The 72,089-nt window shown below is 38.5% G+C and overlaps 3 protein-coding genes across 3 annotated transcripts in view; all 3 read right to left on the bottom strand.

Moving 5' to 3' along the window:
* Positions 1 to 457, bottom strand: part of LOC139712035 (uncharacterized) — a 1,215-nt gene extending 758 nt beyond the window's left edge. Inside the window, exon 1 of the mRNA XM_071623875.1 lies at positions 1 to 457. This exon is cut by the window's left edge and continues 758 nt beyond it. Within this exon, the coding sequence (XP_071479976.1) occupies positions 1 to 312 (312 nt within the window). The 5' untranslated portion in view covers positions 313 to 457.
* A 17,516-nt stretch (positions 458 to 17,973) lies between these two features.
* LOC139712034 (ras and EF-hand domain-containing protein-like) lies at positions 17,974 to 53,177 on the bottom strand. Its single transcript, XM_071623873.1, has 16 exons — positions 52,537 to 53,177; positions 41,332 to 41,481; positions 40,595 to 40,685; positions 37,875 to 37,970; positions 36,813 to 37,012; positions 36,039 to 36,107; positions 35,458 to 35,524; positions 34,734 to 34,822; positions 28,526 to 28,650; positions 25,635 to 25,738; positions 24,691 to 24,921; positions 22,858 to 22,996; positions 21,831 to 22,027; positions 21,316 to 21,435; positions 20,095 to 20,171; positions 17,974 to 19,028 (listed from the first exon to the last, which is right to left on the bottom strand). The coding sequence occupies exons 1-16, from the start codon at positions 52,977 to 52,979 to the stop codon at positions 18,926 to 18,928; spliced, it is 2,301 nt and encodes a 766-aa protein (XP_071479974.1). The 5' UTR covers positions 52,980 to 53,177; the 3' UTR covers positions 17,974 to 18,925.
* A 4,650-nt stretch (positions 53,178 to 57,827) lies between these two features.
* On the bottom strand, positions 57,828 to 59,275 carry LOC139712036 (ras and EF-hand domain-containing protein-like). Its single transcript, XM_071623876.1, has 3 exons — positions 59,126 to 59,275; positions 58,237 to 58,424; positions 57,828 to 57,858 (listed from the first exon to the last, which is right to left on the bottom strand). Exons 1-3 carry the CDS (start codon positions 59,273 to 59,275, stop codon positions 57,828 to 57,830), a joined length of 369 nt encoding a protein of 122 aa, XP_071479977.1.
* Positions 59,276 to 72,089: the final 12,814 nt, after the last annotated feature.

Below are 72,089 nucleotides of genomic sequence, written 5' to 3'. Positions count from 1 at the left end.
CGAAGAAGACTGTTGAGAGATTGTGGACTGCGACGCGAACTTCTTGCGATTATTCGGAACAGGCGAGGAGGCGAGTCCGTTCGCTGACTTGGATCGTCTGCTGTTCGGGCTGGGACTCGGATTACCCTGCGAGCCGAAGCGGGGATCGAACGCTCTCAGCCAACCAATGTCGTCACGCTTTTCTAGCATAGAATTCACACAGGCCGTCTCGAGGAAGCGGCTCCGCCTGCAAAACCTGGGCGAACAGTACACACTCAACCTCTGTTCCTTCAGCTGCACAATGCCTGGACTCGTGCCGCGGGCTGGAGACATCGTCAAAGGCACACTCTGCGCAGGACCAGCCGCTGAATGCCTTCAACGCTCTAGATAAGATTCGCTCGCAAAAGACGACACTGTTCTTTAGATAATGTCTTGTTCTGAGAACCCTAAAAAAATGCCAGTAGAAGAGTGTAGCTGCACCTTGTAACTCTTCAATCGTACAGAGCGATTCTGAGACAGTCCGCCTTTCTCGTTTATATTAGTTGCGCAGTGTGACTCATTAACTCGGGTTAATTTGCGTTTTCCAAGTCGTGAGGGACAATTCAAGAGGTCCCTAGTCCTTGGCCACTAACCTTCTTCAGAGTGCTGTCAACGAATGCAAACTCGCTCGTTTGGCATTGATGGGAGGACTTTGCCTAGGAGTGCACTAGCGAGCACAGATGCACAACAGTTTTGTTAAACCAGGGTTAAAAATGGAATAAAAAAGCAAGATGTGTGCCCCACTTTCCCTTCGGGTTGGTTTCTCTTTCAACCTCTGCTAAATATAGCCAAGCGATGTCCCGGATCCCAAGCGTTGAGGTAATGGCGGAAGTCCTTCACTGTCTTTCAATCATACCAAGGGAAGAGCTATATGTTTTATATAACCTCCAATATCCCAGATGTACTGCGGATGTTTCGACGTAAGTCAAAGCGATTTAGTTGACGTAAACGCTGAAAGCAAAAAGAGAGACGACAATATGCCAAATTAGGGTCAAGCAAATCTTCAGCTTTCAAAATATCAACTTCACATTCCGAAAAGCAAGCATATTATCTGCAAATTGTTTCCACTGCAGTACAAGTCACGATGATACATATTGCTCATTGTTTCTAATACACATCCAGTAGCGGTCAGTATTTTGATGCCGCTGAATTTCATTTTCTGATAGCTATCACAGTAAAACAGAAGAAAAAAAAAAAACACACACACACAGGAAGAGTGAATAGTACCCACGTATGCTGACACTGAGAACTACAAGGCGATCTGAAGGACAGCCTCTGTTGCAACATTATTTATATTTGTAGCAATACGGGAAATGTATGCATTGGCTTGACCGTTGAACTTGCTATTTCATCTAGTACATTACTCTCAGATTATCGAGATGGTTAGCGAGTAGTGAGTTGACGTATTAATACGTTGTGAAGACGAGAGTAGCGGGTGATATTGTGCAACACCACGAGGCGAATAATATCAAATATTGGTTCAGTTATCTCTTCTGTAATGTTTCTAGAACCATATTTCCTTTTTGTTTTTGGTCTTTCTATGACTGACTTTGATTCGTTTGACTCTCTCATTGCGTCAGATTTTCTGATGAAAGACTTTTTTAATTATCACATACAGAACCACAAGCTTTCTTTCATGTCTCTTTGGTATGATTTCATCTCTATTCTTAACCCAAAACGAAATCTTAATGAGGTTGTTTGTCTTAGACACCACTAGACATAGAAAAGGGAAAAAAATAGACAGACGCTGGGGGAACATATTCAGACCATACAGATGTCTGTATACATGTTAAATGAACAAAATTCCTGTCAACAAGATGGCACATAAACATGATTATTGCTAAATATACATATTATTCTCACTTACGTCGCATTTTAATTTTACTCTTCAATATCTAAGCAATTATAAAGATTGATAATATCACCAACACGGATGAGATAAATATTATGATATGTATAAACGAGTCATGAAATGACATCTTCACAACAATGTCAAAGGAATAAGGCAATACAAAACTTTTGGGGTTTTTGATGAGGTTCATTTCACTGCTGAAATAAATCCATTTTACAAGTGTCTAAAATGAACAGACACAGGAAATGGCGTTGACACTGGAGAATGAGACCTCGACAGATATTAAAAACACGAACTTTTCGGCATTATTATTGTTCATCATCAACATACAACCCAGCCTACGCGCTCACTCACAGAAACAAACAAAATGACACAAACAGAAAGAATACTCGGATCATCTAATTCCTACCAATACAAAAGGTGATCTTTGAGGATACACGGATCACCTAAAAAGCCCATACACGCATTACACTATGCTGCCACATAATTCACTTCACGAGAAAGATAAGAGTGGATTGAAAATTTTACAGAGCACTTCAAGAGATAGGGTGGATGTTCTTTCAACATCGATTCCTTAAACCTGTCACATGGATACTAACCCCATACTTTGGGGAGCTGCCGGGCATAGGCTACTTTTATTGCCTACGAGGAAAATATGTCGGAGGGAACTGATTAAAAGATATACATCTCGAGTAAATCAGGTTTCAACAAAAGCAGTATACTAACTCTCAAGGGAAGCACTTCTGAGAAGTGTCCATATATATTATACACAAGTTCATTTAATCATGTCGCCCTGGTTTTTTTTTTTTTTTTTTTTTTTCTTAGCTGTTGCTGTTGACTTGCTTCCGCCGAGTCCTTTGTGTTTTGGCGGCTAGATTTTCCCGGTCGACATTCAACATTCAGTTCCTTCCTCTCTTTTCAACATCTTATTGTCTGAAAAGTTCTTATACTTTCTCTCTCCCTCTCTCCCTTGCCGTCTCTTCCTGTCTCTTATTCCTTTCTGTCTGTCTGTCTGTCTGTCTGCCTGTCTGCCGTTGTCTTCTGTATTCTTAACTGGAGCGGCGACAAACACGCCAATTCCCAGACGGTCCCTTGCTGTTTCTGGTGACTCCCGGGTAATAGATAATCAAGGTGGATTCATTCTCCTAAAGCAGTAGGATCACCACGGATCCACTTACTTACGGGGCGACAGCCTACGTAATCCCGCTTCACAGGATCCGGCGACTCTTGCCGATGTCTTGCGTAATGTAAGCGGCGTCTTTCTTCCCTAATTCATCCACTACCACCCCCCCCCCCCCCTCCCCGCACACACACATAGTTATGCACTCGCACATATTCATACACATACTACTTTGGGTATTCGAGAGGCGTCATGCGCGATTCATAATGTAAAAAAATCCTTCCTGTTATCAACTCCCCCCCCCCCCCCATGACCTAATTTGGTCTTTCTTCAAGTTTCGCACCCTTTTTTCCGCGCCTATTGTCACAGTTTCACCCTCTATCTCTATTTCTTTACATCGTTTCCCCTGTGGAAGCTCGAGGTAATAGTCTTCTACGTCTCATTTTCTCATCTCCCTTTGTCATTTCCCTTCTGCTAAATTTCCCATGAGCAGACACGTACAGTGATCATCCTAGAGTGTTTTAATCTCAAGGGCTATCTGCTGTCTATTGACCATGTGGTGCCTTTATTTTCTAGGTATTCTCTATTACAATGATATCATCACATAAACATTTCAACTCTAATCATTGAGTTTACACCATTTCCCACTCTAGTACCTTTTTCTTTTTCTCTTGCTTGCTTCTTCTGTAGTTATTATCCTGACTCTTCAAAACCTATGTTGCAGAGATTGATGAATAGCATAATGTATTACACTATATTTCTTTAGCCAGATATGGCCATATTTTGTTTTATTGAATTACAAATGAACTGCATTTATTTCGCTTGAATATATAAAATTCATATTGTACTCTTTCTTTTTGTTTATGCAAATTGTGCATTGTATTCTATGCTTTTTTTATGAATGAAATAAAATGATATGAAATGAGTGAATAACAATCAACTGACGTTCGATGTTTATTGCCATACAGCCTCGGCGTGGAATGTATCACTTATACTTGTCACTTTTTCCTGTCTTTTTTTTTTATTTGCCCAGGAGAGTTTTATCAAGGTTTTTTTTTTTTTTTTTTATAAAACCAACATGAAAACAACAAAAACACAATTCATAAAAAAGAGAAAAAATGGGGAAGAAAAAATAAGATGGAAGAGTAGTCATTAGCCTCACTAGCTATGGGGCGATTCATTTTGAGATGATGGGGTCGAGTTGTCACGGCACCACCATGTAGAAAGTGTTTTCCAGCAGCGCGACGATGTTTATGCTTCAATTCGTCTGATGCGGTATGAAAAAAAGAAGAGAAGCCAACAAGGGTTTATTGATATATGGCTTTTTCCCCAGGCAGCAGACACATTTAGCGATCAGAGAAGCTCAGAGAATTGTTAATCGACATCAAGGTTCGTGGACATCCATTATGACGTCAGCTTTCATCTTCTCGTCCATCTTTTTAAAATGATTCCCTGTCGCTCTGAGCTTTTACCGCATGAAGCCCATGCATATTTTAAAGCAGACCTGTCAAATGCGAAGATGTAAGATGAAAGTGTATCTCCAGTATGAACGCTTACATCCGTTCGCCGCTAAAGCGATGGCCGTTCGTGTTTTCTGACGAGTTTTTGCCGAATATTTTGGGTGAAAGACAACAATCATTGAAAGTGTTTGAGTTCACTGAAATATTAATGATAGAATTGATACATAAAGATAGCCTGAAATAGCTCACAACATTGAATTTAGTTAACTTTAGCTCAACTTTCTTCTATCTTCCATAATACTTTGAGCAGTGAGAATAATCTCCTTAAGGATTATTTTATAATGTCTGGTTTGTTTGTTTGTTTTTTGTTCGGTTTTCCTTGCTTTGATGGAGTGATTACAGAAGATTATCTCCTTCATAAATCTTCTCCCCTATCTGTGTGTATATGGGGATATACAAGATGATATCGTATAAGGTCTCAAGCGTTCATGTTACAAATTAACAAATAGCATTAGGAACTGTGTTGTGAAGTATATGACGTGTATAATTTGTGCGAATAAGAACTTTGGTAAAAAAAAAAAATGTGACGTAGGAAGAGTGGTAAATACATTGACGGCGAAGTATGGGAGGTACACAACTTTCTTTAGTCGACTATCAATAACGTTAATGATTTATTCTCATGAGAATGATTATTTCACCTGGCTGTAGCGGGTCTGTCCTCCTCCCCCCCCCCCCCCCTTGCCAATGCCTCTCCCCCGCCCCACCACCCCCCCCCCCCCTTCTCTGTCTCTCTCTCTATCTATCTATCTATCTCTGTCAATTCTGGGAGGACACTCATGAAGCATTTGTCGTATTCATTCGTGTGCATTTTTTTTTCTGACAAATTTCCTCTCGGCCAATCAGATTCAAGGTTTTCAGTAGCTTATAACAGTTTGTCAGAAAAAAATTCTGACAAAACGCTTCATAAACTGCCCAACGGTTTGATATTTGTACATGAAACAAAAACCAGCATTAGCGCTTTAAAATAGTTCTAAAATATGAAATAGGGATAGCAACAACCACTGTGAAAAATCTGAATTAGTAAAATCAATGTTAAGTATTGTTGAATATACAAAATGTGAACAATAGTTATAATTAAAATGTTTCCAGACTAAACCGTCTACAGTTACGGTTCATTGAGAAAAATACTGATATCTCGTTATATTTAGGCTTTATTGCGATTTTTTTTTTATATGTAGGACGCTTTGTGGTATAACAAACCTACGCATATGCATCAAGTGTGATATCTTAAACATTTTCAAAATCACTGCCCCAAAAAGTAAACAGGACTCTTAGGTTGATATTATGACTTTTAACTCGCTCAGTCCGTTCCCCATAGCATCGAGCGCGTCAGTTCGACCTCACACTGCTAAGTCCGTACAATATCATGGGGACACTCCCACCTCCGTTACTAGTGAGCATGGTGAGTGCACACAATGCATAATGTGATGGTTATCTCCTTTAATTGACTGACATAATTTCGTTTTTAACTGTACAGTCAGTATTATTTTTACCTTCATACCTCAGACATGACAGACAGGGGAGATCTGTGTACTAATGAATGATACTCTTCTACCAAAGACTTTCAAATACAAGTTACATTTGACTATTTATTCACATTATTTCATGCTATAAGATTATTTCATCCTGCTTGTTGGGAAGAATTTACATCAACACCTTCATTAACATTATGATGTTTATTTTCACAATTATTAATAATATTCACCTGTCACTTCTTGGACATTCTTTCTTTCTTGTTTCTCTCTCTCTCTCTCTCTCTCTTTGTTCTCTTTCTTCTTCATTCTTGTACTCCCCTTCCTTCTTGTTCATTAAATCTGGACAATAATTTATCATGGATCATTCTGAATGAGTTTATAACCAGGGGTAATGCATGTAGTAATGAGAAGGCTTAACATTTCAACGCGTCTACATTAGTTAGTATACCTACCTGTACAAACACTTTACAAAGCCAGTTAAAGGCAAAATTTATCAAGTGCAGAGAAACTTTTTTTATAGTTTATGTATTATACTCACCTAGTTTAGACGAATGTGAAGAAAAGAAACAAAGAAAAAGTCCGTCGGTGATTCACTTTGCACTGTCCCTTGTTGTAAGGCAGAATAATGCAGGAAAGCGTTTGTAGTCCCACTTTCTAGCAGTAAGATCTAAACAAATCCTTCCATATCAGGGTAGCTCATCGGAATAAGCTGTTCTTTATCACTGAAAGCAACGCAGTGATAAAATAAGATTCAGTAACGATGAGCGCTTAGAAAGCACAACGAGGGAGGATTTTAGACAGATGTTTGCACTGAAGTAAACGTCGATACCATCACGAGTTATTTTATCAAATTCCAGCGCCTTGTTCCTTCTTGTCAAAACGTGGAGAAAAGTCTGCTAATACCATACTCCTAGCGATCGACTACCGATTTTTTTTCCCAAAACAAAACAAAGAGAGAAATTGAAAGGGGGGGGGGGGAGAGACAGAGAGAGAGAGAGGAAGAAAAATTAGGTGCCCACTTCGAACATTTGGTATAACTCTTGGGAAATCACAACACCAAATAGGAAAACGCTTCGCAGGTGTTGCGACAATTATGACTATTTTTCTCCTCCGGGGCGATCACCGTACATCGTGACTGTTCTTCCGGCCGGATACCGCGGAGGAAAAAACAAGTCCTGAATGTATATTGCACAGATAATACGACCTCCCTGCTTGTTGTTGAAATAGGAATATGATTGCCCGGTTGTCCTTTGTTTAGTCTTTCCCTGCTAGCGGCACTCACTCACGTCAAAATGTAAGGTTTAAGATCAATATTCAGTCTCTCTGGTTTCCGAAATTATTGATGAGGGGAAAAATACGCCGGGGGGGGGGGGGGAGGGGGGTGATCCGTCTTGGTGAGAATGCCGTCAAGTCCTGGTAGGAAGATGATTGAGATTCTGAATCACAGAAGCCAAAGGTTAGATATTTTCCAGCTTGTGCGCCCACCCGTCGTGCCTGTGTGTCGTGGGTGTATGCTAAGTCGCACCTCGGTTGATTGGGCAGCGAAATTGAATTAAGACTCCGTTGGTCATGAGTGGAGACGAACCCCTGTCTATCTGTTGTAGAGTTAAAGTAGCACCCTCGACGCACTACAAGTTATAGTTAAATGGCGATCGGCTGGTATGTGGTGATAACTGTTATTTCCCGCGCCACGCGCTACAGCAGCATTCCACGATCGTCTGCGACTGTGGTAATGAAGACCAAAAGCCCGCGAAACAAGTCTCCATCTACCTGAGATCTACCGGTGTCCGCCGCACCTTCACGATGGCGCATGACGTACGGGGCGAGTTCCTGGTGACCGGTTTGCCAATAGGCTGCAGCTGCACATTGGAAATTGCACGTTGGGGAATATCCGCCCGGCGTGCATTAATTAGTTCGCCTGCACGCAGCCATATAACGCAGCGGGAGCACGTCTGGGGCAGTAGGGGGGCCACGAACATGCAGCTGCGCACGCGTGCAGGCATGTAGTCGACGCATTTAGGTGTTACTGGGTACGAAAGCCTCCCGTCTAGATGGAAGCCATGCAGAGATCTATTCGTCACAGATCACTTATACGGACGAATGCCTGTTAAAGTGACGGAGTCCTGCAAAGTGACAAGTGTATTCACGGCGTTCACATGACGGATAAAGAAATGATGGTAGATATATCCTCTTAAGACAAAAAAGAAAAAATAGATACAAAATAAGTAAATCACATTCAGCGGTAGCTACTTCTCTACATATCCTCTGTCTTTTAAAGCTGTCTGAAAATAAAATGTAAACGTTATGTAATAGTTTCCATTATATACTATATATGATTATAATACACATAACTATGTCCACATTAAGAACATTAAAACCGACTTTGTCCCGCAATGCACAAGCATAATTTACCCTGCTTATGATGGGACTTTACATGGTTATAAAAAGAGCGAAAAGCAAGTACTCTACTTATAGCTGAATTCTGAATGAATTTAAAGTGTCTAAAGTAACAAATATCATGTGTATATTTTAAAGACAACTTCATCATTCTCAACGGTATTTTGCGACACAAACAATATGGATTATCTGTTTGAATTTTATACAAGAAGATGAGAATGCCAGTCAAATTCAAAGAATCTATATACTGAAAAACAACAACACAGATAATTTCAAACGCATTGGTATACGAATTTCATCTCAATAAATAATGCAGTTGTAAGTGTTGTATTCTTCAAACAAGGGGATTTACCTATATCATGCGATGAATCATCTTTTCCGCATCCCACAAGTGGCGATCGCACGGGACAGGCTTGTAAGATCAATGAAATCTACACTGGTTACCATGGGGACCCCGACAAGCAAATGTTGTTTGCTGGAGAAAATGTGCTTAACGGTGCGAAATTCAGCGTAATGGGGTCCCAAACCACTAATGTATCATAATGAGGGGAAATAATGAGGGGGATAGACACTGTACAGGTAGTTACATTACTTCATTGGATACATGTTGTAATACCTGGAATGCAAATCGGAAGGAAACAATTACGTCATAACAAGCAAGGATGTTTTCGATTCTCAAAGAACTTGTCAATGAAATCATGCAGCTGCCTGACTGAATACCAGTGCACTAAAATAATGAAGTAAATATAAGCTATTTTGATATTGCCTTCCAAATGTCAAACATTAGCACTACAGCAGAGCATAGGCCCCTATGCTAAAATTCAGCAGAATTGGACGAGTTATTCAATTTGCACAGAAATGGATTTCTGGTTCGAATTTTAATACCCAAAAAACGAGGACAGAATGATCCGTCTAAATGATTGGGGAATTCCGATAAGGTGCCCTGCCAAAGGGCATGACAACTGTCGCCATAGGATTCGAACCTGAAACCTGCAGATCGTGAATCTTAGTCATAACCACTGCTCCTCATTTGCATAAAGTGAAAAGGTAATTTAGTGCTTGAGTTTCTTTTAGGTTGATACATGGTCACGATTATTTGAATACATTGTGAAAGATAGATCTCGTTCTATTTAACAAAGGTCTAGACGATTTTCGCCAAGTCATGGTCGAGCTTCCATCATTCGGCAATGTCCTTTTCACGCGGCTACTGCGCATGCGCAAATCACACGTGATGACATCCGAAGCGCCCGGTCGGGTATCGACGTAATTAAACCACTGCCTAAGGATGGTGAGCGTGCCAAGGATCAAATATCCTACTACTGTCACGGTGTGTGTGATCAGGCGCCCTCGTGTCGGCCCGTAGACAAGTCGATGGAGCAGAGAAGAATGAATAAGATATTGCCCTGGCTTATACTTTTTTGATAGGCGATGAATAATTTTTCCTCGTTTAAATTGCGGTCGAACTAGGTTGAATAACAGTGATGTCATTCTTGAAGGGATTTAGTTTTTACTATAATAGTGAAAAATATGCATCGCTTGTAGTGTCAGTAATGATGAATTTCAGTGTAACATCACCTTAAGTGTACATTTGTCAAGAGATATACGTCATAATTTAAAGTTTTACCTCAATTAGAGGTGTGGAAATCCATGAGAAGTGCATTGAAAGTGCAAAGCACTTTATACACACATTCGTCCTTTACACGCATGCGCAGCAGAACAACAGCTGCAACCGGCGTACTCACATAAATAGAGTCACAAATACATTAACACATGGTACCTACACATGATTGTAGACAATGCGAGGAATGAGTCGGGCGTTACATGAAGAAAAGAAATGCATTTGATTCATAGGTAACAGTGTCCATAGCTGTTGTTATTTATGCTGTGAAAAAATGAAATTACGAGATGAGAATCAAAATGAAAATCACAAACAATAGAAGACTTTCGCTAACTTGCAAGAAAAAAAAAAATATATATATATGTATATATAACTTTGACTTTATGTATAGTAATAAGGTACTGGTTCTTGATGTTTTTTGCCAATTTCCTTCATTAATTTTCAAATTCGAGATATATTTGGGTCATGTTTCTGGAAACGGAACTAAGAATAAGCAAAGAAGAGACTCTGTTATATACATCTACTCTAGACCTCGTCAGCCTCTATGCTCCAAAAAGAAAAAAAAAGAAAAGAAAAGAGAAATCAGCCACTCTAACAAACACACATACTACCACACATTTACACACAAAAAAAATAAATTCAAAGTCAGGTCTATCGAACAGATCATATTTTGGTGGAGTGTATGTATATAATGCAAATTGTGAGTGACGAAATTGTTTTACATGATTGGCATTAATAAAATGATAGATTACTTTTGATATTGTAATCTCTCGCTCCCGTATTAAATTCTTGAATGCTGAAGTTGAAAGCCCAAAATAAGTTATACCATTAAAAGATATACCTTTTGTAAGAACACTGTTTGTTTGTTTGCTTGTTTGTTTGTTTGTTTTTCGTTAGTTCTCGTAGCCCAAAAGGAGCATTAGCTTACCCATTCTGGTAGAAAATTACTCTTCGGTGCACTAATGGCGTAGAAATAATGTATCCGACGTTACTGACTGAATTTCTCTGCGGTGCCGAGAGTCGCTGCTGCCCATTTTGAAGATAATTCGATGGTTATCATAAATATATTTGCCTAGCCAATACTGAGTATTCGGCAATAATGCTCTGTCTGTTTTCGGAAAATCTCCAGACAGCATCTTGAAGTTAACTTCTCATAGATAAGAAGCCTATAATATGATGCAGGGCTGTATACTCCGTGTCCGTCCATTAGATGATGATATGGACTGTATATAATGTAGCAATGGAGCAAATCTTCGACACGAAACCTTCCAAGCAAGGACATTTAAGACAATGTATGGGCGATGTAAAAACAATTTGCGATATTTCCTTTCATTTCATTTGGGCAAAATGGGAGACTACAGATCCTTACCCACTCCCCCCTCCCCCCCCCCAAAAAAAAAAAGAAGGAAATGTATTGGGAACGAATTGGAAACTGGAATCAAGTGGCATTTTACATTTCTTCTTCTTTTTCTGCAACATCTTCTTAATTCTCCTACTCCTCCTTTTCGTTGCCTGTATTTCTTCCAATCCAATAATAATAATAATAATAATAATAATAATAATAATAATAATAATTATTATTATTATAATTATATATATATATATATATATATATATATGAACTCAAATGATTTTTTTTCTTTAGAAAATATTTCCTTAACTGTCAGCACTAGTATATAAAGAAATATATTTAGAAGAATCTACAGAAGCAGACGAGAAGGAAACTTAACCCTATATAAGAGAAGATAATTCATTTGTTTTTACGGCTACTTTAGAAGATTATTGCCACAATAAAATGTCCATAGATACATCGGGTACATGCAGCATGACCAGCTGAATAACAACAGCACACAGGGCAATTGATGGCATTGTCACCGTCCTTATACAGCATGCAGCCTTGTTTCAACGATGACAAGTAAGCAGATCTTTGATATTTTTAAAACAGATAAACAGCTATGATTGCTGGGTGCAGTGCAGAGGGCATTCGATTCATTTTGAAGCCTCTATTTATTATTCTCGGCACGACTTTGTACAGAAGAAACGTAAGGGGCGCCCGACGTTGTATGACTTCCCAAGAAGCCACCAGGCAGGCAAAAGACCCCACGTGACACGGTAGTCACGTGCTACACAAGCTGCGCTAATGTTGTATTATGCGCTGGCTTCTCGTGGTCAATGTTTCGCAGAGCACCCCCCCCCCCCCCACCCCCCGCGCAAAAAAAAGGGAAGATACAAAACACCCTCCCCCGCAAAAACAATGATATACGAAAACAAGCAAACAGACAAAGCAGCACTTCCGTCAAATAGAAAGGAGAGGAGAGAATACAAAACAAAACGTCAATAACCAATTACACGATCTATAAAAAACAATCTGACAAACATACAATAGTTTGGAAGTTGTTATCTCATTTGTTTAGACAAAAATAATGACTAAATTCGTTTTTGTTTTCTTTTGTGCTATCTTTGTCAGCACCTCGGAAATAATTCGTATTATTTTAAGTTGCGTTTACAGGTCTGGGAGCAATGCCAATGTCATACGGATAAAAGCAGCGTTAAAATTGGGAAAATGCGAGTTAGGTGCAATAAAAAGATGATTTTTTTTTCTTTTTTTTTTGGGGGGGGGAGGTGCAGTTACCATGACGACTGACCAATTTTCCAATTGTCATTATGTATTATTTTTTCGGGCACTTGCGACCTAAAAAGTGTGTATTATGTTTAGTTGGTGAATGCAGCTTATCATTGACTTGTTGGCATCATTCTTACACGGATAGTTTTGGGGTGCAATGTGAAATGGGTGATATTAAATGCACACTGACAGTATAAAGGATAATGAGGAAAATGGTGAAAGAAGGGAAAAGAAAGGGCAAAACTACAACAACAAAAAACAGAAGATGATAAAGCATGCATCAATGGGTAAAATAGATGCACATTTATTTTACACACTCGTCTGGAAACACACGGGGTCGATTTCCACACCGGACGAATTTTACTTGCACAATAAAGTTTGAGTTTAACGCTATCCATTCTGCATAAGTTCCTCCCCACAGATATTAGCCCTGTTCTTAAAGTCAGTTTGTAAAAAGGGGTGGGGATATTGGGAAGGGGAGTGGGGATTGGTTTCACTTTTGCCTCCGCTAGGTAATAGGTGATACTCTCGGTACCAAGACCTGGGCAACACGTGTTGGCAAACGTATCCCATTCCATTCCCTCAAGGTGACAGGGATAGAGAATTGAAGTTAAAACGTGCACCGGTAGACAGAAAAATAAGAGTATAGACAGACATACATACATATACAGACAGACAGACAGACAGACCATGGAGCTCCGTCGTCAGACAGACAGATATAGAGGGAGAGAGCGATGGATAGAGAGAGAGAGAGAGAGAGAGATATGGAGAAAAAAACAAACAGCTACTCATGTATATTTCAGAAAAGAAAAAAAGGATTATTTAAATGTCAATTGCAGTTTCTGTCAAAAAGTGAAAAGAAAAAAAAATGTTGCAAATATGTTTTTTTTTCTTTTATTTATTTTTATTTTTTTGCTGTTCATTCGTAACCTCTAGACCCTGTATACGACTGGTAAATCCCCTATGCATACACGACCATACTCACAAGCACAAACACATACTCAAACACCACACACACACAAACACACATATATTATATACTATATATCATCGGTCTTATGCCAGAAGGGCCTTAAACCACTTCCACTGTCATGCCAAAAGACCCTTAACGCTATAGACTTTGTACACTATTAGTGCCCTTTTGGTATAACAGGGGAAGTTCTTTAAGGCCTTTTTCGCATAAGGCCGACGATATTATTACATGCTGAGGAGTGTGTGTGCGCATGTGTGTGTGTGTGTTTGTGTTTGTGTGTATTTGTGTTTGTGTGTGTGTGTGTGTGTGTGTGTGTGTGTGAGAGAGAGAGAGAGAGAGAGAGAGAGAGAGAGAGAGAGATGGAAGATGAACAACAGATGGAAAAGGAGACAAAGACAGAAGAAACAGATGATGCATTAAAGAATGACAGAAGGAATGGATATATCACTTTTGTTTTTTGACACGAAATATATTATGTATACTAGTGTTGAGATGCTTTCTACGCTAACACTGAGGTTTACAATCATGGACAATCGAAACAGTGACGCGTTATGTTACGGATGTTCGCGTTTATTGTATAAGACAATTTCCTTGTAATTGCACTTGTGGATGAAGAATCAACGTTGGTATCAAGTCACAGCTATATGAGTACAACGTGAAATTCTCAAATGGAACCAAATAGTCGGAGTAAGGAGGAATGTAACAGTGATACGTTCGAAAAACGACAACCTGATTTTCGTTCGATTAACAGTCATTTGAGAAAATATAAGAACGCTCTTACTTCAGAACTCAACGTCTTGTTCTATCGTAACCCTAATATCACACAGAACAAAGTTGCCAGCTAATTCCCCTGAACACAGATTCAAAACAATTTTGACATAGTCGTGGAAGTCGAACATTTACCTCCTTTTCTGTAGTTTTCATTAAACTAAAATACTTAATCCATCATTTAATTATCGGAAGACTCCATACAAAGTACCTTTTTGAATGTGAAGACAGTGGTACAACATAGTAAGTATACAACATAGGAAAGATCACAATATTCGCATTAGTGGCACATCGGCTACAAAGTCAATTGCAAGCAACACGTACCGTATCAAAATGGCGAGGAATCAAAATGTTGGGCTTTTCAACAAAATAAAGGAAATATTTACAGTCAATCCCTCAACATCGACATGTTTATAATCTGAATTAGCAAGAAACTACAATGAACAGACAAAAATGTAGCAAAAAAACAAAAAACAAAAACAAAAACAAACAGGTCTTCCGGACACAAATAGTCCACGGACACGTTGTGTCGACACGCAGTTTGAATTAAGGAAGACCGTTTGAAAGACATTATTGCAGGAAAGGCCGTATAGCATAATTACAGCAGCGTGATGTGAGACCATGTGAAGAAGCATGGAGGAAAGACAGGGTGCTTCTTAAATGGAGAGAACGAGCGGCAATGAACTATTATTTTTATCTTCTTGATTCTATACTCACGCAATTGCCAGTGAGAGACAGCTATTATTGCAAATGTCAAGAACGAATTTTAATGTCTACTTTCACGTGTCGATGACATTTTGTTTGGTATATGTATTGTATATATAGCAGGAGGTGACCTTTATCAGCACTGCTGTTGGCAGACAATATCAATGATTTTATCCTGAAATATTTTGCCCTCATCATGAAGCCAAATATAGGAATAACAACATGAACAACAATATGAAAGCACAAAGATATGGCTGTGATACGTTGAGAATAAAATCACCGAGCGATATATCCCTGACATTAAAAGTGTTTAATGAGTACAATAAAACTAAACGTTTCAAAGCATGGAAGTGGCGCACTGTACTAGTACTACGGGTTTTTTTTTCCCACACACATGTATGGTTTCTAAACACAAAATATCGACATTCCTATCACTTTTTTTTTGTCTTCACTAAACAATATACGTATTGCACTGATTTCGTCCTCATTCTGTACACTCTTCAAATATACATACCATATTTACATAATATTTACATAATATGATGGGAATTATTTCTCATCTAACGCACACTGCTCAAGCAAATGTTAAACCCTCAACGAAATATGCACGATTTAAAGACACTCACTGGCTCTCATAAATCCTCTTTTTTTATATCTTGCCCATATCAAAATGTCTCGATAACCAGGAATAATATACGCTGTCTAAAACAAACTCGGATTCTTAGCATCACGTTTCATATCCACGACTCTAAGAGATGTGGGGTGTTTCTCGGCTAAGAGCTCTCGGGCCTACTTAGGCGCAGAAGTCGCTTGTCATCAGTACTAAGTCGCATCTGTCATATTATAGCTGCATGTATTATTTATGACAAAGTGTGCCCGTGTGTGCACACATCTTGTGTACGAAGCGGTGTTTATATGAAACCAGACAAAATTTAAACGAAGCAAAGATATCGTTCTTACAAAACGCATGCCCTACATTTTTTTTCCCTGCTCAAGTACATGCCACGATGCGATGTCATACAGACTCTGCAAGTAATAGTATTCTAGAAAGCTAATAACTTATACATTGCGATTAACAATAAATGTAATCGTCCCATGGCTTAGCGGAGAAAATGCAAGTTAGTTACTTTCGCTATCTAAATAATAAAAGTTACCAATACCTTCGATTGGTGTCATTTTTTTAAAAATTAATTCAGCTTTCTGAGAAAAGAGAGCAATGACAATATTTATTGAGCTCTAGCCCTCTTTCTTAATCAATCTTGGTGTCGCATTTTATCTGCATCTCTATATGCCTCTGAAATTAACATCAGATTCAGAACTGGAAACAAACAAACAAACAAACAAACAAACAAACAAACAAACAAACACAAAGCCCAATCAATATTTGCTATCAGTAGGAAGTCAGATAAACATTATACCAGACTGTATAGTCTTAATCCAAGACGTAGACATCATAAAGCGCGAGACTGCCACATTCAGCTTTTTATAGTCATGTTCCTCGAAGTATCAGCTTGCCAGAAAGCTCGCAATACGTTTATCAGGAGACTAGCCGATAGCTTTTCTACTTTCTCGCGATAAAGCGGCTCATTTTATATTCCTGCATGGAATCACGGAAACAAACAGACCATACTTACTTTGAGAGAAATAAAAAAACAGAACATCAATGCCATTGTACTACAAAGAGCAAAACACTATGAGATATTAAATACAATCAACCCAACGAAGAAAATCCCATTTGGCTAGAAAAACCATTAAAACCATTTTATAATGTTGACGAATATTCAATCGTATTTACATTCACATGATAAGGCACGTTGGTGTTACCAGTCTTTAAGAGTATTAAAGGAACCCGTCGGCATTTCCAGAAGAAAAAAACCGACAAACTAAATATAAATGAAACAATAGAAATCGTAAGACCCACGTGAGCATGTTAAAAACATAGCCTCAAGTAGTAAACGCAATATCTCGAGAACGTGTACTACCCACAGCATTAAAAACTTGTGAAAAGTTTCGATCGTAGGTGAAAAACAAACACACAGATGGTATAAAATAAGTCTTAGCAATTCATCGCTCCTTGACAACGGTAAACAAAGAATATCTCACTTAAATGCGAAGACAGGAAAATACTTGCCCTGATCTGAACTCACACACAAAAAGTGCAATAAAGAGTATCTATAATGTCAGCTTTCACATTCCGCGCTGCAGTAATGACAAATAATCATAGAAATCACGACACACATTATGCAGTGCATGTATCGACAGTTCATCGCATCAATGCTGGAAGACTTTCATTCTTAAACTTTACTATGTAACGGACAGAGTGTAGTCATTGTTGCTATCATGATTAGGACTGTGATGGTTATAGCTTTTATTATTACGATTGTTTTCCGTCTCTAGTAATCATTCTTAATATTATCATATTTCTGTGTGATGACACAGTATGCCTCATGTTTCGAGAAAAAAAAATCTTGTGTCAAAATACGGAATTTAATACTTCACTTGCGTGTTTATTCCTTTTTTCATTGACTGCATGAAAATGAAGAGTTTGTTCGCAAAAACCGATAAGTCCATTTTTGAAGATTTTGAGGTACGGTCTCTGTCATAAAGTACAAAATAATACCTTTTAAATGATATATTGGTCACTGCATGTAAAGGTACATTTTTGAAGTTATGATCAAAGAAGCAAAAATGTTCTTATTATTCTCTTTATTTTTCTTGTCCTTTAATCACAAATATCTCCATTTGGCAAATATGGACTTATCGGTTTTTGCGAACAAACTCTTCTTATATTAATCAGATGCAATCTTGACTGGCTTGTATTCAAACTTAATAAAATTAGCACTGGAATCGTAGAACACGCGATTCAATGTAATAATATAACATTTCAATTCTTCCTTAGTTATCAGGGTTAATAGAGTATATCGGTTATTTTCAATATTCATGTGCGATTATATGTTAGAATATACGTTATTCACTATTCTCAAATTGGAATGCTTTAGAAATGTATTGAATGTACGTTAAGCATATTGCACTGTACGTTTTTGCAAGGTTTTGATGACTTCTACTACATTATACTATCGAGAAAAGATATGGAAATAATTAATTTTGATATAAGTTTAAAAAGAGTGCTATAGCACCCCGGTACAGCACGAGAAAAAAGCAAATGTCCGTTCCATTACTGTCGTGTATTAGCTAGTCATTTCAATCTCATGCAAGGCACCGTCGTTATGAACTGATTAATACCTGTTCGAAATGGCAAGGGGGCAAAGTGAAGACGTATACAATAACTATACTGTTAGCAGTGATGTCATGAGTAAGAATCATGTTGTAATTAGGACCTACATTATTTCTCCTTTTCTCTCTGAAAAACAAACAAACAATCAAATAGATAGAAAATATATTTTTACGCATGAAACAAATAAAAATTATTCCATCTTTACAGTAAAAATATCCACGGCATAAAGGGCATTAATTATTGCTTAAGTATTTCATTAAGTACACCAATTATGTAAAAAGGCACTGGTCGTCGTTAAGTACTGTATAATTCCAGTAGGATTTCTACGTCGTATCAACTTGAAGATCTTGAAAACGTTAGGCAACGTGGTATTCACACAAATCAAGGCACAGGTACAGTAATTTCTTGATCATTTCAAAAGTATTCACAAAATTGTACTTGTTTGGAAGACGAGACACATTGACAATAATTGGCGGTACGAAAAGGGTGCAACTTCATGGACTCCTTCCCCAGAATTCCCATCTGATATTACGTGAAGTGAAATGCCTCGTCCGTGACAGAACACGTAATGGCGAATCTTTGAATATGCCTGGAATCCGACTAGACGACTGGGACTGGAGTCTAAAAATCGCAGCACCCCGTATCCTTTTTCTTGCCCGGTGTTTCCGTGTTCAGTGTCATCCCACTGAAGCCAACCTCCAAATCCTCGCGCTTGTGGAGTTGCCTGCAGAGAGAGATCAAAATACAGTGGCAGTGCCGTATGTAAAGAGAGTCTGGCCAACTCGTAAATATTATTGGACGCCATGTCGTTTCCCAGCGTATTACGCGTCACAGGGTTAGTGTGTACGCTCAGACGTAATAATGATAACTTCCCAAATAAGGGGTAGTGAACAATGGGTTATTATGCGTATGAGCGCACTTTGGTAACGACATGGCTCAGCAAAGATCACGGGACCATTTTTGACCAATCACAGGCTTCAAAACTCATAAGCCGAAAACCGAGTGGCACTGAACAGTGACACAGTGCACTTCCGTTATAACGAACACGGTTATAACCAAATTCCGGTTACAACGAAGTAAAAATTCAGGCCTCAACATCATCCGCTCTATTTGTGTATTTCTATTGTTTATTTGTTAGGTTATAACGAAACTGCCGGTCCCGAGGACTTCGTTTCATCGGGAGTCCACTGCAGATGCGAATTGGAACAGCGCATCATTATTTATGGGACATGGTGGGGGGGGGGGGGGGGGGGGGGAAGGGATATCCAGGGATGTAATTTCCCCCAACAACGTGGAGCACGCTATATGAGTTATTAATGGCAAATCCAAATTTGCTGATCATATCGTTGAAGTGAACACAACCTCATGTCACTATATAGCCAAGACCTGGGGGGCGTTTCATCAACGAGTTCGTCGGAGTTTTCACCGACAAATTTGCTATCAGCCAATCAGACGCAAGGATTTCATTAGCTTTAACAGTTGTCAGTGTAAATCCTTGCGTCTGATTGGCTGATGGCAAATTTGTCGGTGAAAACTCCGACGAACTCGTTGATGAAACGCCCCCCAGGTAACTTGTATAACAGCCCACCCCAAACTGTGCTAGTGTGCAATCTTGACATCAATGTCAACTAGTTATGTTGCATTCACTCTTGATTGTTTGTGCGTTGTTGTGTGTACGTGTGTGCGTTTAGGGGGAAATCATTTTTGTTTATTGGTGAGGGTGTACAAGGGTTGATGATGATAGCTGAAATGGTGACAAACAACTCTCTTGTTTTTCCTTTATTTCTCACCTTGTCAACTCAATGACTGCATCCTCGATGTTTGAGCCATCCTTGGCGCTGGTTTCAATAAATAGAGCGTTGAAGGACTGAAAGAGAAGAATGAACGAAAAGAAGACAACTGTTTTAACGAGAAAACACATTTTTCATCATCGAATATATTCCTATAAGTTACTTTCTAATTGTGTGTGGTAACACCGTGTATTGCGGTCCATCTCGGCTAACAAATTAACTCAACAAGAGTGCATTGTGACTGATTTTGAAACGAACAATTGATAGACCTTCCAATTCTGCTGCATATGTATAGGAGGAGAGAAATTACTTCCAAGCAGTTCAACTAAAAAATACTTCATTATTATACACTACTTTTTATTGTGTTTTTACTACTGTCTGTTTCTGTTTTGTTTTGTTTGTTTTTGTAATGTTTTGAGTGTTACGGCATTGGCCTCAAACGACTCCGTTCTAATAATAAAATTGCTAGTTTTGGGTTTTTTGTGTGTTTTCCTTGTTGCAGCCGCTGTTAATTAGAGAATTTTTTTTTTGAAAAGAAACCATGCATGTTTACATCGTGTTTTTATATTTGAAGAATAAGAATAGACACTACATGGACCTGACTTGGGAATAGCGAATAGTTAATGGATTTTCAGGTCATTATAGCAGCCGGTGTTGGTTGGAAAATCTCCGCCTTGAAGAAGAAACCATACAACATTTTCTTTACATTGTATATTTTACGATTTCTTTCATTTTTTTTTAAAGAGGAATATTGACATTGGCGAAGCCGACGTAAATAGCAGATCACTAAATTATTCTCTTTTTTTTTATATTCTAATGATACCTAGAGTTAATTGGAATTCTGCACCTTGAAAGGAAACCATACAACGTTTTCCTTCACTTCTGCGTTATTCTTGTTTAAAGGGAGACGAAAAATACTCCATAAAACGGTACTGCGAGTTTCAAATTATTGTCAAAAAGGATAATCATGTCCTCAGTTGATATCACTGGTGGTACTGATTCCACCTTTTTCTCAACTGAACAAAAGTGTTTGTTAACAGACGGTATAGAGACAAAGAAACAAGCAAGCAAAGAAAGAAAGAAATATAAATTTAAAACAGTATTTACAATGAAACGTAGCAATCTACACAATCACCTTATTAACTTGAACATGGGATTAACTAGACATCGTGACATTAAGATGAGGTGAGAATGTGATCTATTTTTTTTTTTTGTTCTTACAGTGGCGAGTCGCTGCCCGTCCTCCGTCCGAACACAACGCACGCCCTCAGCGGCGGCTGCTGGCCTGGCATCCACTTTGTTGGCACAGATCATTACGGGCACGGGTTTGTGCGCGCTATCCTGCGATCAAAAGCAAGAATTGGTGATATTAAAGTGCGAAAAATCTTGCGATGCGCTTAGAGATTGATAATATCTTACCAAGGATGAGTTTCATAAAGGCATAAATGTACTTATAAATTAGCATATAACCCATAAACATGATCTCTGGATGTTCTACAAAATAAACATCTCGTCCCTTAAAGAACTATCTTGTCTTAAATACTCCTAAAGGCGCTTCCTATGTAATTCATATCATAAACACCGTCCTTTGCACAAGATATTTATGAGCCCAAACTTTACTTTGACGATACCATAATATTTTCTAATTTATGATGGGAGCAGCGAATTCACCCATGATGTGGAGGAGATATTTGCCCTTCAGTTTGTAATAAAATGCTAGAAGCAGCGTAAGTCACCTCTATAGCCTCGATCCAGTCGCGCACGTTGATAAAGGAGCGCTCGAACGTGCAGTCGTAGAGCAGCAGCACGCCGTCCGCGCGCCGGAAGTACGACTTGGCGATGCTCCGGAAGCGCTCCTGCCCGGCCGTGTCCCAGAGCTGCAGTGACGTCACTCGGTCGTCAATGTTGATCGTCTTCATTTGGAAATCCACGCCTGGTCAAGAAAAGTGCGACGACACTTGAAAGTGACTTACTTTTATATGCAATTTTCTAAGCATTTGACTTTTTTTAGAATTCTCATAACGTTTCAAAAAAAAGCACCTTGACTTTGAAGTATTAGTGTACCATTTCTTGCATGCCTCAACTGGGAAAACAAGTTTTGAAGTTCCATTTTTTTACCAAGTGCCAAAGGACCTAGCACTGATATAGATAAGTGCTAGAATCACGGCAAAGTAGCTTACGACCGTGGACTCGAACCAGAGAGGTCAAGACTAGAAGTCTGTGCTTTTGTTCAGTGAGCCACATTGAGCTCGCAAACGTTTGGCCTCTTTGCTTCTGTTGTAATTTTTCATTTAGAATTAGGAGTTTCCTAGGAACCACGCAAGCCTTTGCTCGTGGATTCTATAGCCTATACATGGGAGAGGAGATTAACGAATGTTGTCAAAGTTACTGGAGTTTTCATTTTTATTCTCCGTTTGGATTGAAGGAGAAGCAGACATTGAAGATATATCGCTACTGTTCATCGCATCAGATGTCATAATTTCTTCAGACGTAAAAATTGCAACACCTTGTTGCCTATAACCGTCAGTAATTAAATTGCGGTCTGTACAGTAGTCCCAGCCGTAATCATCCAGTGTGGGGCTGAGGTTGCTAAAAAGACGCCTTTCACACATGTCATACATGGTTATATATATATATATATATATATACACACACACACACACACACACACACACACACACACACACACACACCACATCAAAGCATTGCTTATTCTGTCTCTACTAACAACGTGAAACTGCCTGTAGTCCCAGCAACACTCACCCAGCGTGGAGTTGAGGTTGTTATGGAAGACACCTTTACACAGTCTCATTATGAAGCTTGACTTGCCCACAGCGGCGTCTCCAGCCAGCACGATCTTGTACATTCGCTCGGGGTGCTGCGGGGGCGTAGGGGACAGAGGCTACGAGAGGAAGATCAGAAGGTAACGCGCAATGAGAAATTCAAAATGCTCGTAATGCTTTCTTTTTCTCATGCTAGAGCAAGTCCCAATACTTTTGCCCTTCTATCTTTATTTTTTCCTTCCTTTTTCGACCATAGGCCTATAAGAACTGGCAATATTCTCTAAAATATCTTGTAATATTGTTGATATGTTTGTATGATTTGTAAAAATGAATTATATCAGCCTTTTTATTCCTTTCCCCTGATCCCTGGACAAAGAATTATGGAGACATGGACTGAGAATACAAGATACAATTGAAGGATACTAAACCAAACGTCTGCTAATGGAATAGCATCTCCTACAGTAAAATTGTCAATTTTTGTGGCTATGAAATGTAGGTATAAGTGCAACTGAATTCCTTAGGTTCCCTTCTTGAAAATAGGCCGAAAAGTACTTTAAAAACGTTTCAGGAGATTTGCAAACGACATCATGTAAATAGCATTTGTACCGAGTTATGCAATGGAACAAGATTTGTTAAGATCAAATTCCAAACTTGCGCTCAAACATTCAATCAAAGAAACGTTGGCAAGGGGCGTAACAGAAGTAATTGCGAGTTGAATTTGACAGTTAGTGGTGTACTTGCTCTAAAACAGATTTCATCACAAGCATGAATTCAAAACTAATACTCCGAGATAGATGCATATCAAATATATGCATATGCATTACTACAAAAACAAATAAACGAAAAATAACAACCGCCACAAAGGCCTGCTCGCTATAATTTTGACTTCAACTCAGTTTTTCAGTAAACGTTTCATTAGCAAGGCCTCAACGAATGACAAAAAAATAGATGTTATTGACATAAAGCTGTAAATGTTTAGCGTAAAAACAGCAAAGACAATGTTATACTAGTACAATGGTTTCTCGGATTGTTAAGAAGAACTTCACAGCACATTTTATTTTTCTTTGTTTAATGAAGTCACATGGAGAGGAATTTATGTTATCACACAAACAGGTAAAGATTATAATCATTATTTTCTATAAGGGACAATGTTATAGTAAAATTACGGAAATGTGTAAGACAGTATTGTTCTAAAGTTGCAAATCACACCAAAAAGTAAGTATGTCACATCGCCGAAGCAGAAAAGATCAAATTGTCGTACCTCATTTTCAAAATAATCCAATAGATTATGAAGATAAGGCGCAAACTTGCCACAGTATGGATAAAATCGACAGAAAGATGCTTTAACAGCGCATTTTGTGTGTGGAACAATTATAACCAAACATAGTTTGTTTGAAGCACAACGACATAATATACATGCATTGATAGCAAAAAAAAAAGTGTTGATCAAAAGAATTCAAAAGCATGAAATGTTGGTAACGATTAATCTAGTACAACGGTTGATTTTTTTTTTCATCACATGGTAAAACACAAGTGATTTTCACTGAGCAAAAAGCTTATTTTTTTCTCTACCTGGCAGTTATATGCATAGTGGTATTACTGTAAATCGTTTCGAATAACTACATTTTGATATAACCGAGAATGTGACTCTTGCCAGTTTACTGAATGTTTCTCTTTTACATGGCTTGTTCTTAGGTACAATGTAGTTTCAAAGATAAGCCCTCAAAGAAACAGTGAACTAGATCTCAAGCAAATCAAGAGTTACGTCCACACCATCACAGGCAAGGATTGTCAGGGGTATTGTGGATTTTACCTTTTGAGGCAGCTGGGGCAGCGTCCGCTTCCTACTCGTGGAACTCGAACGCGGCGAACTTCCCCGGGATATTCCGTGGGAGTCGGTGATTGGTTCGTTGTAAGGTGACGTAATCACGGGCATGCCCGACGCTGGCCTGCCATTGGTGGGGAGTTGAGATGACGTAGCTGCTGCGTGTTGTGTGTGAACCTGGGCGGAGGTCTGTCGCTGCGCTTGAAGTAGTTCTTGCTTCTAAACATTGTGAAAGGATGTTTGCGGAAATGATGTTAAATAATGAATGCATGCATGTATCTTAAAAATAAGAGAATACACGTTAATATTTGTCGACATCTCGGAATGAAATTGTGGTCGGGAACCAATAGCCTGTGGAAGTTCCGATTCCCAAGCAAACCATACAACTAAAATCTTTGGCATGAACTACACCACAGGACAACCGCTTTACAACACACACACACACACCTTTAAGTCCTGTAATAAAGAATGGGAAAAGAATGTTGTAGGGGGAAATATCTAACTACGGATTCATTTCGGTCCATTTAAACACACGGCTACATTCTTTGGAAGTGTTTTTTTTTTTCTTTTTTTAAAACCATCTTTTGCGATCGTCACATGTAGTTTGACAGTGACATCAAGGAGGAATTCCACGATGTTTAGGAATTTCACCCCTTGAAGTCTACCCCTCCCCTCCCCACCCCCCAAAAAGGAAAGAATATTTGACAAGAGAAAGAACAAAACAAAGAGCGAAACAGAAAAAAAAATGACATAGTTCAAAGAACTCACAAAGACCTACATCACTGTATATGGATTGAATTGCAAAGTTTCGAATAAAGTTGAAAAATAACGACATATTTAAGGGAATCCGAATGGTCACTTGGGCATAGTTCTGGATTTAATCAATTAGGTGTACAATTGGTTGCTATGCATTACCGCCAGCTGTTACGTACCATTGAGACTGCAATTTCCTCCCTGAGTGGGGGCGCCCTTCTAATATCTTCTTCGGTTTCCGAGTCCAGTTCGTTGGGGTCCCGAAGAGTCGAATTTCCCGAATCTAATCGAAAAAGCGGGCAAAAAGTGATGCTACTTTAGAAGGAGTGAGCAAACACGGTAGATAATATTACCATAAAGCGGTGTAGAACTAGGAAATGTGAAACGGTTCTTTGAATTTCACTGCAAAATTCACACAAAGCCATTAACCGATTATAATATCTGTGCAAGGGATGTTGGAGAGTGTGTACAAAGCAATGAGATTTTCTGTATCATTCGGCACTAAAAACACACACAGGGTGTTAAAGGACAAGTTCACCTTCATAGAAATGTGGGTTGAGTAAATGCAGCAATATTAGCAGAACACATCAGCGAGAGTTTGAGCAAAATCGGACAATCTGTTAAAAAGTTATGAATTTTTGAAGTTTCTGCTCAGTCATGGCTGGATGAAAAGACTACTCTAGCTTGTGATGTCACATGAGTACAACGATATAAGAAAGAATAAAGAAAATTCAACATATTTCCATTTTTCTTGCATAACAGAAGAACACTCGACTTTTGTCTTTCAGAAGGCAGGGGGAATATCTTATATTACCCTTAACATACGTCAGTAGCAAGTCGAAGAAATGTGCACTTTATTCAAAAAGTAAGGTTTTGTGAAATTCTCTTTTTATTTTCCTTATATAATTGTACGCATGTGACATCATACACTGTAGCAGTCTTCTCTTCCAGCAGTGACTGCGCAGATACTTAAAATATTCGTAACTTTTGAACGGATTGTCCAATTTTCCTCAAACTTTCGCTGATGCGTTCTACTAATATTGCTGCATTCTCTCAATCCTTATGTATATGATGGTAGACTTGTCCTTTAAGAAGGTCACAGAATAGACAACTTAATGTCACTTAGGAACAGCATACTCAAGTTAGATTGGTGACGTGGTGACAATAATTTTACTCTACGAATATACTACGTGGTGTTATTTCAAAGGAACATCATTAGAAGCATTATCCCCATAGATGTAGATGAAATCAAACATTGTCGCCCTATCCATGTTTACTCTTCATTCACAGCAAGAGTTTTATTTGTTTTATTTGTTTCTCTGTTATCACTTGTATTGTTTTGCAAATGCGGAGTAAATAATAATAATAATAATAATACTACTACTACTAATAATAATAATAATAAAGAGGTCTTGCTCACTTTGAAAACGTTATAATTTTTTTTTACATGATAGAGCGCTATACTAAGATGTCTAGAGAAGCCAGAGCAACGAACACACGTCAATGAATGTGTGTGTGTGTGTGTGGGGGGGGGGGGGGGGGGAGTGGAGAAATCTTGAGGTCCATTTGCCCTGCAGCAAAATATACTGGAATCAGAAATAGCTCAAAGTGTCATCCTAACAATGACTAAACTTCTAACTTGGTAAGTGTTTCGTGGCTGTCTGAAAATGAAAGCAGTGATATACAACAAAACAATCCAATCTCCACGACAATGTTATAGTGCATGAATGTGACAAAACGGTGACCAAAACGCCCACACAATCTCATAATCCAAACATGCCAAGAAACCACAAACATACACAATGTGCCAACACTCAACACTGCATTTGTTTGCACGCACCGGCAGTCACAAACAATCGCCCATACAACTTTTCACCAGCCGATATTTGGCGTGCTTATCTTGCACGTCAAGTGCCGGTAGCAGGGATGCTCGTGGTTCAACTTAATACGACAATACACTAGAATCGTTAAATTATCAAAAATCACGTCACTCATAACTGAATCACAGCAATCTTTGGCTCCTTTGAATAACACTTTGATCTCTGACTAAATCCTTACCAAGGAACTCCTCCAGAAGTTTTCTGGCGCCTGGATGAGAAATGTAAACTTTTCCGTGATAATTTCGAAAAAAGTGAGTTACAAATTAGGTTGTTTAAAAAAAAACAACCAAACATTAAACTCGATAGGCAAGCAGTATGCCTGTTGATGTACCTGCATGGTTGGTCTTATGGTTGGAGTGTTCTCTTGTGGTTCAATGATGGTTCTATAATATTCGTTCGCTGATGTTTCACCACTGACAGTTGACTGGTTCTTCTCAAACCGTACTTAGTTGATCCTTTGATGGTTTTCTAACCGTTCTCTCATGGGTTTCTATTGGTTCTATCAGGATTCGGTCTTGGCTCTAGTTCATCTTTATTGGTGTTTTGAAAATTGTCTACTGGCTCTTTGATTAAGTTGTTTTTCAGGTGGTTCTCTGATGGATCTCTGATAGTTCTTTATTGGTTATTTAATGTTTTTTATTGATTGTCAAATGGCTCTTCATTGGTTCTCTTGGTTCTCTAAAGGTCCTTCATTGGTTATTTAATGGCTCTCTATTGGTTCACTGATGGCCCTTCATTGATTCTCTATTTTTTTTTCGAATCTCGAATGATTCTCTATTGGTCCTCGGATGGTTCTGTGGTGGTTCTCAAGATGGTTCTTTATAAGTTCTTTAATGGTTCTCTGACGGTTCTTTATTGGTTCTCTAATCTGGTTCTCTAGTGATTTTCTGATGGTTTTTCATTAGTTCTCTAATAGTTCTCTATCAATTCTCAGGAACAGTAAGTGTTATTTTGATGTTTCTCTGATAGTTCTCTATTGGTTTTCTATGGTTCTTTATTGTTTCTGTGGTGGTTCTCTATTGGTTCCGTGATGGTTCTCTGCTGGCTATCTACCGAGTTACTGCAGATTCTCTGATTTTCTACTTCTCTACTTCATTCTCTGCTACCTCTTTCACCATTCTTTCTTTCCGCTACCTGACCAACTAAAGTCACTTGAAACAAATCTTTTTTTTTCCGCCGTGTATACGTACCTCCGTCGTCGGGATAGTTGTCGCCGTCAGCCGTGGGGTAGACAAACTGCCTTCTGCCCCCGGACACCTGCATCTCCGTCCCATCGTACGAGCCTTGGCGAACGAAGGCTTTCCGCCTTCTCGATCTATTAACATTGATGGTGTGATAGGACAAAGAGACCTGAACTATAACCTATCTTAAGAAAATACGACAAACAATGTTTTCCGTCATTCGGTCTCATGTTATCCATTAGCCTATCCAGTTCAAGTTCATATTTATTCGTTTTTTCCACAATACATAACACAAACATAAATCTCACTTTCTTAAGTGACAAAATCAATGCATACAATTGTACAGAGAAAACAACAATAATAGCACAAAAAAAAAAACTAACAGTATCGATACATTGCAATAGTTGCTAAGACAACGAAAGTGAAATAGTTTTCAATATAATTATGCACTGTGTGAAAAAAAACGGAGGGACCCACTAAAAAGACAGAGCTTGTAGAGTGTGGGCCCCTCGTTATTAGAAGTCCGATGTAAAAATTGAATTGAAAACAGCAAAAAATCCGCACAAAAAGTTCGTCACAAAAAAAAGTTTGGCAGCCCACTAAGAGACAGACGAACAAACAGTTATACATAGAACAACTACAAACAGAGTAATGAACATGCAACAGGACTGGGACAGCAACAAGACTACTTGTAGGAGGAAAAACAAGAAAAAAAAAACTGACATGACGACACAAGAGGAAACAAAACTATAGCGTGATAAAGAGTTAACAAAATAGACAGGAATATGCAACACAGATGACGATCCTCGGGGGTTTGAGGAGGAAAGAGAAGAAGAAAAAAGAATATAGAAAAAAAAAACCCTGCAACTGCGAAGTATAGGTTAACGAAAATCTTATAATCAAGGCTTGAGCAATAGTTACAATAATAAAGAGAACGGCAATGCCGATATTGCGGATGAGTAGCAAAGTAAGCCTATAAACTAATCTGACTCTGCGAGTCGTCATTATAAGATTGTAAAAGAAAAGACTTTAATCTCCTTTTAAATGAGTATATAGATGGAGCAGATTTTAAATCATGGTTCAGGGAATTCCAATAATTTGGTCCAGTGTAAATAAGTGTATTCTTTGCTAAAATCGTTCGAAGAAGTGGTAAATGAAACTCGTTAGAACGTCGGGTGGGGTAATTATGGAAGGATTGATTTTTTTGAAACATAAAATCAAAGATAGGTGGGAGTAAATTGTTATCATACATATACATAAATTGACCTAAGTTAAATAAGAATAATTCGTTTATTTTCAATAGCTTATAACAGTCAAACAATGCATTTGTATGTGAACGTGTAGGAGAATTAGAAATGATACGGAGGGCTTTCTTTTGCAATAATAACACTCTATTCAGCAGTGTCTGATGAGTATTGCCCCAAGCTAAAATTCCATAATTAAGGTAAGGGAGTATCAAAGAGGAGTATAACACCAGTAGGGTCTTTTCAGGAATATAAAATTTCAGTCTATTCATAACACCTATATTGCGAGAAATAATTTTGCAGATATGATCCATACATATGAAAGTTTGTACCGAAAATTTGAATTGCAATGATAATGTTAACACTGGCGAAGCACAAAATTCTCTTCAGGAGCGACCACATGAACTAATCAAAAGTAAAATCAATAATTTGATGAATGGTTCAATTCCTCCGCTCAGAAAGAGGGGTCTAAAATTTGCCCATTTGAATATTCGTAGTTTAATTTCTAAAATTGATGAACTTAGATTACTTCTGAGACATACATCACTTGATGTCATTGGTTTGAATGAGACATTTTGTGACTCCATGATTGATGATTCTGAATTGCATATCGATGATTATGTCCTATTACGTAGAGACCGTACAAGACATGGTGGCGGTGTGGCTGTATATATTTCCAAAAGATTCAACTATAAAATAAGAGACGATTTGAATTCATCTACTTTAGAATGCCTTTGGTTTGAATTGCATTATCCAAATAAGCCTTCCATCCTTGTAGGGGAATTTTACAGACCTCCGAATTCTCACGTCGATTTCTTTGACGAATTAGACAGGACTTTGGACTGTGCTCTCTCGGAACATATGAGTTGTATTATATTAGGTGATTTCAATTGTAATTATATGCCACACCAATATGATGTGAATGCCGAAAAAGTTATGTTTTATACAAATATGTACGGACTAAGTCAGTTAATTGATACTGCCACAAGAGTTACAAATACTGCTTCTACTTTAATTGATTTGATATTTGTATCAGACAAAGAACTTTACAGTGAATGGGGAATATTTGAGACTAGCATTAGCGATCATTATTTGGTATATGCTATTCGGGACTTCAGTGCAAAGATCCATAAAAAATCTGAATGTGCGGAATTTCGCTCATTCAAAAATCTTAATGAGGAGGAATTTTATAGTGATTTGAGAAGCGCTCCGTGGCAGGTCATAAAAGATATAGACGACGTTGATGATGCGTGGGATATGTGGTTGACTCTTTTCAATGATGTTATCAACAAGCACATACCTTTGCGCAAAAAGCGGATAAGAAAACATGCATGTCCATGGATATCTGATGAGATTGTTAAGCTCATGACGGAACGTGATAAAGTTCTCAAAGCTGCTAAATCTAACAATAGTGATGATCTTTGGAGTACCTATAAATATCTAAAAAACAAAGTTACTCATCTCATGAGAATAAGAAAAAAACAGTATAACACTGACCAAATTTTACAAAATCGTAACAACAGTAAGAAAATGTGGAAGAGCTTGAGGGAACTTACGCCTAAATCATCACCCATTTCTCCCAATACCATAAAGGTTGATGATGCAGAAGTATCGGACAACGCAAGTATTGCTGAAGCATTCAACAATTTTTTCATATCTAATGCTACTAAAATTACAAAAGACCTGCAGAGGAATACTCCGCAAATGATATTTGATGAGGACAAAGGCTTTGTTCCATCTCATTCTCAATTTAATTTAAGTATGATAACGAGAGATTTTGTATTGAGACAGATCGAGCTTCTTGGCATAGATAAAGCAACCGGAGAAGATCACATCGGCTGCAAACTTTTAAAGATGACAAAGAATGTTATTGCAGAATCTCTTTGCGATATTATCAACAAGTCCCTGTCTACGGGAGTTGTTCCACGTGAATGGAAAAAGGCTCGGGTAGTACCGATATTTAAAGCGGGAGATATTTCTTCGTTGAATAACTACCGCCCCATCTCAATCTTACCAACAGTGAGTAAAATTATCGAAAGGGCCGTACATCAACAACTGAGCGAATTCATGAATGCGAATGATTTACTACACCCTAATCAATCTGGTTTTAGACCATTTCATTCCACATCAACTGCTCTTGCAAAACTTGTGAATCAGTGGTCTTTGAATATAGATAATAATCAAATTTCTGGAGTTGCCTTCATAGATCTTCGGAAGGCATTTGACACTGTAGATCATGACCTACTTTTACATAAATTAAAGTGTATAGGGTGTAGTAAGACGACTGTAGATTGGTTTAAATCCTATTTAAGTGACAGACAGCAAGTGACCCAATTCAAAGGAGCCAAGTCCCACCCTTCAACTATTAAATTGGGTGTACCTCAAGGGTCAATTCTTGGTCCCCTTTTATTTTCAATATATGTCAACAGTCTACCCGAGTGTACTTCAGAAGGTGTTATAGATATGTACGCTGACGATACGACCCTCACTGTCAGTGCTAATGACGCAACAGTTTTAGAAGAAAAGATAACTGTTGCACTAAATAAAGTAATGGGGTGGATTAAGAAAAATCGGCTTGTCCTTAACACTGACAAAACTTCTGTCATGATTATCGGCTCCCGTGCTAATCTCGGGAAAATTGAAAATTTCAGTATTTCATTAGATGGTAGTCGGATTAAAAGAGTTCAGTTCACTAAATGTTTAGGTGTTTTAATAGATGAAGAACTGAAATGGTCTAAACAAATCGAAAATGTATGTAAACGTACCCAAAAAAGTGTCTGCATGATAAAGAGAGCGAAGGCCTTTTTGCCCCAACAATCCCTAAAATTACTTTATAATTGTCTAGTGTTACCACAATTTGATTACTGTTCTGTTGTTTGGTCAAACAGATTTCAATACCATACAACTAAGCTAGAAAAAATTCAAAAGAGGGCAGCAAGAATAATTTTGGACAAAACATATGACACACCGTCGGCTGATTTATTCAAAAGTCTTAAATGGATGACACTAGACAAACGTTTTGATTTCAGCCGCGTTATGATGATATATAAATGCGTCCATAACTTAGCACCTTCGTACCTTCAGGTGCACTTAGTTAAGCCTAGTGATGTACATGAACATCATACAAGGCTAATAGACAGTGGAAATCTATGTGTGCCAAGATTTCGCTCTGATTGTCACAAGTGCAGCCCAATCGTATCCTCTGTACTTGAATGGAACAGGCTAGATCATTCAATTAGATCAGCTTCTTCCATATATTCATTTAAGAGATTGTTTAAGCAAATTTGCTATTTGTAAGTAACACACGAAATTCATTCTGGGCTTTATCATTCCTGTATAATAGCGTTTTTAATTGGTATTTCGGCATTCTGGTGAACTCTTGCTGTGGCATGTACTTTTTATGTTACTTTGCAATGTACAGTATGCTGGTATGTATCTACACTGTATTATGTCATCTTCTGTATATACGTTTTGCTATTTAATGTACATAATATGTTCATCAATATTATTCAGGGCTCCATGGAAGACCACTATTTATTGGTGAATGGACTACCCTGACAAAAGATTAGAAATAAATAAATAAATAAATAAATAAATGTATTTTCCAAGAAAGTTTATTATCTACAAAAATACCAAGAAATTTAAAATATGACACACTTTCTAAATTACAATCATTCAGAACTATTTCTGAGTTCAAAGAATCCACAGTATTGCTGAAAAGCATATATTTTGTTTTTTGAACATTCAGAGATAACTTGTTAGCTCTGACCCAGTTGGTCACTTTTTTCAATTCCGTATTTACTTGTTGAACTAGAACAGTTGCTTGGACCTATAGTCTAATACAATTTTCTCACTTTTTTTTTAAATAATATATTTATTCAGCGTTTCTCAAAGCACAAGACAATGTAGGAATGGATGAATCGATACAAAATGAAATCAAAGTAATAATAAGAAAAATCAGCCAATAAAAAGAAAAAAAACAACAACAACAACGAAGAAACGAATTACAGCTGTAACTTAAAGGGATAGTACAGTATTGGTGGAGATGAGAATTGGGCTTTTAACTTTTTGCGAGATACCAAGAAAACACATATGATATAGTACAGACATACCATTTTAAGAGGAATTCAAAGTTTATTTGATGAAAATCGGGTTTGGAATGAATGAAACATCCAAAAACAAAGTAAAACAAAGCGATTGTAATAAAGTGTGGGTCCCACACTTTATTAGAATCGCTCTTTTTTTATATCTCAGCCATTTCAAAACCAATTTTCATCAAATAAACGTTGAATTCCTCATAGAATTGCATGCTCTTTCATATTTTAAAAGAGGTTTCTCATTATCTCACCAAAAAAAAATGTTAGAAACCTGAAATTAGTCTCAACCAAAACTGTACGATCCCTTTCATAGGAAATTAGTCAATCCAGCATAATTGACCTACGATGAAATTGTCTCTTGATAGCAACAAATCAGAGTTTACCTCATCCTGTCTATACACATGCCATTGCGTTAAAAGCTCCATTATTTTGTATGCCATTAGTACCGAGTGACACCGAAAACATCCACAATCCCAGGCAGAAAAGGGATGAATGGAGAAGCAAGGTGATATATCTGTTCTATTGAAATCGAAATAATAAATGCATATTGTTTCCTCACTTTACATCAAATATATAAAGATAATTACTTGACTTAAAAACGGGAAAAAAATGTAGACAGAAAAAAATATAATACAAAAGGACAGAAATATCACACGCTATTCTAAATACAAAACGAAAAAGATGAGAAATTGAATGACAACGGAAAAGTGAGGAGTCAAAATTGAAGAGGAAGAGGAAATTTAACAGAGGTGAAGAAAATGAAAAAGAACAGAAAACATCAAATGAGAAAATACTGTAGTTAGAACGGGAAAGTATAACGCTACTGTATGTGTGTGTGAGAGAGAAGAGAGAGATGAAAAACAAAGAGAAACATACGATTCCGCAGAGAAAGCCTCGTCCATGTAATCATTCATGTAGGACGCTGAGCTAAGGAGACGCGTTGTACGAGGAGACATCCTCGACGACTGGAAAAGAGAGTAATGCGGTAATAATTAATATTCATGACAATCATTGTTTAAGCATGAATTCACACCAACACTTGCTAGGATTCAATGGGTTTTTTCTCTTTTATCGTAGCAGGCGCTGTGTATAACCTTAAATGACTGTTAGTATCATCGATAGCCGTCATTTTCATGTTGCAACAAGGATCTTATATCGACTACAGTTCGCTTAATCCTGCACAACATAAAGTAACATGGGCAGGAATATGAGCAATAAAGTAAATGAAGGAATGACAGAAAAAGAAAACACATAATAAAGAAATAAGAATTAAATTACATTAGATCAAGAGAAAATAAACCCAACAACAAATCAGATACAACGAGTTGTGATACAAATGTATCTGTTATCTATAATTGCTAGATAACATGTAACAGAACGCTATAGACTCCATAATTTTACTTTTCTGCATTTGTCAATGAAATCTAGTTTAGCCTTCGTCCCAAATTTAACTATACACTGAATTCTGAAATCCCCATAGACTTAATACAAAGACCACCAGGTTCCCGTACGGAACGGGTTAAGGCGAGACAACGTGCCCCCCCCCCCCCCCCCCCATGAACCCTAAGGTGTAATTGCATTAATAAGCCATGCAGCTCACCCTCGACGCAGTGTCCAGTGCCGCCCGGAGATCGTCATTTGTGTCCTGTAGCTTCTTGTTGGCTTCGCTGCGTAGAAATAGAAATACCAAAGTCAGCATTCTATGCGTAGGATCAATTGACAGTTGTTGAATACAGAATAACAATTAAAACAGTCAATATAAATGAATAGGGGTATGTTTTCTCTCTATAGTAACCAAGCCCACCTCCCCCTTCAAGCCATCTCACACTAGAAGTATAACATTTAAAAAAAAAAGAAAGAGAATAAAGATTACAGCAACAAAAACAAATACGAGTATATTATGGCTAATACAGTACACTGCACTTACGATTAATTTCCCAGTCAAAAAGAATGCCGGTCGACAGGGATTACAGTATCAAGTATCAAGACAGTTTCTGAAGGAAATCAAGTGTTGAGATAAAGTCCCATTCAAACATAGGATCAACGATCCGTAAACTATAACAGACTGGCCTCATATCCACTTCAACCATACAAATTAGACTTGAGCACAACTTAACATCTGTTCCAGCGTGATATTGTATGAAAAACAAACAAACATAGTGGTGACCACTGACTACTTACTGAAGGAGCTGGATCTGTCTTGACATCTTGTCCTGTTCACTGATGTATTCCTGGATTACATCTCGATTGCTGTGGTGGGAAATTGGGACAAAAAACGAAATGATCACAACTACATTGATTCCAAGAAAATATTTCCAACAAGACCTCAGGGAAATACAATAAAGAAACAGTAGAGGGAGCATCTGATTCGAGACCGAAGTAGAACGCCCCTGTGAAGTCTGAAGAAGTCTCGAAGGATTCTCAAGCCACATCTAGATATATATATATATATATATATATATATATATATATATATATATCAATATTTTTTTGATAGCATGATGTATGTACACCAATTTGGATTTACCAAGAGGAGTTCCGAAGGTGGCAACTTTTTAGTGCCTTTCAAAGGTAGAAGACCATAACTTCGGAGACTAGAAATATTACGCAATACAGAATTGTCGCATCGTATTTACGACGAAAAGAAAGTAGTGATCATGAGAAACACGGTCACTTCTGACCAAGAAGCAAGGAAATCGTGCATTTTACGAGGATTTTAGGAACTGGTGATGTCTTGAAAATCTTGATCATGCCCGAGGCGCAAAAAGCTGGATGTGAAAAAAAAATGTCGTAAAGAAACCTGTTGCCATTTCATAATTCAATACACTGGATTTGTAATGTTTAGCCAGCAAGCAAGTGCTCCCTGAATAACTTCACAAAAGCCAACAGTAACACGATCACGTGAGCACATAAAAACAACAGTAAGACAGTGAGAGATTAAGGAGATCAACTCACTTCGTGATGAAGCCGAGCTGGTCATCGTAGTCGCTCTTGAGGGTGACGAGCTCGCTGCGTGAGAGGGCAAGGTTGGTCTGGGCCTCGGTCAGACTGCTTCGGAGGGTCCTGTTCTCGCCCCTTATCTGCTCCATGTCCTTCTTCATGCTATGGAGGAGGTCCTCCCGGGGTCTCTCCTTGCTGACCACTCGGTCTTCCGCCTGGCCAGATGGTATTAAGTGGTATGGTGCTTAGACGAAGCATTTCAGGCGAGTCAAAGAGACTACTGCGTTGCATATATGCAGATTATATACTATTCATTTGCTAGGAGTTTTTTTTTTTCTTTTTTTTGTGTATTATAAAGAGAAAGATCCTTGAAGAAACAACGAAGAATTCATATTAGTTGTTACAAACATGTTGCTTCTTATTCTATTCTACTAGAGATTTCAAGAAAACTGCACGCTCCTGGTAGAAATTCACTGTAGATCGCTTTGATCAACACCTCCTGATCATCGTCACATTGCTATTATTTACATGTTCTCAAATAAAGAGTACTTCCATAGTCATTTATTGTCGACATTGATACATTTCCATGACTTAAGTATTTCTGCTATCGCTGCTACGAGTTTCCGTACTCTCTATTCCCAGTACCATTCGTAAGTCATGAGTGATATTAAAGATTTTATGATTATTATTACTGTTGCAGAACTTTCTGGAAGAAACAATCATTTACGTGATTCTCAATTTACATTGGAAAAGTCATTTCTTTCCATTCTGGTATAATACCGGTTCCTATAAGGTATATTGCTATTACCATTAAGATCGCTTTTTTTTCATTAGGGCCTATCATTATCATTGTTTTGCCTATAAACTGTAAACTTGACTAACAGGGGATCCGTGTCGTGTACTACATTTTACTTTTGCAAAGCCAAAAGCCTTGAGTGCCAATTGACAGAGATACCCCCGTATCGTTGTACACACGTCCAAAGTTCGTGTCATAGAAAAGGTTAGGTGAATAATGAAATAAATGTACAAGCAAACAGGTGTCATATGCTACACACAAAATACCGGTAAAGTGCTTACGTTGTGGATCTGGTTGAGGTTACTCTTCAGCTCGCTGATTTCCGACTCCAATTGAGTTCGCAGCTCCGTTTTTTCGGCCTCCACTCGCTCTCTTTCCTGCACGTTGCGTTGATATGGAATAGTAAGTTGTAGTGGTAAGTTGTTAATACCCACACCGCAATGCCAACATTCTTGTCAGTTTCTTACAATATTGCCTATCCTTAAAAGAGGTTACATATAATTTCCCTTCCCTTTTCCTCTCTTTGAATGTCAGGTGAAAGTAAATGATGTAAGCTCCCAAAGTTAAGAAAAAAGTAAGAAAGTGTTAAGAACCTTTTTAGTTCCATTTAAAAGTTATTTGGCATTAAGCCAAATGTGAAGTAACTTGACATGAAATTGAACGAATGATGTTTCTTTATAGAAGAAACATATCATTCTTTTTTTTTTCTCTCTCTCTACCTTTCATATAATTTCATGTATCATAATACTTCGTGTCATCTTAGCAGCATTGGGTGCATTACTTGCATATTTACATCAATGACAAAAAAAACCAACCCAAAACACACAAAACAGATATCACTATATAATATGTCGACTAGAACACCAGTTTTACCATTCATAATTCAGCAGAAAGATTAGACAACAGAGAACAAAACGGGGACAAAGACAGACAAGTGAAATGTCAAGCTGTTGTGGTCGATACTTGTAGCAAGAAGTATCGCTGAGTGGTACCTTGACGTGTGAGGTTCCAATGTATAAAGGCTTCGGTCTAGCGAGACAAGGTGCCCCTCCTACGGAATTCCTCCGGGATAGCACAACTACGTCACCGGACAATTGCCGCGAAAGAGGTGTCATTGTCGACTTCCGGAGGTCCGGAGTCGATTTGTAATGCCCTGGTTCGTACCTCGTGGTTGCAGGTATCTGGTGTCTGGATTTTTGAGATATACTGTGGTATGGGGAAACATGATCCCCAGCGAGTCCCGGGGAAGCGTTCAGAGGCATCCGAAGATCATGACTGGACTTGTACATGTTGTCCCCACCGAGGTCCGGGGTGGACTTTGGTCTGACCGGTAAGGTAACTTGGGGATAGTGTTTTAAGATGCGATGCTCGCTACCGTACTCTGTTGGCGACTGAACGATATCTGCATCTCGACGTGTGTCATTAACAGCTCCCGCTGAAGGAAACATTTGCCCTACCAAAGGCGTTGCTTGGTAGTGCTTAGGGATTTTGCGGATGATGTTCGAGTTCCGATCCTGGGTTGTATTCTGTGTCGCGCTGGTGGCTTCTGAGCGCGGGTTGTACGTCCGGGCTATCGCTGCCCGAATTTGATCCGATGCGGAGAGATAGGGTTCCGATGGGGTCTGGCAATATTCTGGCTCGTACTCCTGCTGCTGCTGCTGCTGCTGCAGCTCTCGAGGACGTCCTCGCTGATGGGTAAGATTCTGTCGCTGTTGCTGATGGTCACTCGGCTGAGAGGTCTGGAAAGGATTGTATCCGTAATATGGATGCTTTTTCTGAAGCTCCTGCATCGACGTGTCCAATTGATGCTGGTGTTGCCTCTGGACAGTGCTTCCAAGACCGTAATCAGCTCTGGAGGATCCATGGTTGATGGGGTTTGTGTGATGGGTGTACTTCGACGAACTTGTTCCATGGGAGCCAGCTGGAAGGGGTGCTGCAGTCGATTGACCTTGCCCCTTTGGGTGAATCTGGTGCTGCGCTGGGTTGTAGGGCTTCGCAGGTGGCATGGGTTGGGTGAAATCGTCCGTCAGCAAAGATTTCAGAGCTCCACCAACATCAGTCAATGCCTCTGTGAATTCCTTCAGACTTAGCGCCATACTTTATAGCGAGTCTTCTTATTCTCCTCAAGATAATATGTACACAAAGTCTCCGGCTCGTAACCGGCACTCGCCGCTATCCTACACTGAGGCTGTTCACAACCAAACAACATTCAAGGACGATGAACGCTAGCTGATCCAAGCGGACAATTTTTTTTTTTTTTGGACGACACTGAAGAAAGTTCCAAGAAGACGTCCCCAGGAATTGCAACCTCCCCCTCACTGAGATACTAACCAACTTTGTAGAATAGTACGGAGACGTCACATACCAAAAGTAGCAATATGCTACTTAGGACCTTCACTGTCGCTTGTCTTCTTAGTACAATCGTCCAATACGTTGTACAAGAAAGGAAGGATCCGTTTATAGACCACGCTATGAACAGTCTTGTCGGCGCAGCCTTGATCAGCAATAAGCAAGAGTGGTAAATAAACGCATCTCCGCAATACGACCTGTCTACAAAACGGTAACACCACGTTATGATACCATTCGAAATTCGGAAGACGTACACGTCTCTTTCTCCTTCAGAAGCAGTTGCATATCGATTACCTCTTTGAAGTGTTCCAAAAGCTATTCAGCTTCGTGCGCTTCTTGCCCCGAGGACAACAGAGCTAATCGATATAGGTGCACCTCTGTAGTCTTAATTCCAGACACATTATCGTCTCAAACGTTACGTTAAAAAAGGTATCCCGTGTGAATACAGTTGTCACTGATAGGTCATTTTCAATGTCAGGTGATGCGTATTTTTCATCAATGGGAGTGTACATTGCATTGTGAGATGCGATTTGCAACTGACAGACAAAAAATAGCAATTAACTAACAAACTAACTAACATTGAGTCACACAAATCAACCGGACATAGATATTGGTAAATACACTCAGGAAACAATCAGAAGTGAGTATGTACCTCTTTTCTGACCCGCTGCTCCGTCTTTGTCACCTGTATCTCCATCTCATACTCCAGCTGCTTAAGGTGCTCCGCATTGGAATCGTTACTCCTGACAAAGGGGTCAAAGTTTATCAGCTAGATGTTAGCTTTTTCATTCTGCAATATCGGTATCCAATGCGTACATCGACTAATATGTAATACTTTTATATGGTTAACGAGGCCTATCGTAATTTGTATCATTGAGAATTATAATCTCTAAATGAATTTTCACTTATATTGGCATGAATTACTTCTTTTGAAAATGTAGGCATACACTTTCGTTTAATGACAGTTGGTAAGAACTTGACATACAAGGTAATTATAATTATGAATGCCAATCGTGATGTCAACGCTTCTTTCGTATTGATGGGGAGGTACGTTTGTGCCTTGCTATTAAAGAAAGAGAGTGAAAAAATGGCACTATGAAATAATTAATTAGATAATGTACGTATAATATTACACAACCATTCCGTTAAACTTTGATGCAATGAAATGACTAATAATACTTTGTGCGTGGTTTTTCCGACGTTCATGTCATGTATACTGCGCGCACAATGACAAAATCAAACGCAGAGTGCGATATGTTACAAGAACGAGCCATATCAACCAATTAATGCAAACACACACACACACACACACACACACTTGCATTATACTTATAGGGATTGCTGTGTTAAAAATCTCCTTACATATTTCATGTTCATTATCATCTTTACCTTTTCAGGGATTTCTCCAGTCTGTCTATCTCCGAGTTTCGTTGTCTCAGGTCTTTTATGACGTCATAGATGACAGCCTCGAATTGGCGGAGGAGGTGGGGTACCTCGGAGGAGTGGAGCTGTTGGTAGAGATCACATACTTGATCTTGGCTGAGATGAGAAACAGAGAAAAGATAGAAAAAGAGAACTCCTTCTTATTAATGATTTATATTGTGATATATGTGAATATATCTAATGGATATAGATGTTATGATGTGATCTAATTTATCATTTTTTTCTTTACCTTGCAATAAGATAAAATGATATATTTCTCTATGTGTACTTGCTAAACGAAACTGATCACTTGTAGAATTACTTTCGTATTCCATAATTTTCCATTATTTTTCACTAATGTTTATCTTTTTTTTAAACTTATCTTAAATCACTTCGCTTGTATTGTGTTGTGACAACCTCGTGTTAATCATAGTTTTATGTACGATTCTTTTTTTAACATTTCCTATGTTGTATACATCTTCTGTTTTGATGTATTGTACGTGATTTGTTTTATTCGCTTGTACTTTAAAACTGTAAATTGTTATGGAATTTATGCACGGATCCACTGAAAAACAGTCTATGCTTAATAGATCTTTTCGTGTTAAATTGAATGCACGAATGAATGGATTTTGGGTTCTTTTAAGATACTACTTATACAACTCTTGATAGTTTCTTCAAGTCTACAGGTCATTGTATGTAATACAAAGCCTATCCTAAATAATAATAATTAACGGTAACCTTTTATTTTTATCCGACTCGGAACTAACGATTTTCATTCTGCATTGAGATGTACTGACCAGTCTTTCACTTGTTCTATATCAAATCTCTATTACCTGAGAGATGCAATAATTTGAATATATTTTGCTCCCATTCCGATCACCCCTCGCGAAACAAGTAAGCAAAAAAGGACCTAAGCAACCAGTTTGGAGACATATCGAAAATACAACAGCTGACACAAAATCTAATTCTTCTCAGTTAGAATTGTATGTCACCGAGTGGCGTTGGCAGCCATAGACTGCTCAAGAGTTGATAATACAAGGAGGTTTTCGTCAACACTATAAAAGAACGACAAAAATATTTGTCAAATTACTGTCAACAACACGTACGTCAAAATCAAATTGGGGCGCCCTCAACGTGTAGCTAGAATCATGCTTTCGAAGAGCACCGACTTGCACGGACGTACGATGTATATCGAACCAGTAGACTGCTTTCATTATTTAGTATTTTGATATACGCCATGTGAGCAAATTGCCACCACAAGGACTTACAGCGACAAGGAAAATATAAAAGAGCATAATAATGTATTGAACCTCCTGAAGTTTATATTCCAAACTCACCATAATAATTATGATTGTTTAAGACCTCTTGTTTAGTGGGGTGAAAGAGTAAAATAATATATACAACCATCAAAGCAAAACATAAAAGGCGAGATCAAAGAACATTAGCTCTTTTAAACCTTCTTTTTTTTCTAATGCTATACCACTTTTCCACCTTCTTAGGAGAGGAATTGACAAAAAAAAATCAGTTTAGTGATTAATGTTGACTCTACATAATGAGAAGAGAGTCATATATATACTGGTGTCATGTTGCAATTCGTTAATCAAATCTAAAGGTGGATTTCCCTCATTCCTTGAATTTACGAAAGCGATAAACCCAAAGCAATATTCCAGTATATGCATTATCACATATTTGAAAGTCGATAACACTCATATTTGCGTTATTGGTTCAAGTTCCCTAGATTTCCATGAAAATGCCATGTTTGCAAATCGAAGGTGTGCCGTATGTAAGTCTATCTTGATGAACACAGCGAAGAAAAAAAATCGATGCGAATGACGTGGAAAAGACCCTTGACATTTCAAACACATATTTCGCAAAATGCCAGCAATGTTTACTTTGTGTGTAATGGCAGATATCACACTCGTGTTCTGTATGAGATGCGTAGGCGATTGTGTGTTTTACAGCCATCGTTCAAAAGCCATTACCCTATGCCCGTTCGCATACCATGTATACACTGAATACCAACATGTGCAGAATGTACAAGGTATTCATTTGCACTTATATAGAACCAATACCACGTCATGTCTGCTACATGTGTGAATGTACTTTTCAACTTTGACATGGACAAATATATATATATGAAACATTTGCATGCAGAAATGTGGAAATTATGTACCAGCTGTTCGCATCAGTTGAGAATGTATTTTCATCGATACGTGTGCAAGCTTCTATTGCACAATGACTTTAATCACAGGAGTGTTACATGAAGGATACCTTGTCATTAACATGACATGTGCCCTGAAATACACTTGACCTTAGCATGCGACCTTGGATTGGACCATATTACACAAAGATACCCAAATGTGTCTCTGACCTATATTTGGTTGGAATCCAAAGCATTGCTTCTAAAATCAATGTCATACGTAAGTTTTTCCAGACAAACTTAACTTTTGTTGCAGAGTATATGCTGTGACAATGTGAGTTTTACCCGCCTGCATCTCAGGTAAACGAGATAAACAACAACAACAACAACAGCAACAGCAACAACAACAACAAAATGGCTTATAGAACAATAGAAGTATAAATGGCGTGGGCATACTTTTGAGAAGGGGAACACAACGACACGGACTCATGTTATTCCAAAGGTAGATATACGCCATCTGATTAGGGATGCAAACTATTTACGGAAAATTACCCCGCATGCGGCTTTGATAATGCAAACATAGCGTTAAATGCGCATGGGAGTGGAACATATGGCGGTGACTAACACCATGGCACGAAAACGTCAACGCAACAGTTTGCTGATGACAAAATTGTACAGTCTTCTAAACCTTGTTCTATTGTTTTTAGACAAGTTAGACCATGAATCTGACAGATCTATAAAGCGCTATAATCTACAGCTTCCGGATGGTATTATAGACATATCAATATTATATATTGATATGTTTATGATACCGTCCGGAATACATATCAAAGCGATTACAAAGTATACAAATCTTTCTTCTCATGACAAGCTTCTGTCATTTACATAATGTACAGTAGACACATTCATACACGTGAAAAGCATTTTATTCTTAAGGACGCTACTGTTTCTTGATGGGAAATTCTGCATTTGTTAAAAACTTATCAGAAAGAGTAAAATTTTACACTGCAAAAAGTCCGGTGTTAAATAGTGAACACCGAGCTGGTGTTAAATTTTCGGTGCTCATTTATGGTGTTAAATTAACATCTCCGGGTGTCATTTCCAAATTTTAAACTGTTTTTGAAGAGTTTTTTAGTAACTGCACTCCTTGTTGATTTTTGATTTAAACAAGACGATCAAGAATTTTACATTAAAATACTGGATTTTTCAAAAGATGTGAAAATAAATTTACACCAAAGTAACACCAGCTGGTGTGGTCCTTTATTGAAGCTGGACGGGTGTTAAACCATTGATATTAACACCAACAAATATCAAATCAACACCATGTGGTGTCATTTTTGAATTAACACCAGTACAGTGTCAAGATAACACCAGGTACAGTGTCAAATTAACACCACGAAGTGTCAAGTGAACACTTTTCAACACCATCACAGTGCATTTTTAACACCTGTGGGTGTGGTCCTTTATTGAAGTTTGATCGGTGTTGGATTTAACACCCGTGGTGTTAAATCTAACATCCATGTTTTTACAGTGTACGAGCACAGCAGTGAAAATTTGATCAAAATGGGACTTGAAATTAAGTAAGATAGATATAACGTTCTACAGATTCGCTTATTTTTATTCTTTTATTTTTATTTTCATTTTTTGCAAAAGAGTTCTTGAAAAGTTTATATAAATATTAGAAAATGAGTGAGCCGATATAGTCATATCACAATTGTCAAAGAATAACGTAGTTAATTTTTCTACCATAAAGTATAAACTATACCGTTATGTTTGGCTGGATAACGTAAAAATTATAATCACACGTGTATACGTGCTGCATCATCACGGTACGAGTATAAAGACGGAGATCAGAGGACAAACGGACTGTAATATTATGAAATATAACCTTTACAGTTTTATATTTTTACATTCTTTAAAGGTAATTTCTGTGTATTGAACTATAAAACAAAATTATACATCAATTTTGAATAAAGCTTAGCATTTAACGAATTCATATCAGCTAATAGCGAAAAATTGTTTTCCCGACATTATATGGCTACTGTGATGACACATCATGTATTATTAACCGAGACTTGGACGTTATTTTGCTGAAAAAAAAGAGAGAATGACAAGATTTAATGTACAATATAAAGGTATGAGGAGATGACATCATCAACTCACTCGTCTGTATATTTATGTGGACTTTCCTAGAAATGTTTTGTGAAATTTAGCGAAACTTTTTTTCACGAAGAAATTTTATTCATCTAAATTTTCAGGTACAAAATAAATGTCACATACAATAGGTCCTACATAAAGACAAATGATCCAAATTTGAAAGGCAACTGCAAAACAACTAAATAATGTAAATGCGATTCCAATTAACATTAGATACAAAACCTTTAGTTTTCTCAGACATATGTTCGTCTACTTTCTTTGCTTGCTTGAAAAATTGACTAAAATGGCTAAAGTGTAACGATTTCTTTTTATTTCTTACGGAAAATATGAAGTATTTTGCGTACAAATAAACCACGTTGTAACATTTTGGTTTTTCTGTCGAACCAAGTATAAAGGAACTTTGAGTAATTTGAGTTTTATTCTGAAACATAATTTCTTGTATTTGAGCAATAAACCTTTGGGTAGCATCACAGTCCAAAAACTGACGTGCAATTGTTTCTGTGGAGCTTGAATAAAACGTACAGAGGTGTGTGTCAGATAGTCCCATTGCAAAAATTAATTTGTTAACACCAATATTTTTATGTAAAATTTCATACTGAAAATAACGAAGTCTTTGATTCAGAGTAGAATATAAGGAACATTATATATTTTAGTCCAATCTAAGTTTTGGTTAAATATGTCTTCCCATTTCCTTTCTGATTTAGGTGGTTGAAATATTCTATCACATAATGTTCGGTGTATATATCGACATATCTTAATTCTTTTAAACAAATTATATATCGTATCTTCTTGTTACGTCTTTTTTTATTATTATCATTTGCTGATTTCTTTTCAACATATTTTTTCCACTCCAAGGGGATTGCATGAAATAATTGAAAAATACTCTAAAAAATTATAACAAACACTATATTCAGCCCGAAACTGTTCAAAACTTAAAAAAGATGAACCATCATCACTCAATGATTGTTTTATCTTTAATATGCCCCTTTGAAACATTTTTTCTTAAAAACAATCTCATTATTTATACAAATTAATGAATTAAACGATAAAACCTGGTTTTTTACTTGTTCTACGGATAACTTAGGAGAAAAGGTATATTCACACCAAGCCTTAAGAATTTCACGTCAAGCCTTAAGAATTTCACGCATAAAACTGTTTTGAATCAAATTGATTTTCTTTTCTGTTCCGGCCATATTGCAATACCAAATCATATTGCCCCCTAAGTTATCTAAATAATGTTAAAAAAAACATTTCCATTTTCCTCTATTTTAATAATTTAATAATCTTTTCACCCAGGTGATTTTAAGTCATTTGTCAGGTCAGGTCAGGATGATCTGCTACTGGTACTCTGTAGCCCAGTACAACCTGTTTCAGGGTCGGGTTGTCGACGACTAAACCGGCAACCCCACCAGTCTCCAACTGGAGAATGGTGAGGAGGGTGGCTGGACACCCTGGTGGAACTAAAAACCATCTTAAGGGCGTCGACTCTGGAGAGTCAACGACGGCCATCCAGCAATGCAGAAGGACCCGGCCACCCACTGCTTTTTGTTGGCCACGATAGTTCATATGAGAGTTCGTAAACATTGTGGAAAACCGGCATCTGATGGTGGGACCCGCAGGCCAGATGATGCGTCAATGGCTACTGGGGAAGAGGAGCGTGTTGCACCGACTAGGCACAGCTGTAAGGACGCAGAATATACTGCCGATAATCCTGTGCATGAAAGGAGCAGCACAAACCTGGGAAAACCTAGAATCATAGGGACGTGGAATGTTCAAGGAATGAATGCTGGCAAGATGGAGATCATCACAACCCAAATGGGAGAACAAAGTATCAGTGTGCTTGGTATTTCAGAGACTTGATGGCTCAACCAAGGCCGCTTCACAACCGAAGATGGCTACACAGTTGTGTATTCAGGCAAAGACGGTGGAAAGAGGGAACACGGAGTACATTGTAGGCTTCATCCTGGACAAAAACTCGGCTAAGTCTTTCTTGGGTTTCAAACCAATAAGCAACAGAATTATTACTCTCAGACAGAAAGGTCACCCATTTAACATCTCAGTCATCCAGGGGCCCGTTGCATAAAAGTTACTATTATGGTAACTTTGCCATCCAATGGTAACTTCCATGGAATTCTTGATTTTGATTGGCTGTTGAGTACTGTTGCCATGGTAGTTACCATTGGATGGCAAAGTTACCATAATAGTAACTTTTATGCAACGGGCCCCAGGTCTATGCACCAACATCTACTGCATCTGATGAAACCATGGAAGACTTTTATGGTCAGCTCCAAGATACTCTTGACAAGATTCCAAACAAAGGTGTTCTTGTGATAATGGGAGATTGGAATGCAAAAATTGGCAAATCAGAGACCAAGTCTAAGATCATCGGAAAATATGGATTGGGAGAGAGAAATGAACGCGGAGATAGTTTGGAAGATTTCTGCCAAGCTAATGATTTGATTGTTGGAAACACTTTCTTCCAGCAGCACCCCCGAAGACTCTGGACGTGGAAGAGCCCCGGGGACAATGTAAGAAACCAGATTGACTATATCCTCGTGAAAAGAAGATGCCTCTTCACTGCTCAGTGTGACAAGACCAGATGCAGTCTGTGGGAGTGAACACCAGCTTCTGGTTGCACAGCTGAAACTAAAGCTCAAAGCAAAGAAGAAAGAGATACTACCATTAAGGTTTGATATAGACAACATCCCGGAACAGTACACTGTTAGTGTGAGCAATAGATTTCAGGCACTTCTTCAGATTGATGACGAAGAGCTGTCTCCTAATGAACTATGGGAAGGAATGAAAGAAGCAGTGTTAAGCACAAGGAAATCATCCCAAAGAAGAAGAAGAACAAGCAACCATGGTTATCTAGAACAACATTAGAACTTGCTGACAAGAGACAGGATGCTAGGAAGAGAGGGGATATGGCTGAGTGGCGAAGACAATACAAAGAAGTGTCAAAAGCAGTTAGAGCTGATCAGCGTGCTTTCGTTGAGAGAAAATGTGAGGAGATGGAGAGAGCAGGGAGTGATTCTAAGAGGGTGTATGCTCTGGTCAAAGAAGTTACTCAAAAACCATCAGCAAGGTCAGATGTCATCAATGATAGAAATGGTACCACCCTAACAGGGAGCACAGACATAAAGAACGGATGGGCCGAATACTGCAATGAGCTCTACGAGCAGAAGACCCAGGTGGACTCCACGAACAGCAACCTAGGGGAACAAGAGTTAGAACCACCCCCGTTATTGGGGGAAGTGCGCCAAGCAATGAGAGAAATTATGAACGGGAAATCACCAGGCTGGGATGATATCCCAGGCGAGTTATGGAAAGCCTCTGGTGAGGAAGGCATAAACATCATGTGGAAACTGTGTGACAGAATCTGGAGGAATGTGGAATGGCCCAAGGACTAGGGAAGAGCGGTCTTTATCCCGATACCTAAAAAAAAAAAAAAAGGAAATGTAAAGGAGTGCTAAAACCACCGCACCATTAGCTTGATAAGCCATGCCAGCAAAATACTACTCAAGATCATCAACAACAGAATGACACAGCAGATGGAAAATGAGGTAGCTGAAGAGCAGGCTGGTTTTAGAGCAGGAAGAGGCACGAGAGACCATATCATCAACATCAGAAACATAATTGAGAAATGCCGAGGACACTCTGTACCACTCTACCTGTGCTTTATTGATTACAGCAAAGCCTTTGATTGTGTCTGTCATGCAAAATTATGGAACACTATGAGAGAAATGGGTTTTCCTAGCCATATAGTGAAGCTCATCAGCCAGCTGTATGAAGGTCAAGAGTCTACAGTACGAACAAGCAGAGGTGACACAGAATGGTTCAAGATTGGTAGAGGTGTCAGACAGGAATGTATACTATCGCCCCAGCTTTTCAACATCTATGCTGAACGGATTATGAGAGATGCCCTGGGAGATTTCCTTGGTGGAGTGACAATAGGTGGCCAACGGGTAACAAATCTCAGGTATGCAGATGACACCACCCTGGTTTGCAACAACAGAAGAGAATTGATGGATCTACTCAGAGCAGTGAAAATAGCAAGTGAAGAGAGGGGGCTAATGCTGAATACCAGAAAGACTAAGATCATGGTTGTAGATGGAGAACGGAGTTTTGCAGATGGTGCCTTTTCTCTAGATGGTGATGTCATTGAAGAGGTGGAAAGCTTTGAGTTCCTTGGTTCCATCATAAACACGAAAGGGGACTGCTCACCGGAGATTAAACGAAGACTAGCAATGGCCCGGAATGTGGTACAAAGTATGACAAAGCTTTGGAAAAGTAAACTCCCTTCCTCCCTCAAGGTCCGGCTACCAAGATCTACAGCCTTTGCCGTGGCATCATATGGCTCAGCATCCTGGACAAGGAAGTCAGCAGACAAGAAGAGACTGGATTCGTTTGAGATGTGGTGCTATCGTAAGATACTGAGGATACCATGGAAAGAAAGAAGAACAAACACATGGGTGCTGGAGGAGCTTGGAGTGGAAAAGAAACTACGGGCTGATATTGTGGCCAGAAAATTTACATATTTTGGCCATGCTACCAGACATCACTGCCTTCAGAAAACAATCATCCAGGGAATGGTTGAAAGAAAAACGTAAAAGAGGAAGACCTGAAGCAAGCTGGCTTGATAACATCAAACAGGTGACTGGAGCAAGCATTACAGAGGCTACCAGAGCTGCCGCTGACCGCAGACAATGGCGTTCTCTCATGCGAACCACACCTGCATATTTGTATGCTACGTGACTAGAGGGAGAGATTTTAAGTCCAGAAATTACAGATGGAAAATGAAACATCTTTAAACCTCCCTGACAATAATCTGTAATTATTGTGCGCCGACTAATTTTATCAGGTTTATCATCCCAGATTAAAAAAAAAAATACTATTTGTTCTATTTCTTATATAAACTGTGCTGGTGGAGAAGGTAACACCGAAAACAGAAAAATTAGTTGAGAAAGAGCTAAGGATTTTAATATGACAATTTTCCTGATGGGGGTTAAATATCTTCTCGACCAAATTTTTAAAATCTCCAATAATTTTCTTTTTTTTAGGTAAATAATTCAACTCAAATATATCATTTAAAATTGTAGTGAACGTGATTCCGAGTAACTTAAATGGTCCACTAGAAAAACTAAAACCGTAGTTGCTTATATCTGGCGGATGTGCTTTATAATAGCAAAGAGCCGCAATTTCACTCTTATTACAGTTAATTGCTAAACCTGAACAAAATTTAAATTGGTCCAATATTTTTAACAACCTAAAAAGCGAAATTGGATTTTTCAAAAAGAAAGCAGTGTCGTCGGCGTAAGCACTAATAAGAATTTCGCGACCGCAAACATTGATGCCTTTTATGTTAAGATCATTTCTAACCCATATTGCAAGTATTTCACTACATAAAATATACAGTAACGGACTTAAAGAGCCCCCTTGACGAACACCACGTAGTAAATGAAAAAATTCGGAAGCGTGACCTTTATTTACAACGCAAGACATTATATCAGGGTATAATATTTCAATCCATGTTATAAACTCTTGTCCCGATAAAAAAAAATGCAATGTTTGACAAATGAAATTCCATTCTAATTTATCACGCTTTTTCAAAAATCAGCCAAAAACATATATAACCCAGGAGTACTCGTCTTATTTGTATAATCAATCATTTCAAGTTTTTTAGCAAAACTTATCAATTATAACTCAATGGATTTTTAACCGAGTTAGATATACTATTTTTCACTCTTGTGCTTATAACTTTTTACTCTTTCTGATCAGATCAACTTTTGACTAATCCGGAGTTATTTCCAAGAATAGTACTTGTAATTATAAGTGGAGTATCTACCCGTCTTCAGTATAATACCTATGCAGAATAAACACCGCCTTTAGACGTGTGGAAAGTTTGAAACTCATTCACTCTCTTAATTCTGGAATTATTTCAAAGTCTAAGGGTAAAAGAACTAACACGTGATTGGCTGAATGGCCACTCAACACAAACTTTCTCTGAATAGCTCGTTATTGATCTCTACACCTCAAGGTGCTATCCACTGAAGGATCCTACATGGAGGGCAAAAACAAATAGTAGAAAAAAAACCCCAATAATTGATACTGTCATTTACAAACAATACCATCGAAGCTTGTCACGTGACTAATGCAACACGTGTGACTATTCTCATGTGGTACCGTGGCAGCTAAACTAGTTCGAATCAACCGTCCACCTGCGATGGATTATTCTTTTTTGGATACATTAATCAAGAGATAACGAGATTATCCTTTTGATGAGATGTCTTCACTTTATTCTTATCAAATTTTACTTCTTTTCCCTCTTTCATGCTCTCGTCTTCTCTTGTTCTTGTTTTCTGGACTTTGTCGGGTTTTTTTTTTACGTTTTGGTCACCTCTCATTTTGCTCCGCTTTGTCTTGAAAGCAATTCGTTTTTCAGATCAAGAGAAGTTTTACAAACACGCGTGTTGCAACTGCGATAAATTTTTGACTGCTACTTTGGGGATTTGTTTTTTTTTTTTTCTAGTAGTTGATTAGTTACGCTCTGTAAATCCATTATAATAAATTGAATACACCTTCTAGTAGTCTTCTGAATCAATGCGAGGAAGGTTTTTGACCAGTGGATTCATTTCTTTCGTACTGCATGTCATTACAAATGTGATAAGAGCGTACTGTGCAATTGTCTTTGAGTGCCATAAATGTAAACGGTAAAAGTATCATAGCACATTTTTAATGAGCATCAAAGTCGTACAGAGTGTATGGTTATAGATAATTGTACTACAAAGCGACAGCATATAAGAGATTACAAAATATGCGTTCGTGCGTGGAACGTGACTGTTAACTGTGAGAGCTATTTGTTTTATAAAACAAACCTTTGAAGAAGACTTGCCCCTGGTCCTAGGCTTGTCATTAAGTCTTGCCAAGCTGCGAGGGCTGCGGTGGCTTTTCCGTTCTTCACGATGCTATTATTGTTATTGCTTCGCCCGTAAGAAGTCCTTTTTGGAGTGATGCTCGCATTAGCATCGTCCTTGACATCGTCGAAGTCCACTCGATCACCACTGCGTTCTCCTCCTCCTACGCCTTTCACCTTCTGTCGTAGGAGCTCCTCCACGCTGTGGAAGCCGCCTTGGAACTCATCGACCGTGATCCGACCGTCACCGTCCTTGTCGAGTTCGTCGAAGAGGCTGCCGAGCTCGACGTCGCTAATCTCGAGGTCATTGCCGAGACAGAGTTCGCGTAGGTCTTCGTACTCGATGTAGCCGCTGGCGTTGAGATCGCAGACGTCGAACAGCTGCTGAATTTTAGATTGATCCATTGCAAATCTCGATCCCTTTCATTTGATAAACGAACATACAATTCTCATCACTCAAATTCCCTGCACTACAATAGCACTACCCGTAGTCTTCCATGCTCTTGAAGTTTCGACAGACTGTCGCGCAAGAAAATGGCAATGTCTTAGCTCAAAAAGCAACACTGTTTTCCACAGTGCTAAATAACGAACCGCTAACGACGTTTATTCTCACAGCTGCAGCTCTATGTCACGCTTAAGATGGATTTTATGGCTTGCAGCAATGCATATTTAATATATGATCGCAGATCGCCGTAGCATGCAATACTACTGATAGACGATAATAAGCGCAAGGCAATACTTCAAAGACTGGTGTTCACTAGAGGGGAAAGAACGTCGCTTTGGTTTGGTCGCGTATTCCACAATAGTTATCCAAACATGGATGTCACACTTGCCTTCCTCCACCAGCTTCTTACACATTGAAGTCGTTGGTCTGTAGATCATTAAACCTCAGGCACTCTAGTCTCATCAGATATAGTTGGAGGGTGTGATGCATGAGGTGTCAGCAAAACAAACGTTGTTTCACAACAGATGACGGCGCATATACATCAACGTTAAAATAAAAATAAAATTAGAGGCATAACAGGGGAAGGTTTTCACGAAATTATCGCGGATGAAGTGGAGGAACTTATCAAATCTCTGGTAACAGAGGATAGACCGGTCAACTCAGTTTTCGGATCCAAAAACAAAAGCTAACAATGCAAATGAATTTAGATCACTGATGTGTCAAACACTCTTCTCGTATATTGGCAAAGATCTACAGTAATCTATAGGTGTTGAGTAATGTATGAAAACCCAGCGTGAGAACTATTGTGCCACTTCGGTCTGTCAAGAGCGCCAACCAATCACAGCCATTCTTTCATAAGCGGGTCAGATGAAGGTATGGTATAAAGTTTGGCGTGCATGCATCTACGTCATGCCATTACACATGCATAATTCAAAGCAGCAGGCAATTAAAGGTGCACTCTTACACCAGCTGTCCTCGCATCTCAGCCAACCTCTGTCAATAATGGTAAACAAATGTGTTTAACTATAGGCTTAATTCAGTTTGTCACAACAAAGTCTGCCACGACATACTTAACGTAGAAATCTGTGATTACCACATGACAACATTAGTCCTCTTCACTTCTACTATTCCACAAAATAATAGAAATTTCCAACATACACAGAAATGTAAATACTGGTTGAATTAATCTCACTGACCAATTTCCATCGAGGGGCATTTCATGGACGCATAAGATCGCTTTTTTTTTCTTATTTTCTTTTTTTACAGAACGTGCAAAAGTTATCTTTCTCTTGCGAGAATTAATTGTGTAACACCATTTTGTTAATATGGGCTTATCAATGATTGTGAAGTAATGCACATATAAATACTCATTGTAGATTTTCAAATATCCCGACTATCCCTTTAAAAGTATTGCGGGTGTTGGAACGAGAGCATGTATGCAAAACCTCCGTGGTGTGTAATGTTAGCGCGATGATATTAGCGCGCCCCTCAAGCGCAAACAAAACGATCGTGCAAGCTGGCTCGTTCGGTAAACAGAAAATTTATATTAAACTAAACGCAACAGGTGTTGAGATTCAGCACGGTTGAAGGCCATTGACTCCCAACGTGTACAGCGATCGAATATCTCTTTCATACGATGACATATCATTTCAGGGTCAAATATTACATCTTAAACAACAATTATTATGTTGAACAAAATTTGCGTCTGATATGCAGAAATGCCCCGTACAATGTATTCACATTTGACTGTCATATCATAAAAAATAAACGTTGTCGCTAAGAAGCATTTAAGAAACGCAGTGATTAAGCTGCTATGCAAACGTCAAACTCTAACCGTGGCATAATCTAACGCTACCATTAAAACAAGAGAGTCTGCATGATAGAAAGATAATGGATTTATGATAGGAATCTCCAACGATAAGAACACTACAGCGTTTTCACGTGCGCAGTTATCAGTTACAATATGGCGCGTATAATGTATCAAACAGTAAAAACAACATAAGAAAAATACATTGTCAGTTAGGGCAACAAGAGTAAAACGTTGAATGTGTTAAATCCCATTTAGTTACGCAAACACGAAAAAAAAAAGATTTTTAAGACACTATGGTGAAATGCGCCTTTATACAATCCAAGTATTTTATAAAATGTGCATTTCTATTGCACACAGCACACAAAGTTTGCTCCCATGATTATGTTCTGTCGTAAAAATATCAGTAATCTTAAATTATGATAATAACAATTACGATGATAACATTAATGACAATGATAACGAAAACAATCGTATGTAAAGGTTTTTGAAGTAATTGGAAAGAATAAAGGATGGTGTGATATGGTTTGTGCATTTGGCGAATGTTGCCAAGTAAACACATTGGTGATGTAAACCGGGCTAAGGCGTATAACGTCACAACAGGCGGAAAAAAAAGTTGACTGTGAGGTTGCCATGACAACATATGCAAATCTTATATGAATCGTATATTAGGAAAATCGAATACTGCATTCCCGCCATTACAAGTGCCAACACGTGTGGTGAAGAAGTCACGTGAAATGTCTATACATAATCATACTGACATTATTGATAATGCTATCACAGAGGCGTGCATGGACGCGTGCCTCGTTTATGAATCACTGTGTACATTGTGCAAGTCCAAGTTGCGACCCGGAGTGACCAAACACTGACTTGGTAACAGCTGTCAAATTTAGGAGATGTCCAATTTCTTCCTCCCCTCCCCCTCCCGTCTCGTCATAACCTTTACCTTACATCGTGACTGGGATAGCAAAGCACGTTTAATGAACGCATGCTGCTGTAAGTAAACAATAACGACCGCAAACCAATATGCATTTATTTTCACAATATTGTGTATGTAAAACATAATAATGATAATAATAATAATAATAATAATAATAATAATAATAATAATAACAATAATGATAACAATGATAATAATAATAATAATAATAATAATAATAATAATAATAATAATAACAATAATAATGATGACCGCACGCATTATTGATATGCAACATATGTTGCATATCAATAATTAAATTATTTTTAAAACGGGCCAAGATTTTCATCTTGTCCATTCCTGGGGAAAGGAATGCAGCATCGAACGCAGAAACACTGTTCCAGAACCATTAGTGACTGAACCGCCCGAAACCGCCCGTTAGATGACTCCCTTAAACGACCGAAACAATTATCTAATGCTTTGATATTGTGTATTCTTTTCCTAACATAGAATACATAATTACGTATTTTGAAAGATGTCAAAGGTCACCAAAACTATGTCAGAATTATTTCTTTGACACGCCAGTCTCTTGGTAAAGTCTTGATAGGCTTTCCAATAAACATAACTTATAATAGACAAAAACAAAAAACAGAACATGCAGTGATCTATTTTGCATAATTTAGAAGGTTGTCGAAATGAGAGTAATACTGCTGTACCTTTTAGGAACGATAGGCCATCATGTAAAGAATCTTCAGTTGCTAAACGATTTGAAGGGTGATTTGTTGCTGAATCACATATAACAATGTGTCTCGCCCAAGAAGCCGGTTTGAAAACACGGTCATACTTATATCCAATATTTCTTCAAATGTTGTGCATACTCAAGTGACAAAGGTTTCTCACATACAGGTAGCACACCAAAGGCTTGCCCGGCATCGAAATGGTAAAGAAATTCAAGCTGAATTTCAGGTACAGTACTTGGAAGGAGTTCGGAAGAAACATAATTCATACCTATGTTTCATGTTATATGCTTCCACGAAATATAGACGACTAACCGAATACATGTATCTGAAATGTAGATAAAAGCTATAGATGTATTCCTTATATTGCATCTGTTTGAACGAATCAGGTGTTGCTATGTCAGGCAAAGGTAAGACAAGATGTCAAGCTGTCGAGAACATCCACTGCTCTTGAGAGGTGAGCAGAACATGACGCCATGGAATGCACCAAACCGAGCGTCTGCAGACAACGTGAGCATAACGCACACGTCATTCAATCACGTGACAGATCCGCGTGTCGTTTTGTTTGCCCAGTTTTGTTTTTTTTTTTCTTTTTAATCACAGGAGATGGCAGTACATGCCGCCGTGGTGCCATATTTCAGACTTCTACGTATAATATGGACGGAAGGCATATGGCGTATTACACAGTGGGCTCATTTTTTATTGTTGCAAAGTTTTATCAATATTCTGTTTCATGGGTATGGGACCCGTGTATATGAAGGATATCGATTTTTATATATCCCACGGCCGTGCGAGCTTGTGAATTCAGGGCCAATATGCGTGGGGTTAGAAGGGGTCATGGCTTGTCATGGAACGACAAAATGACTGTCACGATTCATCAATACCTTCTATTCAGACTCAATAATGTATGCATGGAGGAGGGGGTGGGATAACAGGCGATTTGGTATTATTTTGACGCTTTAACAACGGACCTCTCCACCTCCTCTGAGAGAGACCTCCCTTCTCTCTATCCGCTGTATTCTCTAGACAGACAGACAGACAGACAGAGACATAGCAAGGCACACACACACACACACGCACGCACACACACACACACACATACACATAATATTCATGATGTGTATGGTAATTAAGAGACTCTCAGAGAGGATTAGTTGCCGCGACTCGTGCGACTCGAAAGACATACAGAAAGACAAAAAAGAAAAAAAAAGAAGAAAAAAAAAAGAAGGCATGCTCTCTCAGGAAGAAGAAGACTCCAGAGCGACTTCAGAGACGTCTCCCAATAACATGAATAACGTGATATTTCATTCGTCCGGATATCGTTGCGACGTCTCCGATACGTCTTCTAGGTCTCGGAGACGTCTCCGCAACGTCTCCTGTATGTCACCAATGAGTTATCGCAAGGCAGCGGAGACGACTCAGAGACCACGCGGACAACATTAGTCTCTGCGACTTAGTCGCGACTAAAGAGACGTCACTGAGACCTCTTCGAGACCAGCTGGAGACTGGAAAGAGTCTCCGGAAGAATCAAACATGTTCAGTTCTCCCACGACTCGCCGGAGACCAGGCTGGTCTCCAGGATTAGTCGTAGAGACGTCATCGCGACTAATCTGCGACCAGCGAGACTCGAGTCGCCACCAGGTCACGACCTAGTCTCCGGGCCAGTGAAATACCTTCTTTGCATGTAGCTACATTCATTGATGATGTTATGGTCAAAGGTCAGACTTCGTAATCTCTATTAAATCACTACTTACCAAGAAAGGAGATCGAAGTCGGCTCCGGCATGGCAAAGGAATTTCTCGAAGTCGGACTTCTCGAGGTCGTCCACGTACTGCTGGCGCCGCCTACGGCGGCTGGCTGAAAGGAGTGTCTCGCTGACGCTATGGAAACCCTCGCTGAAATCCTGCAGACTGATACGGCCATCCTCGTCCCCGTCTAAAGCCTATGGGCAAACAGAGAAAAATGTGTCCGGTTCTTATCTTGGTGATACGCACATAATTTGAGGCACGTCCTCAAACTTTGACCGCAAGCATGTCTACAAGCTACATCGAGCCGAGTCATTCAAACCATGTTCAAACTACCCTCTCATCTCTTTGGCGAGAAGTGGGGGGGGGGGGGGGAGGGGCACTGGGGATCTCCGATACGTATCACGGGTGATCTATCACTTGGTCTACTCCCACTTTGTCTAATAGCCATTAATTTAGTCTCAACCCACAAGGTCTAATCCTGTTTCGTCTACAACCAGTTCGTCTCATGACCATTAAGTCCAATTACCACTCAGCCTCGTTAGTAGTTAGTCTACTTCCAGATGACCTATGTCCACTTCGTGTTGTTTATTATACAAAATGGGGAAAAGCCCAAGGAGATAAAACTGCATAATGTAGAACATGTTGTCATTAGACGAAACGATAAGTAGCCAAAATGGTCATTAGACCAAGTGAGAAGTAGACCAAACGGGCATTAGACGAAATTGATAATAGACCACGTATATTTAGCCGTAGTGGTGTTAGACGAACTGGGAAATCGACCATCTAATAGTAGACCAAGTGGCAGTAAACCCATATCAATTACAATAAGCGATTTTAACATAAACCTCCTACCCTTCAACAAACGAAATGCCCCTCGTATGTTTGTCCCACTAACCTGGAATATGCCCTCCAGTTCCTCTCGGTCCAGCTCCTCGCACACTATCTCAAGCTCTTCCCACTCGATGTAGCCGTTCCCGTCCAGGTCACAGGCGTCGAAAAGCTGCCGAATCGCCTCGGGGCTCGGGCCGTCTTCGGCGTCACTCATGTCTCTTTTCTCTCTCCACGGTCACCCAAAGCTTGGTGGACGTTTAGGCGCACTGTGCATTTAAAATAAAAGAGAGAATGAATGATAATTAATTGGATGAAACGATGTGATATCCTTCTACGAATAAGGTACATGTAAAGATCGAATATGAGACATAAAGATAAGCCACACTGTGCTGTAAGTAATACAATGTGGGTATGGAAAGAAAATATTAATGACATAAAATATTAACAACTTATGGATAAATTGCCTTTCATATACGTAGATGAAAATCGATTATTTGGGAGATGTTTGTCATTTCGTAGGTTCGTTTAACCGAAAATAAGAAACAAAGGCAAACAAGCAAACAAAAAAAAAATGTGCGTAGACCATACTGACGAAACTTCAGTGGTACAATTCTTTTATTGTGTTCTGAACAAAACTTTCTGTTATTTTTTCCTTTATTATGGAACTTTCGAACGTTAGGAATACCGGACTGTTAACGCCTAGTCAGTGTTTTGGTAGTAGATATGATGAGTAGTAACCACGATGTGATTGGTATATACATGTAACAATAAACAATCGGTGTTTGTTTACATCGATAAAGGGCAAGTTGTCAATCAATTGCCATTTATAAACAACTCGACGCCAGAATTATTACGCTTGTACTTTTACAAAATTGCGTTGTTATGTAGTGATATCCCCCCACATCACCTTGTCACCATTGTTATATCAATTTATCTTCCTGTAATACGAACAATCTGAAGGAAAACTGTATGAATTTTGTGTAAATTGTGCACGTACACAAATGTACCGTGCATTCACTCTACAACTGTACTCTCTAAAAAAATCGAGTGAAAATATTCACTCTTAAAAGAGTGAATACAAAAAAGAGTGAATTTAGAGTGAAACAAGAGTGAATTTTTAGTGAAAATATTCATTTTCACTCATTTTGGAGTGACCTCAGGGATCACTCGAAGATTTTGGAGTTATCCCTGAGGTCCCTCTAAAACGAGTTAAAATGAACATTTTCACTAAAAATTCACTCGAATTTCACTCTAAATTCACTCGTTTAGGAGTGAATATTTTCACTCGATTTCTTTTTAGAGAGTAAGAACAAATAGTTCCAACTTTGCTCCTTTACGTGAGACACAATAAATGCAGCACCACATCCTTTTATACGGATGCAATTTTGCACCTTTCAGACCAGAAAGGTGCACGGATAATAGCGCTCACTGTTCCTAAAGATTGAAAGTTGCACCTGTAAAGGTGCAAAGTTCAACCTACTTTTTCTTATAACGTGTACTGAACAACGTGCTTCTTTCGTTTTCTATATACTACGTATAATAAATTTGCGACTATTTATACGAAAAAAAAGGAAGATGGAATAGCAAGAGCACATACAAAACAAAGGTCCTTGGCAGCAGCAATCTACAATGATACACGGAAAAGAAGAAGGCGAATCAAATTACACAGAAAAAAAGTCCCGAAATTGATTGATTTTTTTTTTCGCAATAATGAGGCAGTACACCCATACCTGGCACGCCATTAGTTATATTCAGCATGTGTCTATGGCACTTACTATCACACACATTCTATGCAGTGCATTATCCCTGGCCAGGGTCGATGCTTTCAACGATAAAGAGAGAAGTGCTGTTAGATTTTTAGCGCGAAATGATATCTGCGATTTCATTTCAAAGAGCTATCTCTGGAAGTGAATAAAAAGAAAAAAAATAGCACAGGCAAAACTTACATGTGTGTTTCAAAGAAGCATGGTGTAATGGAGAATGGATAGGGTATGGGAGTTGGGGGAGAATGAAAAGAAGAATGGAAGTGAGAAATTAGAGAGAGAGAGAGAGAGAGGGAGGAGAAAACCCACAAAAAAAAGGACAGAAAAGGGACGCTATGAAATTAAAGACTGCCGTCGGAGGTTAAATGTATGAATAGTGGCATATTTCATGATAAACAGATACGATTGAATAGATACTGTAGAAATGATCGGTTTCGAAAGGTCAAAGGATACGGTATGATTCTGACTCCCTATTCTTTTTTGGATTTTCTTAAAGTTTGCCTCAGATATAACGTATCCTTTACGGTTCTCTTTTGCGTTTCGTAGAGTAGATACCCAATAATAAGAAACGTATTTTAACAGTAAATCTGCTCAGATACTCACTCCTTTCTTTTTTCGTTTGTTCTTAACGTCACGGACGTACCGTCGAGTAGTCCTACATTTTCTTCCTTCATTTTTGAGGGATATTTTAGACTACCGGTACGGTTTTCAAAGCAACAACTTACATGTATACTCATTGTGTATAACAACCATGAGCTGTGACGGAGTGAAGATATCAAACAATACATTATAAGGAAACAATAAGTAAATATGCGTACAGTGTACATATAGATCGCATATACATTTGTATATTATGTATCCTCTTCATCTGCATCACATGGATTATTATAACACGTGATCTTATAACAACCAAGTATACATGTAAAATGTAATAGTTCTGGTACAATACTTGCGTGGTCAACTTCATAGTGAAAAAAGACAAAAAATAATCAACATCCACATACGTACCTGCCAACATTTCAAGATGAAATATCTTACTCGTGGATTGCAAAAATCTTATTTTATATGCAAACTGAAGCTAAAAATCTTACTTTTGGTCAAATCTTCAGAAAATACACATGAAAGGTACACTGTATATCTAAATATTTTTTAAAATCTTATTTCTCTGACAGAAAATCTTATTTTGCTATTTTTAATGTAAAAAATCTTACTGAATCTGATAAAATCTTATTAGTTGGCAAGTATGCATCCACCACACACTCACATATGCACACACTCACCAGTGATGGACATACGCATAATCACAATGGGATTTTCTGAAATACACAGAGTGCACGTACAGTGTAATTGAAACGTACTCAGTGTCGTAAACAAGTACTGTTTACAATAACAAATGGTGCATATACGCTACATAATAACGCACAAGTTACAGATTATTACCCACTTCAGTAACTAGCTATTGTTAATAGCAGTGCACCAGGTTAATAACAATGCTGTGAATGGAAGACAAATAAAATACTGTATGACCGTTCAGGCCTAGTGACCCTTCCATGACCTCAAGGTCTCAGACGCTAAACAACCTGCTGATGAACTTGTCATCTCTCTTCCTTCTTTATCTATTCTTTTTCTATGATTGATATTTCTCTCAAATACACGACTTTAGGCTCGATCATGTTGGTTTGTCGAACCAGCCTCAGGCGACTGTACGCACCCTCTTTCGCCCCTGCCCATAACCCACCAGGGGGTTATTCATTTTATCTACTCTTTTCTATGAATATACTGCAGACTATTATGCAGAGTTTGAAAGCGAAATAGATGATTGCTATATCAAATTTTCTGCAGTGAGGTCATCATAATAATAAAAATAGGAAAAGAACTGCGTCTACTGACCCAAAGGTGCTGCAGTTGTTACATTATACATGGCAATAAATATTTTCAAGGTACAGCTGTATATAACATATGCAATATGTTATGATGACTTTCGGTTTTTTTCCTTCTTAAGGAGTAATCTCAAATATATATTTCAAATTGATACAAATAGATAAGCATAATATTTCTTCTCTCTGGTCCGAATGGCATCATGTCTCTTTTACTGTGTGTTTAATCACATAGTGTACAGTATCATTGAGTCAACACATTTGCCGGCGTTTGCATGTAATATGTCTTATCGGTATGTTTGTTGGTAATAATTATAATGTCATTATTAGGGGGCTAGGCGGTTGGATTCTAATGACTTTTTAAGGACAGGTAAGGTGTTTTACTAAAAACGTTTTAGTAGTGATTAGCTTCGTATCATGGTCCCTATAATGAAGGTGTTTCAAAGGATATACGTGGCACAGTTTTCTTTCACTTGAATGTTGTCCCGTATCTATAACAGGACAGTTTTGTTGTCTATGTAGCTTGCTTAGACAGTATTGTACCCTAGACTTGAATGAATTCAAACTGTGGACAGTTCTGATCACATGCAGTATTGTATTTCCGCTCATAGCAACGCGTGCATGAGATGATCATAGATCTTATATATAGTAGTAACGAGTGACCTTCGCGAAGACTATACACTACTAAAGCTATACCAATTTAAATATGACCTCTGACAATAAAAGACAAACAAACGAGTAAACAAACAGACAAATAAACAAATAAAAAAACTAAACAAAAACACTTCCATCACAATGGCTCTATAGATATTCATCAGGAAGGACACGCGTCACTCGGTTCCTTGGAAAGAGATGATTAAAAGGCTAAATCATAAAGGCGGGATATGATTCATCCATTTTTGTCGCAGACAGACGCAAACAAGTTGATGCACTCACATGTTTTTAAATATTGTATTATTATTGATGGTCGCATAAAAAAAAATATTTACTAAAGCGTGTTGGAAAAAGAGATACTGTAAGCAATGTAAGTAGGGCACAATGCTAGCTCAAAATTTACCTGCGAAGAGGATCGATAGACTTTAGGAAGTCGACTACTGTAAAAGATGCCTATATCTTGATCGTATGTGGCCTAATGTAATAGTGATAATAAAGTCTGATTTTTCCAGGGTGGCCTCTTCAGTGTTGCCACTGCTCTACTAGAGGGCCCTGCCATTATTATTACCCCAGCGTTGCCAGGTACCCATTCATACACCTGGGTTGAAAGGGAAGAAGTGGGTAAAACCATCTTGTCCATCGGGACGTCACCTGGGCGGTAATCGAATTCGGGTTCTCCGATTGGTAGTCGAGAGTCTTGTCCACTATGCCACCACCAGGGGCGGATCCAGGGAGGACCGCAACCGGCGCACGCCCCCCCCCCCCCCTTTAATTTTTTTTTTGAAAAAGAAAGAAATAAAAAGACAAAAATGGGGGAGGGGTGCGTGCGCCCCCCCCCTTCAATTTTGTAAACGCGCCCCCTCTTTACGGAATAACTACCACCCGGATAATTACTCCCCGGATAACTACCCCCAGGATAACTACCACTCGGATTACTACCCCCCCCCCCCATAACCATACCCCGAACCCCCCCCCCGCCCCTCCTGATACTTACCTACAGGACAACCCTCCCTCCCCGCCCCCCGAAAGTTACCACCCGTTGTAATTTTTCCATAAGTTCGTAACACCATATCAGAAGATGCACCTTTCTCTTACACTGTCATCATTTGTGACCCTGCACCTCAAAACAAACAAAAAGTCGCCAGATATGAATTTTTATAGTTAAGACCATATTCTGAAAGAGCATACTTTAAGCTTTAAAATGATGTATAACTCAAATCAAATAGACTCTCCTAACCTATCTAAATATTGGAAAGAGAGCACAAACTCAGGAAAAGTGGGAACTGAGAAAAGAGGCTCTGAAGTACAGTGTCTATTCAAGCGCTTAATCTTTACCAAACCGTGCTGGCTGTGCGATGAATGGGACAAAAAACAGGAAGTAAGCCACCAGATTTACAACAATGAAGGGATTATCAGATTAAACTGAAATCAAGCATGCCTCATTAACACATTCTGTCCATAATTAATGCCAATTTTCAAAGCAGTATAGCACTATCCTTTCAAAAGTTATTTGAGTTGGAAGTGATGAGTGTGGACAAAGTTTTTCAGAAATGAAAAAGGGATTCTAAAGACACGCCTAATCACACTATTCTACCAAAAATGTTCGAGATAAACTGCTAAGAAAACACACTTTCCTGCACGTTGTATGATACCAAATTTCAGCATAATGTAAAATAAGATCCGCTCTTTCAGAAAATATGAAAAAGTCAAGTTCGGCTAGGTTGACCCCGGCATTTCACTTATTTTCAGTCCTCACGCAAAATCAGTGTGTGCGACTTTATGTTCGTTTTGAGGTGCACGGTCACTTTTACTCTTTTGGCTTGTCATTTTCTACCGTTACAACACATTAGACGATAAACATAAGAAAAGGAGAGTTGACTTTACTGCAATTCATATTCCGTTAACATTAGCGAGGGACCCTTCGATATAAAGCCATAATTTCTGATAGGAACCGGGCACGGTTTTATGAAAGTTATCAGTCCTGACAAGCTGTCAGTTCCACACAATTACCATTCGTTGGAGGTCGATTAAAGCAGGTCCATGGTAACAAGTCAGTGACTCGAGCTTATCAATCAAGCAGAACCCATGGTTTTATTGAAATTATTAGAGATTAACAAGATGTCATAACTGGCAACTTTTATCAAACGTTGCCCTAATCTGTCATAAGAGTAAAATTACAGCTTGTTTTACATACAAGTAGAATTGTGCTAGTTTTCAAATTAAATGTTCTCGACACTTTAAGAGGAAATCCAGCTCAAATATGTTAGTCTCATTAGAAAGAGTAAAATATTACGAGTTTAACGGCATTTCTTTTTTTTTTTACAAAACACCCCTAGTTGTTAACGAAGTCTTTTGTCCTGCACCCTCTTTTTGAATAGATCTATAAAGGGTTGTAGTTGACAGAATCCTTTTTACATTATAGGGCTGCTCTGTTTTATCCCGGCCATTTCAAGAGTATTTTTTTCACAAAAACTTGAATCCTTCTTGGAATAACATGTTCTTTAATATTTCGTAAGGGGTTTCTAATTATCTCACCCAAAAGAAGTTTAAAACCTGAAGTTAGGTCTCGACCAAAACCAGATGATATGATTTTTTTTTTTCAATTCAAATAGCAAACGTTGTTCGAAAATAATAATGAGAGACGTACTTTTCTGGGGGAGAGTTATTGTAAGAGGGGTGATTGTTTGGAGCCTAATTTTAATAAGGAGTAATTGTCAAGGGAGGTAATGCTCTGCGGTGATCATACCAAGGAGGTGACAATCTCTTCCCACATCCTTGATATACTAGTTGTTAATGGCCAATAATGCAGTAGGGCAATTCTGAAATGAGCGTTAACGGTATAACAGTAAAATAGTTACAAAATTGATGATACAATACAAAGAAAGCACATTAAGACAGAGACGAAGTACACAAATAAAGATACAGTGCACTCCCGTTACAACGAACACGGTTATAACGAAATTTCGTTATAACGAAGCAAAACTTCTGGTCCCAAAATTATGGCCATTAATAGATGTATACAAAATTCGCTTATAACGAAGACGGTTATAACAAAATTTTCGTTATCACGAAGTCTTTTCTGACCGCCACTGACAAAGAAAAACAAAAGAAATGTGCTCCGTTATAACGAAATGCGGATCGCATTCGAAAATGCATAGCGGAACAAGCATTTTTAAAGCGTCTCTGCATGAGCGAACGCATCATTGAATGTTCACTCCCGTGTATCACGCACAGTTTCCGAGGGGAACTTGCGTTATTGTAATACAATAATCTGAATTCAGATAAGGTTTGTTTCATTGTTCCGAAGTCCTTTAATACAAAACACACAGATTCTGATACAACTAAATGTCCGTTAGTTCGGAAATGAAAGAGGGTTTGTTATTAAGCACATTTTGGCGTTATTCCAAAGGTTCGTTAATCCGATAATAAAATATGGTCCTTATTCTTATTCTTATACGGTTCGTTAGTCCGAAAATGACAGGAATTCAAAACGTTCGTTAATCGAAACATTACAAAAAGTATCGTTAATCCATGGTGGAAAAAGGAGAGTACACTAACAAAGCTTAAGAATTGCAATTCTTATAATCGTCTTAAGATAAATAAATCTTCGAAATAACAAACCTTTCTCATTTTTTTTTTTCATTAACAAAATTTCTTCGGAATAACGAACCTTATTTCATTTTCGGATGAAAAAGCCTTCGGAACAACGGACTTTCTGAAAAGTGAACCTTTCTCTTTTTTTGATTTATAAACCTTCAGAATGACGAACCTCATTTCATTTTCAGATCAACGAACCTTCGGAAAATGAACAATATATTATTTTGATCTAAATTATGAACTCTCGGAATAATGATTCTGCGGAAATGCGAACCTTCACATAAACAAACCATCGGAATCCCGGGGATGGCGAAACTTCGGAATAAGGAGCCTTCGGAGTAACGTACTTTAGTAAGAAAAAACCTTTGGAATAGCGAACTGTAACCAAATCGTACACCGTCATTTTCTACACATGTGTGACAACACAAACAACTTTATGCTCTTTTTAAAGTGTAATATTTAAACGAAATTAAAAAGGTATCCTCCCATTTCACATAGCTTTCCAGCATATGATGAGGATTCAACAAACATAATTTTTTATGCGTGGTTTCCTTCTTTTCGTTATACATTGCATATTATATTTGTTCGGTTATAACGAAATTTCGTTAAAACGAAAAAAAAAACTGCCGGTCCTGAGCATTTCGTTTTAACGGGAGTGCACTGCACATGAACACACACGAGATAAATCCCTTGTAATGAGAGAAAGAGGAAAGGTGAGTTATGAATGACAGGAATAGACTACCTTCACGGTGGACAGAGAAAAGCGAGAGGGAAGAGGAAGATGATGGGTCAAAACCAGGGCACGTGAGGCATGAGATATAAGTGCCTCAAAATAAAGATGTGTTACATGGAGTTGTGGTAAACGATAGACAATTGTGGTTACAAAAATATTGCAAAAAGTTTAACTCATTCTGAAGTGTAACATTTCTTCAAAATGTCTTTAGTTCAATGGTAAAGGCATTCAAACTTAAAACTTTTTTTTATACTATACTATCAAGAGAAATCCAAAATTTCGGAACAGCAAAAGAAAATACAGATTTAGCGAAAATAGTTTTGGTTAAAGGCATTGACATTTACTGGATTACCGGGTAGGATATGAAGGGACAGCTTCGTTTTTTATGAACATAGAGTCAAAATACAGAGGGAGAAATTAAGCTTGTACATAAATCGTCCTACATGCAAACGATACAAATCGTAAATCCTTAAGATGTTGTTTTCATAAGATGATGTATCAGTATGGCATCTCCGTGATTCCTGGCAAATAATACAAAGAACTTCGTTTCCTGTAGTAATGATTTTTTTTTTTATATTAAAAGTAAGATTGGGGGTGGGGGTGGGGGCAATGACCCGGGAGGTATTTACCCAGGGGGTAATTGGCGTGGTGCAGTGTCCTGGGGGTAATTTTCCTCTTGATAGTTATAGGGGAGGGGGAGTTGTAGGCCTACTTATCCGGGGTAATCATCCATGGGAAGTTATCGGAAGGGGTAGTTATCGGGTGGAAGTTATCTGGGGTCTAGTTTTCGGAGGAGGGGGTAATTAACATGGGGATAATTATCCTGGTGGTAATTATATCTGGGGGGGGGGGGGTAGTTATCCGGGGGGTGATTATCCGGGGGGTAATTATCCGGGGGGTAATTATCCGAGGGGTAATTATCCGGGGGGTAGTTATCCGGGGGGTAGTTATCCTGGGGGTAGTTACCCAGGGGTAGTTCTCCGGGGGGTAGTTACCCAGGGGGTAGTTTTCCGGGGGGTACTTATCCAGGGGGTAGTTCTCCGGAGGGTAGTTACCCAGGGGGTAGTTTTCCGGGGGGTAGTTATCCAGGGGGTAGTTATCCGAGGGGGTAGTTATCCAGGGGTAGTTATCCGAGGGGTAGTTATCCAGGGGGTAGTTTTCCTAAGGGGGAATTGCCCTAGGGGGTGATTGCCCTAGGAGGGTAGTTGTCCGGTGGGGTAGTTGTCCTAGGGGGTAATTACCCTGGAGGGTAATTGCCATTGGAGGGTAGTTGTCCGGGGGGTAGTTGCCCTAGGGGGGAATTGTCCTGGGGGGTAATTATCCGGGTGGTAGTTATCCGGAGGGTGGTTTTCCAGGGGGTAGTGTTCCTGGAACCGAATGTATACTGTGTATAGATAGTGACCACGAATAACTTTTTGTTTCTCACCGGCGAACGTCCAATAATATTATCTGACATCTGCGAATTATGCCAAAGGAATATAAAGTGTGAGTCAAGAAAAACATTACACAAAGGCTTGCACTTACAAAGTGTATGAGCATTCATATCATTAACTTTTTAAACAACATGCTTTTGCCTCGCATAAAAAAGAAGAGATTTTATGTTTCTCCTGTTTCTTTTTGTAACTTTGATTGACAAGACTGAAAAAAGACACACATTAAATCATCCTTACTGTTAGTGACAGCTGTTAAGATAAGATGACTAATTGAAAGAATACCGACCCCTAGTATGGCTTGTAGAGGTTTAATTGTTTACTTGTCTCCATAAATGATAAGTTGATACGACATCTACTTGGCATTATTGTGAATCTATGACTTTAATGTGTGTGCGCGTACGCGTTACATTGTATAAATATACTGCTGCATTATGTTTGCTGATCTATTATCCGTCCATTATTTGCTGTGATACACAAAGGACTTGATCTTTCGACACCTGGCAAACATCGTTTCCCAGCATATTTATACGATGAATCATCACTATAATTATAACAAATAGTCAAAATGAACAGATACCCTAACACGTGCAATTATGTATGACCTTTTTTTTTCTCCTATTATTTGGAATGCGCATCAGCATTCAATAATACATCTCTGTGAGTAAGCCTTCATTGTATGTGTGTATTATGTACAATGTAGGTGTCAACATGTTCGCAACTATATAATGTACAAGTTGATGTTATATTAGTAATATCATTGAATGATAGCAAACGACACAGCGTATAGAGTCACGACCGATTGCACATGCTGTGCAAGTACTGTTTGTAAAAATCCAACAGGCCTATTTCTTACGACTTCAACTGGTCCTTTAACTTGTCGCAGTCGAAATATCACGCAAGATCACAAAATCAAACAAATGAAATGAGAAAATCCACATCCCTTCAGTTGGAGTAACTGGGGAGACCGTGTAAAGTTTGAATGGATTTCGAAAAAGTATTAGTACAATGTATTTACATGTAAAGGGCTCCTGAAATCCAAATGCACGTTGATTTGTGTTTATTTATGATACCCTCAACATCACTTTTGCGGTGAAACGAATATCTAGAAACATTCCATATACATTATAAACCTGAACTTAGTTCTCAACCAAAACTATACGATCCCTTTAAAGCCACGCAGCTATACAGTAAAGATTTTCATTGCAAAATGGTCTAATAAATGTAAGCGCCATTTTAAACATGTATGCCCATCGTAGAGCAAAATAAAACCTTTCCGGTGGTACCTCTTGTAACATACAGTAACAAGGAGTATTCTCGGACTTATGATAAAAACATATCACATTTTATTATCATTTTCTTTGTTTTAGCGGCTTTTATCACAAATATCTCAACTTAGCATTTACCATGTAGCTCGTTTTGCGATAAAACTCTTCATATAGTTTTGCAACCAGTCCTTTTGATTTTGCGTATCGTGCCATGGAAGTAAACGGCCGGTGCCCTTCGCAGTCTATTCCTGCTCTCATAATACAAACCTCGTAATTGCAGTTTTTGTGTAAATCTTACTGAAATCTGATTTCACCTGCAAGATCAGGTCAAACAATGAATTAAACCACTCAGCTGTGCTATTGTTTTGTCCCCTTTCTTTTTTTTTTCTTTCTTCATTTTTATTTTCATCCTTGTCTTTTGACACGGTCGATCAGTGCCCATTATTGTTCCCTATTTAAAATGTGCGTGGGAAAATGTCCCATACACTGTAACGCATTTATTCGCAACTTTTTCACGTTCACTAACGCGTGGTAGTTATCGAAATGATCGAGTCCATCGTTGTTAAAAAGCCACTACATTCACCCCACTTGCACGTCGGTGGAATATTGCACCGAATAAAAGAAGAGCTCATCTCACATTGTGCATTTTGCTGACACTGCGGATAATCTATCAGCGAGGAAAAAATATGCGCAATCTCAATGCTACACATTTTTTTTTTAATTTTACTACATTCCCTGATTTCTGCATGTTATTACTTTAATGCCCCGCACGTACCTGCTTTTCTCCAACTATATCGTTAAAAAATACATAATCTTTATCACAGATGAAAGATTTTCAATCAGTCAATGATTTCATTTAAGCATCTTTTCAACAAAGAGTTGCATCTGCACATCAAGATTCTCAATCTTACTTGCAAACAGAATGCACCCATGAACCATAAAACAAACAAGATCAAAATACCATACGCCACGTGGAAAATAATAGGGCAAAAGTATATAATCAGAAAAGAATATAGCAAATTAACCCATTGGAAAGAAAGCATAATATGAAGATTTGGCATTTTAAATGTCATATATACACATACATGTACTGTACCACATCTACATGTACCACTGGGCACTACAGACATTCATATCATATAAGAGCAGAACATTTTGTTTTCAATATTATGTTACAATGTACATTGTATTTTAGCATGTGACAGTTAATTCCATTTTCGTTATTTCTGTAACTCGCTCTGATAGAAACTAAATTTTGTGCGTATTTAAACGCAAATGATTACTGTATGACTTGCCTTCAGTATCACTAGGCCTATATTATAAGACTTCGTTCATTCCATCCAGCTATTGAGGTTGTACTCCCACCACACAATTATGAGTTACAACTACAAGCTGAGATATGCGAGTACAATGTAGAATGATTGTATTCATAATGCTCAGTGTTGGCAATGGTGTTGTATCAAGACATGAGAAAAGGGAGCGATATTTACCCTGTGCGTATATAGTTGATATTCCACGCTTTACGACGAGCGCCGCGGCGCCATGGACGCACTTGTCCGGATTGCAGACTACCCTGGTCACGTACGATTAGTCCTGAAGCCAATTAGTTCCAGGAACTGGTCTCACGGTGATTGGAAATGGGCGCCGCAACCTTTTACGTGTACATGAATCAGTGTAAGGAACTAGTCCAGTCCTTTGCTGTATAC

The sequence above is a fragment of the Diadema antillarum genome, unplaced genomic scaffold (genome assembly GCF_040938485.1).
Source record: "Diadema antillarum isolate AM-2024a unplaced genomic scaffold, OU_Dant_1.0 seq00001752_RagTag, whole genome shotgun sequence".
Classification (NCBI taxonomy): domain Eukaryota; kingdom Metazoa; phylum Echinodermata; class Echinoidea; order Diadematoida; family Diadematidae; genus Diadema; species Diadema antillarum.
The sequence above is the reverse complement of the archived record's forward strand: the minus strand, read 5'-3'. Positions and strand labels throughout refer to the sequence as shown.

What these genes read in the sequence shown, in the direction of transcription:
- LOC139712034 (XM_071623873.1), bottom strand. Translation starts at nt 52,979, where the DNA reads ATGGATCAATCTAAAATTCAGCAGCTGTTCGACGTCTGCGATCTCAAC. An exon ending in AGCAGCGGGTCAGAAAAGAG is followed by an intron (nt 37,971 to 40,594) that starts GTACATACTCAC and finishes CGCAACGTGCAG; the next exon opens with GAAAGAGAGCGAGTGGAGGC. An exon ending in ACGGGCAGCGACTCGCCACT is followed by an intron (nt 20,172 to 21,315) that starts GTAAGAACAAAA and finishes CTTCTCTTTCAG; the next exon opens with TCCTTCAACGCTCTATTTAT.
- LOC139712036 (XM_071623876.1), bottom strand. Translation starts at nt 59,275, where the DNA reads ATGAGTGACGCCGAAGACGGCCCGAGCCCCGAGGCGATTCGGCAGCTT. An exon ending in AACTGGAGGGCATATTCCAG is followed by an intron (nt 58,425 to 59,125) that starts GTTAGTGGGACA and finishes GTTTGCCCATAG; the next exon opens with GCTTTAGACGGGGACGAGGA. An exon ending in GACTTCGATCTCCTTTCTTG is followed by an intron (nt 57,859 to 58,236) that starts GTAAGTAGTGAT and finishes GGTGACATACAG; the next exon opens with GAGACGTTGCGGAGACGTCT.